Consider the following 72,089-nt stretch of genomic DNA (forward strand, 5'->3'; position numbering starts at 1 on the left):
GCAAAGTCGCAACTCCTCGCCGCCTCGCTTCCCTCACTCCCTCGCCTAGCTGCGTGCCTGCGCCTCCTGTCCCGGCGGCCCGTCGCCCCTTGGCTCCTGGCCCCCGCCGGCCGCGCGCTGCCACCTGCGGCCGGTGCCTGGCGGCCCTGCCACACGCCGGCCCTGCGCGGCTATGCGCCAAGCAGCCAGGGTGATCGGTGGCCCATCGCCCTACCCCTCACCCCTCCGACCCCCGCCACCCCGCCGACCAGGACACCGCCACATGGCCACGGCCCTGCGCGGCCGCTCCCCCACAAGGTCATTGGCCCCCTGCCCCCCTGGCCCCTACATTGCTGCACTGCTGTGAGCGCCTGAGCGGAGCGGATCCATGATTGCTCCATCGCTTCATGAAATATGTTGATTTCTAGTTTCATTTCTTTTTACGTTGCAATTTGCAAAGTCATGAATATTTCATTTCATTGAGCAGGACTGTCATTGAGTATTTGAGTCTCACTTTACAATTGCAACATTTCATACCTTAGAATGGAGAAATACTATGCTAAAAAAATGCGTCAACGAGTGGCGCCGAAAGTATAGAGAGCCGGGTTGAGCAAAAAAGACCACAGATTGAACTTGATATGAGAAATATAGTTACTGATCCAGGAGAAAGGAAGCCAATTGATGATTTTCATCATGACATTAGGGATGAGGCAAGGAGAGCATATCTACAAATAGGTCCATATAGGCCAAGTGGTCATAAGTTTCCAAAAATGAAAAAAGATGGTAAAGGCCAATCAAGAGGATTTGTTGGATCATGGTTTGATCAATTTGATTGGTTAGAGTACAGTGTAGCCAAGGATGCAGCTTATTGCTTTTATTGCTATCTCTTTAAGCCACAACAAGATGGGTTTCATAGTAATGATACATTCACCAAAGTTGGGTTTTGAAATTGGAAGAATGCAAAGGATTGTTTCAAGGAGCATGCTTAATCAGTTGATGGCTTCCATAATAATGCAAGAAAGCGTGCACTTGATTTCAAAAATCAGAGGCAAAGTGTTGAACATGTGTGGACTATTACAAGTGCAGCAGAAGAGGAGGCATATAAAGCTCGTTTAACTATCATGTTAGGCATTGCTAGATTTCTCCATTGGCAAGCTCTAGCCTTTCGTGGACATGATGATTCTAAAACATCAAGAAATAAAGGGAACTTTATGGAGATGCTTGAATGGTACAGAAAGAAGGATCCTAAGGCTGCACTTGTGACCGGTGAAAATGCTCTAGGGAATAATTAAATGAGTAGTCCAATGGTTCAAAAAGATTTGGCTAGGGCTTGTGTGCAGAGGAGACAAGTGAGTTAATTAAAAGTGAAATAGAAGATCGTTGGTTTGCGGTGCTTGTCGATGAGGCTCGTGATGTATCTATTAAGGAACAAATGGCTGTGGTTGTGAGGTATATACCTCCTCTCCATTTGGTTATTTTGTTGGTTTTCTTTTGTTGCTTTCAGGTAACACTATTTTCTCTTTTCTCTTGTAGGTTCATCAATGATAAAGAAAGTGTGATCGAGAGGTTTCTTGGCATTGAACATGTTTCTAACACCACATCAACTTCACTAAAAGAAGCATTAGATACTAAGCTCAGAAGATATGGTCTATCTATTTCCAAGATTAGAGGACAAGGATATGATGGAGATTCAAATATGGGAGGACAGTTTCATGGGTTACAAAGACTGGTATTGAACGAAAACCCATATGCCTTTTACATCCACTATTTTGCTCATCAATTGCAGCTTGTGGTAGTTTCTGTAGCCAAGTGTTGTGGCTCAACTTTTGATTTCTTCAATTATGTCACTTCAATCATCAATGTTGTTAGTGCTTCTTACAAGAGGAAGGATCAACTCCTTCAAAGTCATCATGATAAGCTTGTTGAGCAGTTAGATAGTAGTGCTATTTTTTTGGAAGAGGGAAAAACCAAGAAACTAGTCTTGCTAGGCCTGGTGATACACGGTGGGGTACACATCACAAAACATTGGCACGTCTTATGATCATGTGGTCCTCTGTACTGGATGTGTTGGAGAATATTAGTGAAGATGGAACTGATAGGGAAAATAAAACTACAGCCTCTGGATTGATTCAAAGAATGGAGTCATTTAAATTTGTGTTCATATTACATCTTATGATTAGAGTACTGGGGATGACTCAAGACTTGTCACAATGTTTGCAAAAAAAAAATCAAAACATTGTTTGTACAATTGGATTAATTGGCTCTGTGATGAGAAATATGAATGAAATGAGAGAAAATGGTTGGGATGCTCTTTTTGAAGAGGTAAAGGAGCTTTGCCTCCTCAACAACATAGAAATTCCTAATATGGAAGATATGATACCAGTTAGAGGTCGTTCGAGATGTCGTGGTGCTAAATTAGTGAGTTACTACTATCATGTCCATCATGGAATTTTCAATGTTGTGATTGATCAAGTTTATTGTGAGTTAAACAATCTATTTTCAAAAAGATCAACTCAATTATTGAGATATGTTGCTTGTCTTGATCCGAGGGATTCTTTTGCCAACTTTGAAGTACAGAAGTTAGTTGAGCTTGTTGAGATTTATAAAGATGACTTCTACGATTATTACTGCATAAAGCTTGCGGGTGACCTTCGTATATTCATTGATGAAGTCAGAAATGATTATAATTTTGACACTTGTACTAATCTTGGTAACCTTGCTGAGAAGATGGTTCAGACTGGAAGAGATACAACTTTTCCTTTGGTGTATCATCTCATTGAACTTGCATTGATTTTGCCGGTGGCAACAGCAACAGTTGAAAGAGCCTTCTCTGCTATGAATATTATCAAGACTGAATGAATAAATAAAATGAATGATGATTGGCTGAATAGTAGCATGATGTGCTATATTGAGCGGGATTTGTTTGCGTCGATTGAAGATGAAAAAATTCTAAAGTGCTTTCAAGGCTTAAGAAACCGTAAGATGAATTTGCCAAACTAGGGCTCAAGGTGCGTGTTGTTTACTTGTATTAGTCTATTTCAATACATAATGTTATCTTGCTTTATAAAGGGTTGAGATGTTGAAAATTTTTATGTAGAATTGAGGACGTTAGAACAAATGGAAGTGGTGTTAATTCATGAAGAAATGTATGGTTCTTTTTTTGTCATGGAAGACTCTTAATTTGGTACTTTTCTACCTTCAATGTTCTATGTATTGTTTGAGTCTATTGGTTGAACACTTGGAATCTAGAGAATTATACAAATATTTGTGTTCTTTGAAAAATATGTTATATCTAATAGTGTATGGCTAGTAAGATTTTAAGCCTTATATTAGTTACCCCGGGGCGGAGCCCGTTTCTGGATCCGCCACTGGTCTAAACAGTCAACCTTTCAAACTTTAAGCTCCATTTAAAACACTCAAACACTATTTCTTGTGAACGACAACTAGACACTATATATCCTTGTAAACAAATAATTAACCAAACACGCATACCAGGAGAGCATCAAACAAGAAATATTTTGGTTTATTATGTTCGAGAAATGAATAATTATTTCAGTATAAGGATATATGTTAATAGAAATGCAATACATGTATAGTGATAGAAATAGAAAAAAAAACCATACGATTATCATTTCACCGTAGCAACGCACGGGCATTTTGCTAGTGGATAAAAAAGCACAATAACGATGCGGTCGGGCAACTAGTGCTTGGGTGGTGAAGGGCAAGCAAAGCTTGGGCACGAACAACCATGTGGTGGTGAAGGGAAAGTAATAGGTTCGGTGCCCGGAAACCATGGGGTTGTTAAGAGCAAGTTGAGGCTTGAGGGATATGGGTACCCCATGGGTCCCCACCGACTAGGATACTGGTCGGTCCTGATAAGTGGGCCTACCCGACCAGAACGTGCGGGCCAAGGACGTGAAGATACTTAGAGCACAAGTCAAGGAGATCGGGTGATTCAAATCATCCCGGATGTTGCGGGATACGTGTTATAATCCAACTTAGATTACCTTCCGTGCAACAACCGACTAGATTAGATTCAAACCGACTTGTAACCCTAGGTCGTTAGCCTATATAAGGCGGCCAAGGGCGCCTTCTAAGGGCATCCCGACTATTCCACGCACCAGCCCAAAGCAATACAAACCAGAATATAGGACGTAGGGTATTACTCTCCGGAGGCTCGAACCTGTCTAAACCCTCGTGTTCTCGTGATCACCTTTGAGTTCTTGGTCTCGTGATCCTCCTTACCTACAAATCTACCACTTGGGTAACCCCCTGGTGGACTGCTGGGCAATTAAATGCGACAGTTGATGTGCCAGGTAGGAGTGATTGTGAGATCCTCCCCAGTGAGCTCGATGGCATCTCGCCCCGGCGTCATCTTCTCCGAGAGCATGAAGGACTTTTTCGCCAACCCAATCCAGCTTCGCTTCGAGACCATGTCGGTGAATTCCGATTCCACCACATTCATCGCCAGCTCGGCATCCGCTGGATCTGCGCCAGCGGAGCAAGACCTCCATCTGAGGATCATCATGCTGCTTGCCTAGCTGGTCGTCAATCTCTCTCTCAGAGAGGGTCCCACACATCCTCGCGGCAACCCGCCCAACCACGTCCTCTGACCTGATCATGGGGCTAGATCACATCAGTAACACCATTGTTGAGTGCATCAATCTCTCCGAGACGGTCCTTCCCTCACCCTCTTTGGTCTGAGGAACTCGGCTGCCGTGTTTTCCGCGAAACTCGCACAATCCCTTCAGATCCAATCAAAAGACCCACCCAGACCCGCCCAATTTCTGGACTGTGGTGAGTTCTAGATCCCCTACATCATCCAAATTTTGAACCTTTATGGAAACGACATCAACTCACCATGCCAGATTGCAAAGCCTTCATGGTCTCCGCCGACGATCCACCAAGGGATGGCGAAACCTCTTCTCAAGAAGTAGGTCGCAATGCCAAGAATCGCGACCGTGCAGTACGGTGCCAATGGGAGCAAGTTGATGCCCAGCAATACCAACAACCTACTAATAATGTGGGAGCCGAGGCAGCAAGTGATCAGCGCTGACCACCACCCGCCGGCAATGCCGACCCACCGCGCGCCATGGTGAAAACGCCAACCAGGACAATGCCCGAGGCAGACGCAGGCGCATGCCCGCAATCTACAAGCCGACCTCAAGGAGGCCGGCCACAACATCTTCACCATACCCCAGGTTAACCTGAGGCTGCTTTCGTTGATCTGGAAAACTTCCAGAGCTACACCAGTGGATGCGGGCACATATTCGCATTGCGAACGCCCAGATCGAAGAGCGGGCCCAGCGTCGGTCAACACACTCTAGGTCCACATCTACCCGGCACTCTTGAAGCTGATCTGCTCATAGCAGATCCGGTAACCACCAAGGCAACCATGGTAACTACGTGGGGGATTGGCTGGAGCCCGTCAGTGAATCTGAGGTCATCACTGCCGAAGCTGATCCCGCCAGATGAACCACCTTCCTCTGGGAAGAGTTTGATTACACCCTAAACTCTCTGTGCCCCTTCCATAAGGATGCATGTCACAATCTCCGAGATTGTACAGTCCTCAAGAAAGAGCTCAGCCCCCCAGTAGAGTACAAGCGACCTCACCGCAACAACTACCACAGGGATGACAATCGCCGCGACAACCGCCACCGCGACCGCCGCAACCACCGCTGTGATGATCACAATGATCATGACCGCTGCCACAATGACCCCAATGCTCAGCACAGAGAAGAGCTCCATGACCATCCAAACCCAGACGCCCACCGAGCTAGTGCCGACCAGAACGGACAACCACTAGCAGCAGATATGGTGCTACCATGATTGGAACATTAAAGAACGATCCTTCATCGTCGGCGATTTGGTGCTTCGCCAGATCCAGTCCACCATGGATATGTACAAGCCAGCTGTCCCTGGAGAGGCCCCTTCATCATCAAAGAAGTCATTCAACCAGTCACATATCGACTCTAATGGACAGACGGCTCAGGCGTCCCCAATCCGTGGAACATTGAGCACCTGCGACGCTTCTACCTTTAGGACTTAAAAGCTATGTATTCTTTTTTCTCTTTTCATTGAATGAATAAAACCTCTGAGGTTCTTTGCGTAACTACTGTTGGAGGTATGCCCTAGAGGCAATAATAGAGATGATGATATTCCATTTGTATCCATGATTTATATTGTGTTCCTTGAATATCCATTAAAGGCTACTTGAATTGATTTGCAATTATGTGAATTGTGTGTGAAACTCTTTACTTGTATGGTTATTCTAAATTTGTCCCTAGTCGGAGTTCATGTGAGGACACACATGAATATTAGACTAGCACATGTATTAGTTGATGACTATATTTCACAAGTCATGGACATGGAGATGTTGAACTAATAATGTGGGCACATGTGGAGACATGTGCTAGGACTGACCCAACACGAGAAGTAGTTCTCTCTTTAAACAACATATACGCTTTGTCCTTAGACCTAAGATTGTCGCATGTATTCAAGATGTGGATCGACCTACTTAGGGGCTATTAAACGCTACACCGTAACAGGGTAGTTATAAAGGTAGCTTTCGGGTTTGTCAAGAAGCATGCTGTGAGACATGGTCAATCAAGATGGGATTTGCCCCTCTCTAATTGAGAGTGATATCTCTGGGCCCCTCGAGTGATCGGATCCAAAAATGCATGGTCATGCTACGTACGGTTAAGAGTTGACCTACAAAGGGATTCCGAATCACAGGATCGAGAAAGAGCGGTCGGCTTGAAGCTAGACCAAATATCGTGAGGCAAAGGGAATAGCATGTATATAATGTTGTGATGGTTCGTCTGATATGATCTTCGTGTGCATATAGGAGTTGGCACGTCTTGCTAGAGGCCGCTACCGATTATTGGGCCGAGTAGGAGTACACGGGCCATGTCTATATGTATCCGAACCCATAGGGTCACACACTTAAGGGGCTGGAAGCCCAATTCGGATGTGATCCGAGTTGGATTAGGTTTAGAAGTACCAATGGGCCTCGGACCCAGAGGCCCGTTAGGAACCTCTATAAATAGAGGGGTGGGGGTGCCCTAGGGTTGACACCTTTTGGCGAAACACATCTGCCGCGCCTCCCACGCCCTCGCCTGTTGCAACTCACGGATCTAGTAGTCTTGGACGAGCCGCCGACGAGCCACGACGAGCCGCCGACGAGCCACGACGAGCCAACGACGAGCCGCGGCACGAGGGTGATCTTGTTGCACGTGGACGAGCTGCTAAGGAGCTGCTGGACGTCGACGTGATTGACTACGTACGACTACGTTGATCGACTTTGCTGCATCGACGTGAATCTACATCTTCCGCACCAGTAGTGCGTCGAGTGGTAATCTCGTGATCCTTATACGACAGTTTTCCTTGTTTACGCGGTAGAATTTTTTTTGATTTGCGCTAGTGTAGCCTACCTCGTATCCCAACAGTGGTATCAGAGCCGTAGCTATTTAGTTTTGGATTCGGGATGTGTGCATATGGAGATATGCGAGTTTTCAATTTGATCTATGTCCTGGTTTCGTGTTCTTGCTGCAATGGTAGTGTAACGACATACTCCTACCGGTCGGGTTTCCGCCATCGGAGTTAAGTGATACACGTAATTCCAGTTGCAGTGAGTGAAGATCAATGTGATTGGTCGAATCGAAATCCAGGTTCATACGTCAGGCGCATGAGATGTGCAATAGTAGATGGGATCTACTGCCGGGGTCGGGATTTTGCTGTGTGCGTATGCTTCGGTAAATCAGCCGTAACTTTTCGGTACGATCTTGGATCGGGGCGAATTTTATATGAAAATTGATCTACAGAAAAAGTTACACATGAAATTCAATGCCTTTGCCATTTTCGGCGAAATTAGATTTCCCAAATTTGGCTTGGAAAATAGAGTTTCGGGCCTCCGAAGTTTGGAACGTTAGGACGCTTAACTCTGTTTTGCAGGATGTATGTATCTTGTGATCAGTATGGCCCCTTTGTGTATGTGATGCATGTGTGTAACTCATTCGTGACCTGCGTGTCGTGCGTACGGCAACACAGCAGGAGCCATATGTGTTGTCACTTTAATGTATTTAATGGTCTGCGTACCAATCTGTGATGATCCAAGCAACTATGTAATCTTCATTACTAGCTTTTTACTAGCTATTAGGCGTAATAGCATGTTCTAGTTCTTGGAGGACTCATCACCAGGAGGATGGCGCACATGGAACATGGAGATGGAGATCATCATGGTGAACAGGTTCTGTGGAGATGGAGATCACCATAAGAAAACGGGCCATACTGTGTCACAACTGTGTGAATGCTATTCTGTTTATGCTTTAATTTCTGCATGCTGTGATGTTAGAAGTAGAACAATCCCTCACAAAGTTTAAGTTAGTATGCCCTCCCAACTAAAACTTGCACCGTCCCATGTCTTGTACAATTAGTGGTGGGTCTATGAAATTAGGGTGCCACTAGTTTTTCTTGATTAGACGGGTTTGTGTCGGACACTTACACGCATAAGGGTTGGTTTGCTTAACAAGGTTAACTTAACGGTTAAGGACCTTGGGGAATAAAGGTTGGGCGCCGAGACATGGAGATGTCACGCAACAACAGGAGTCATATATGATATGATTAGCAAAAGTTCCTTACCGATCTACCTTGTTTGCTAGCGGTGATGCTAAAGCTCACTAGTAGACTTGTTAGTTGTGGATCCTGAATCACTAAGTATCAATAGAGGGATATTGATTTTAGTGGGAGTAGATTCTGTTAAAGTAGTTTAATGTGATTTGCTCTATCATGGATACGTTTGTCTTAGTGTATTTTGCATTACTTTTGTTGTAGATTAAATGGCACCTAGCAGCACTACACCGTTTGCCTTGCGTTCGGTCCTTGAGAAGGACAAGTTGAATGGAACAAATTACTCGGATTGGATCCGTAACCTGAGAATTGTTCTCAGGGCTGAGAAAAAGGAAGATGTTCTAGACAACTCACTACCAGAAGAACCTGCTGATGATGCACCTGCTGCTGCTAATAATGCTTACGAGAAAGCATGTGATGCTAACCTCGAAGTAAGCTGCCTTATGCTTGCTTGCATGGAACCCGAGCTGCAGATGCAGTTCAAAACAAACCATGAGGCGCACGATATGATCGTGGCGCTTAGAGACATGTTCCGAACACAGGCCAGGACTGAAAGGTTCAATGTGTCTAAGGCCTTTGTGGAGAGCAAGCTAGCAAAAGGCGCAGCAGTAGGACCACACGTAATCAAGATGGTTGGTTACACTCAACGGTTGGAGAAGCTGGGCTTCCCACTGGGCCAGGAGTTGGCCACTGATTTCATTCTTTCGTCTCTTCCGCCTAGCTATGGGAACTTCATCTCGAACTACCATATGCATGGGACGGAGAAGGGTCTGAATGAACTGTGTGGCATGCTTAAAACAGTAGAGGCTGACAAATTTATTTCTCGCTGATACAATTATTAATTCTTGGGTATTTGATACCAGATCGGTTGCTCATATTTGCAATTCGATGCAGGGAATGATAAGTAGAAGCGTGGAAAGAGGAGAAGTTGATTTCCGCGTGGGTAGTAATGCAAGAGTTGCTGCGTTGACCGTCGGGACGATGCAACTCCACCTCCCGTCAGGATTTATTATGGAGTTGAATAATTATTATTTCGTTCCTAGTTTAAGTCGAAACATTTTATCTCCTTCATGCTTGATGAAGGATGGTTATTCATTTGCGAGTGAAAATAATGGTTGTGTGATCTCTAAGAATGATATGTTTATGGCTTTTGCACCCATTGTGAATGGATTATTTGTTTTAAATCTTGATGGTTCACCTGTCTGTAACGTAAGTGCTAAAAGGCCTCGGCCTAATGATTTGAGTCCTACCTACTTGTGGCATTGTCGTTTGGGTCATATAAGTGAAAAGCGCATGAAGAAGCTCCATTCTGATGGACTTCTAACTTCGTTTGATTTTGAATCATACGAGACATGTGAGACTTGCTTGCTAGGCAAGATGACCAAGACACCTTTCATAGGATTTCCTGAGAGAGCAGTAGACTTGTTGGAACTCGTACATAGCGATGTATGCGGACCAATGAGCACGACGGCTAGAGGAGAATTCCAATACTTCATAACTTTCACTGATGATTTTAGTAGATATGGCTATGTCTACTTGATGAGGCACAAGTCTGAAACCTTTGAAAAGTTCAAGGAATTTCAGAATGAAGTTGAAAATCAGCGTGGCAAGAAAATTAAGGCCTTACGATCTGATCGTGGAGGCGAGTATTTGAGCCACGAGTTTAGCAATCATCTAAAGAGTTGCGGAATTGTTCCACAACTTACGCCACCTGGAACACCTCAGAGAAACGGTGTATCCGAGCGACGTAATCAAACTTTGTTAGACATGGTTCGATCAATGATGAGCTAGTCGGACCTACCGTTGTCATTTTGGGGATACGCTCTAGAAACAGCAGCTTTCACACTTAATAGGGTACCATCTAAATCCGTAGTTAAGACACCATATGAGATGTGGACTGGAAAGGTTCCCAGTTTGTCTTTTCTAAAGATTTGGGGATGTGAAGTGTTTGTCAAGCGACTTCAGTCGGACAAGATCACACCCAAGTCGGATAAGTGCATTTTCATGGGATATCCAAAGGAAACTTTGGGATATTATTTCTACAACCGGTCAGAGGGCAAAGTGTTTGTCGCTCGGAACGGGGTTTTCCTAGAGAAAGAGTTTCTCAAAGGAGAAAAGAGTGGAAAGACAGTGCATCTTGAAGAAGTTCAAGATGAGCCGATGGGGCAAGAATCAATGAGTGATGCTAACGTAGCAGAACAAGTTGAGATACCCATGGCAAGAGAAGCACCGCCACAACCACGAAGGTCAGCAAGGCTTCGCGAAATGCGGGAAATATTATTGTTGGACAATGATGAGCCTGCGACATATGCAGAAGCAATGATGGACCCAGACTCCGAAAAATGGCAGAGTGTCATGCAATCCGAAATAGAGTCCATGGGAGAAAATCAAGTTTGGAACTTGGTTGACCCGCCTAATGGTGTTAAAGCCATAGAGTGCAAGTGGATCTATAAGAAGAAAAAGGACATGGATGGAAGTGTTCACATCTATAAAGCACGACTTGTTGCATAAGATTTTCGACAAGTTCAAGGAGTTGACTACGATGAGACTTTCTCGCCCGTAGTGATGCTTAAGTTCATTCGGATTATTCTAGCTATAGCTGCATATTTCGATTATGAGATATGGCAGATGGATGTCAAGACAGCTTTCCTGAATGGAAACCTAGCTGAGGACATGTATATGATACAGCCTGAGAGTTTTGTCGATCCGAAAAATGCTAGAAAGGTATGCAAGCTTCAAAGATCCATTTATGGATTGAAGCAAGCATTTAGGAGTTGGAACATTCGTTTTGATGAAGTGGTCAAAGGGTTTGACTTCACCAAGAACGAGGAAGAGTCTTGTGTTTACAAGAAGGTTAGTGGGAGCTCTGTAGTATTTCTAATCTTATATGTAGATGACATATTGCTGATTGGAAATAACATTCCTATGCTTGAGTCTGTAAAGACTTCACTGAAAAATAGTTTTTTGATGAAGGACTTAGGGGAAGCGGCATATATTCTGGGCATTAAGATCTATAGAGATAGATCGAGAAGGCTTATAGGATTAAGTCAAGATACTTACATTGACAAAGTGTTGAAGCGGTTCAGCATGGAAGAGGCAAAGAAAGGGTTCTTGCCTATGTCACATGGCATACATCTCAGTAAGACTCAGTGTCCTTCGACTGCTGATGAGCGGGATCGCATGAGTAGAGTGCCATATGCCTCGGCAATTGGATCTATCATGTATGCAATGATAAGTACTCACCCAGATGTTTCATATGCGCTAAGTATGACAAGAAGACACCAGTCTGATCCAGGTGAGAGTCACTGGACAGCGGTGAAAAACATTCTTAAGTACTTGAGAAGGACTAAAGATATGTTCCTCGTCTATGGAGGTGAGGAGGAGCTCGTTATAACAGGTTACACCGATGCTAGTTTCCAAACCGACAGAGATGATTCAAAGTCACAATCAGGATTTGTGTTCACACTAAATGGTGGTGCTATTAGTTGGAAGATTTCCAAGCAGGAGACGGTGGCCGATTCTACGATAGAAGCCGAGTACATCGCGGCTTCGGAAGCCGCGAAGGAGGGTGTTTGGATAAGGAATTTCCTCATTGAGCTTGGTGTGTTCCCGAATGCGTCTAGCCCATTGAATCTCTACTGTGATAACAATGGGGCAATTGCGCAAGCAAAGGAGCCAAGGAACCACCAGAAGAACAAACACGTAATGTGACGATTTCACCTCATTCGAGACTTCGTTAACCGGGGTGAGATCAAGATATGCAAAATACACACGAATCTGAACATTTCTGATCCGTTGAAACTCTTTACTTGTATGGTTATTCTAAAGTTATCCCTAGTCGGAGTTCATGTGAGGACACACATGAATATTAGACTAGCACATGTATTAGTTGATGACTATGTTTCACAAGTCATGGACATGGAGATGTTGAACTAATAATGTGGGCACATGTGGAGACATGTGCTAGGACTGACCCAACACGAGAAGTAGTTCTCTCTTTAAACAACATATACACTTTGTCCTTAGACCTGAGATTGTCGCATGTATTCAAGATGTGGATCGACCTACTTAGGGGCTATCAAACGCTACACCGTAATAGGGTAGTTATAAAGGTAGCTTTCGGGTTTGTCAAGAAGCATGCTGTGAGACATGGTCAATTAAGATGGGATTTGCCCCTCTCTGATTGAGAGTGATATCTCTGGGCCCCTCGAGTGATCGGATTCGAAAATGCATGGCCATGCTACGTACGGTTAAGAGTTGACCTACAAAGGGATTCCGAATCACAGGATCGAGAAAGAGCGGTCGGCTTGAAGCTAGACCAAATATCGTGAGGCAAAGGGAATAGCATATATATAATGTTGTGATGGTTCATCTGATATGATCTTCGTGTGCATATAGGAGTTGGCACGTCTTGCTAGAGGCCGCTACCGACTATTGGGCCGAGTAGGAGTACTCGGGCCATGTCTATATGTATCCGAACCCATAGGGTCACACACTTAAGGGGCTATAAGCCCAATTCGGATGTGATCCGAGTTGGATTAGGTTTAGAAGTACTAATGGGCCTCGGACCCAGAGGCCCATTAGGAACCTCTATAAATAGAGGGGTGGGGGCGCCCTAGGGTTGACACCTTTTGGCGAAACACATCTGCCGCGCCTCTCACGCCCTCGCCTGTTGCAACTCACGGATCTAGCAGTCTTGGACGAGCCGCCGCCGAGCCACGACGAGCCGCCGACGAGCCACGACGAGATGACGACGAGCCGCGGCACGAGGGCGATCTTGCTGCACGTGGACGAGCTGCTGAGGAGCTGCTGGACGTCGACGTGATCGACTACGTACGACTACGTTGATCAACTTCGCTGCATCGACGCGAATCTACATCTTCCGCACCAGTAGTGCGTCGAGTGGTAATCCCGTGATCCTTATACGACAGTTTTCCTTGTTTACGTGGTAGAATTTTTTTTTATTTGCGCTAGTGTAGCCTACCTCGTATCCCAACAACTACTTCCTTCTTGTTCCCTTGCCCGAGCTGTTCCTAACGCTTGGGGGCTGTCCGACCTGTTCAACAGACCACTCGCTTTCAAGGTCGGGGGCTTCCCCCCGTCGCCGATCTCTGGGTCTCTCATCCTCCTCCTCCTCCTCTCAAGGCAACACGACTAACTCGTGTGGTTGGTGTCCTAGCTTGCGAAACCTAGACAACCTTGCATTCATCCCTTCTACAAGCTCGAGATCCGTTCTCAATAGAATGCTGGTCAGGCAAGGCTAGGCGCTTAGTGGCTACAGGCCTCAGTTACACGTTGTCCTATCGTATACTCCAAGGGAGGGGTGGAGCCCCCTTTTTTTCCGCATGTGTTAAGTAAATTACATCACATGTCTTATCATACAGTTTGATACACCACAATTTTCATGTTACAGGTCCAGCTCATTAACAATGTTTTTCGCTACATCATTAAACTGGTCGGCCAGTTCTGGAAGCTTCTCTGCGTTGAAGTCGGCAGCGACCCCTGCACCAGCACGCTCCAAGGGATCTGCAAGAAATGTGTCTTCAACATGGCCAAGACGTTCTTGATGCACTCCACCACGGTGTCCTTCAGCCGACCAGACGTGGCCCTGAGATGATTGAGAATTGGCGTTGGCACGGCCGGGTCGGACTCTGGTTGGACCATGTCCATCACATAGCCAGCCATCTTGCACAGATCTTCCAGCTCCACCTCCAACCCTACAATCATCGATTCGTCATGCTGAAGACTTTCCAGTGTACCTTCTAAGCAGCGGTTAGTCTCTTTGCGCAAGCTAGCCTCATAGGCCAGCTTCTACGACATAGCATGCTCACGATGAACTGCCACATCATGCTCTTGCTGAAGACGAGCATTTGAATCTTCGTAATCTTTGAGGTGTCGCTTAAGCCTTTGCTCCCTCGCCTCGGCATCTGCTCATTCAAACAAGCAAACATCAGTACCAAGACTTCAAGGACAACACCGAGTAGACAGGTGGGCACAACGTACCTTTCAAGTATGCAGCAAGAATCTGTTCCCGCAAGGCATGATCTAGGTCTTTCTACACAGCGTCCTTTTTGTCCTTCTTGAGGTCAGCCTCAAGTCGCTCTACCTTCAGGTGATATTGCTCAGCTCGTTGGATCGTGTCTGCCCTCTTATGAGCACGCGTGGCCAGACCCTACTTACATTCTAACCATCAGAACTCTGCAAAGAAACTGGATTTCAGATATAAGTTCTCCGGATTGGTCGGCACACTTACAAATAGCAACTTGGAAATCTCGCAGGATTACTACCGCAGCTTGGCAAGATCTTTTTTGTCCTACGCCGTGTCCTTAGCAAGGTCAACCCAGAGAAGTCCAAGGTATTATAATCATCTCTTCCATCCCCTGCGGACCTCTCCAGCAGTGGATCATGCCTGGGCAACTCTTCCAGGGGAGGCTCGGCTCTGGCTCCCTCACTAAACACCTGCTCAGCCCTGGAGCCAACCATAGCAGCATTTGTAGCAACTGCAGTATCTTTGACTACGCCTTGCTGTGGTGCTGGGCTTCGTACAACTTTTTCCCCAGCACGACTACCTTGATCACCCCTAACCTTCGGAGCCAAGTACTATTCAGCGACGTGGCCGCTCGCCCCTTCGGCTTGGAATGAGCAACCAGTCAGCTGCGTACCAGATTCATCATCTAGCACAACATTCCTGCATTGTCAGTGCAAGAAGCAATTTAAGCAACACAAGCAGCAAAACAACCACAAGAAGCAACATTCCTGCATTGTCTTTGCCTTCAACGTCTCCTTGATCCACTCCGTGTCGGCCACGGTCATCTTAAGGAGCTCGGACTTCTTCTTCTTGGCGGTCGGGCTCGGCGTGTCCGATTCTTCGTCTGCTTCACTAGCCGATCTAGCTGTGGAGGCTGCGCTCAGGACAGCCTTCTCTTTCTAACCAGCCATCTTTTTCCTCTTGCCACTCGGCTTTTGAGATTGGGAGGTTGGAAGCTTCTTCACGACCTGCCGTGTTCGGCGTCCCACTGGCTCGGAGTCCTCGGCCGGGCCGACCTCTTTTAGCAATCTTTCGTCCGACCTGATGGACGAGTCCGATTCCCAATCAAGGCCGGCAGGTGGCTCGTTGGACTCATTGGTTAGGCGGACCATGGATTGCTGCTCCTCCAGGAAGTGTTGCCAGGCAAAAGAATTCAAATTTGTCACTCTGTCAATCAACCAGAATAGTCAGAGACAACACAAAAGCACAATGGGAATGCCAAATCAATGCAGTTAAGTTCATACCGGGTCGGCCAACCTCTTGAGGGAATATGCTTTGGGGCAGCTCTTGTTCTTGATGATACCATCAAAAAACTCGCTTACCTGATTGGCGACTTCTTCCTTGGTCACCTTTCGCTGCACCTCCTGGGTCGGGTCTAGTGGCCCTGTATACTCATATGCCGAATGGACCTTGTTCTTGATCGTCTATGTCAATCTTCAATAGAAATTGATACTTACAGCTCCAGCTGTGAGTCCACGCGCCTTCAGGTCGGCAATCTTCTCTAGCAGCTGCTTCACTTGCACTTGCTCCTCCGAGGTTGGCTGGTTCGACCACTCGGGCATAGTATCTAGTGCGTATCCGGTACGTGGCAGGAGCTCAGGCTTCTGATTGGCTATTGTAAACCATTCCTTGTGCCAGCCCTTGTTGGATTCCTTCAACTGGAGGTTGAAGTATTCCTGCACTCTCTTCGGCCGCAGTGAAAATCCGCATCCCCCAATCACTCATGGCTTCCCCGTGGTCGATACAAGTTTCAATTGATATAGGTACTTCCATAGATTAAAATGGGGGGGGGGGTATTCCGAGGTACGCCTTGCATAGATGAATAAAAACTGCGATATCAAGAACGGAGTTGGGATTCAAGTGTACCAGCTCAATCTTGTAGTAGTGCAGCAACCCATGGAAGAAGTCCCCACAAGGGATCCCAAATCCACGCTCAAAGAATGATGTGAAGACCATTGTCTCCATCTTGTCCTGGCTGGGGAAGTCTTGCCCGGCGGTCGCCTTCCAGTCGAGCAGCAACTTGGGCCCGAGGAGGCCTCGGTCGACGAGCGCTTGGATGCGCTCCTCCATTATCACAGTTTTCATCCAGTATGTGGATGGATCTGGAGCATTCCCCACTACCATTTCTTTGGTTTCTACTCCCTGAGATTTGGATCTAATAACCGCGAGGCTCTTGGTTCGCATACGGCAGCGCGGCGGCTCGGGTGGCGGCGGCGAAATGCGCGCGAGCATATTGGAAAGCGTGGTAGCACGACCTAGGGTTAACGGATGCGGTGGTGATGTGCTCGGATGGGTTACTGGAAATGAAAATGGATCTGCGCCCCTTGGGCTTTTGAAGGATGTGACGGCGTAACCCTAGCGACAGAATCTGCGGGTTTTCCATTATTGCGACGCATGCGTTGGACGTAATCCGTGGGTTTTCCGTTATGTTTTTCACAGGGGCTAGGCGCCTACTTCAGGTCGGCGTGCCTCCATGGCTCCACCAGTCCTCGCGCTCACGCTCAGGGGTTGGGCACCTACTTTAGGTCGGCATGCCTCTGTGGCTCCGCCAGTCCTTGTGCTTGGGCACTAGGACCTGTTGATGCCGGTTTTTGACACGTGTCAGGGTCGGTGTCAAAAGGAAAAGAAAGTGGCTGATGCGTCTAAACAAGAAGCCATGGCTAAAGGAATCGGCTGATAAAGTTACAGTGGTTCGGCCAATCGGCCAATGAGATTGACAGGGTCCGGCCGATGAGAAACCAAGATAGCTCGGCCGACACGTTGATATGGGCCTGAATGGGCCAAGGCGGTAACGAGACGAAGATACGGTTGGCCCCTAGAGGCTTGGATGGTGTCTGACTCCAGTGCGAGTCGTATTTGTGTGTAAATATTTGTTACTTTGAATAAGAAATAGATTATTGAGTCGTAGTTGACTAGGAAATGTGTTGTAACAGGGTATCAATAGGTGCCTCATGAGGCTGGCAAAAGGAGACATTGAAATCAATACAAATCTACTTTTTTCACGCAACTTTACTTTCAAATCGGCAACTTCGCCAAGCTCTTTTCCTTTTCACGAGTTCGTGCAAGTTGGCAGGGCTGCATCAGCTTGATCTTAGGACAATTTGTAAGTTCCACGTTTTGAGTAACATCTAAGCTTTGACTTTGGGTGCATCGCTGTCGTCTCGTTTAGATTTATTCACCAGTTATTGATATTTGATAGAATTATAGGTTTTGCCTGTTATTTTAGCTTTTATCACCAGTTATTCAGCTTGAGGCACGAACTATTGGCCATATCAATACGTTACTTGTTGTCATACAGCTGATTAGATCTGTTTCAAGTGTTGTCTCTGTAGCATTGTTTAGGTTGCTCTAGCAGTCCCCTTTACATTTGCTACGTGATTATCGGCTGCTTCATAGCCGGTCATCCTTGCATTATATCGGCCAATCCGCCGATACATTCTTTAGAGCAGATTGGAACTCCAGCCGATCGGATCTCTGGAATCTGACATCTATTCTTCCTTGTCAATCAACAGGTCAGATTGACTGGCACGCCGCGTGAACCGCACCAGGGTGATAACCCGAACAGGAGTTAAGCAGATTCTCCTGGGTCGTGTGCTCGACGCAAGAATCGGGTCTGCCATCCAATTTTTGTGCCAACAAGACCTGCTTCTGGGATCAGTTTTTTCTTCCTTTTTGACCATTGGACCGATTATACTAATCGCTTCAATGCTCGGGGGCTACTCCATATGGTGTGCGTCTTGTGACGCCCTCCATTGTCCTTCGCTTGGACTTACTGGATGTCCATCATCCATCAACTCGGCACTCAACCTCACTCTGCGCGTATGGCTCTACGGTCGCTCAGATTTTCTTATTTTTTGAGCACTGTCTCTCCATCACTATGATGCCATCGCAGCTTCAGCTGACCATATTCCAAGCTTCACTGTGATGACCACATGTTCCTGTTTGCCTATACATCGCTCAGGGGATTGAGGGATATGGGAACCCCACGGATTCCCACCGACCAGGATCCAAATTGTATGGTGAAGTTGGGTTCGTGGGGTTTCTCAGCCGGTAGAAGGTTGAGTTCCTTCTTAATTGAAATATCCGGAGGCGTTGTTTCCCGACAGGACAAGTTTGTATGAATTAAGTATAAAAATGGATTTTCAAGAATTGGCAATTCTAAGTACAATTTTTGGCCACTCATGGAAGTGATAAGGATGCACACACTTCAGCTATGACTTTCTATACGAGACTAGGCTATTAATCACCAGATTGACAAAGTAATTAAAGCTGCATCATCATATTATCAATAGTCATATCATCTGCCATAAACAAATTGTCAAACTGATGAGTCATAAATATGAATATATGATGCAACACTTTTGGTTTGATGGCTACTTTGGCAGCGAGTACAACCACATCTCCCTAACCAATTCAAATCCCTGTCAGTTCTTTTTTTTTCCTTTTCTAAATTTTGGAGACCAAACTCAGGTAGGTAGGGATACCATGATGAAAATATGGAGAAAAACAAAAGGACTTAGCCAGGATCAAACCCAGAAGCCGGAATGGTGTGTTAAAAATTAGTGTGATTAACCAATTGGGGTAGGGTTATTATGCGTTGCTAGTTCCTCTAAACCTAATTAATCTCCTTTAAAAGTTAAAACTGCAGGTTTTCTCTAGGATTAGAAACTTAATTTTCACAGAATTCACAATTATTTTTTAGAAATCAGGGGGGCACGAGAGTCCCCACCTAAATATATTTACCACTGATTCTGGCAAGCCGGTAATGGAGGGTGCATGGCACCAATACAAGTGTGACCTTGACAGGTCTCAAGAGTACACAAGAGTGGGAGAGAAGAGATTACATAAAAGAAAATAAGAATCCCAGAACCGCTACTCCTATGACATGAGCATGCCGTTGTTCACTAGCCAATGGCACCACTGAGTGGCTGAACTCCAACGGTTTCCATTCCACGGGCGACTGTAAAGTATTGTCAAGTTCGACAGACGACAGTCAAATGACTGTGAAGCATTGAATTGAGTTCAACAAACGACAATCCTGATTACATCATCTTTGGGGGAACTTATCCGGGATCCAATCAACACCTGCCAATGTCCATTAAAGGGAGGAAGCCTCAAAGGAGGAATGACCGACGAAAGGAGAACGAGGAGATCCAAGAGAAGGGATCATGGTCTCCCTAACCTGGCATTTGATGAGACAATGCAATCAAGGATCCTGGATGTAGGCAGAGCAAAGACACCAGCGGCAACCACAGGCCAACTAACAACTTGTGCTAACATCAAGGGAGGAGGGAGCTCGAGCACCAATGGCAGGCTTGAACTGCCTACAGGTTAAATGGCATCCAATGTGAGGGGATCTCTAAAGACGATGCTTTTAAGAAGGGAACGACATCCCAAGATGCCACTATCGCTCATCCGTAAACTCAATTTAGGGCCTGTTTGGTTTGAGGTGGCTAAAGTTAACTTTAGCCCCTTTTAGCCCCTAAAATGTCAAACACTCTTGCTTATTGGAGCTAAACTTTAGCCCCTAAAGTTTAGCCCATAAGCCATCAAAGGGTTGCTTATGGGGGCTAAAAGGTGCACTTTACACCACCTGGCCTCATTCAATGACTGTCTTGTTGCCCCTCTCTCTTCCCCCAGTTCTCCTTCCCCACATCTGCACGGCCCGTGCGCCTTTCCCCTCTGCCTTAGCTCCTGCGCCATCCCACCACCACACGCAGCTCACCCATCCTGCCGCCCCCTGCTCATCCCCACCGGCAGACACCTCTCCTCCCCCCCACGGATCCACGCCGCCGCACGCCCCCCTCCCGGATCCACCACCCCCTGTTCAATCCCCATCCGCCACCCCTTGCTCCAACCGCTGCCGCCCTATATTCGCCACCCCTTGCTCCATCCGCCGGCGTTGTCCTCGGATCCGGCCAACCCCTGTTCAATCCCCATCCGCCACCTCCTGCTCCATCCGCCACCCCGTGTCCATGGACGGCTACCATGATTGGTTTTCGCAGGGGGCTTCATCCTCGGCGGCTCCGTCCTTCCCTTATCCCACTGTCGTCCCCAACCTCAACAAGTTGGAGCTCCTGTCCCAATTCCCATCGCATGCACCAGCGGCTCCAAGTGTCTCGGTTGGGAGGGTTCGCATGGAGAACCTTGATCTAAACTCCCAGGATGAGGCATTCCCCTTCATCGATGAGTACTCGGGATTACTGGATCGTGGAAGATGGCGTGGCGATGGCGGTAGACTCGGCTCATTTCAACCTCCCCGATCGAGCAATGGTGGTGTTTAGATCGGCTGGGGAAGGAGTGTCGCTACACGTGGTTCTCACCGTGGTTGCGGAAAAAGTGTGACTGCTTCACATTCGCCACCCGCAGGTTCAAATCCTCCCTTGATTGCTCATTATGTTGATGATGTGATTGATATGCATGGCAAGATACGTAGCAGTATGGTGTTGATGTGTTATCGTCAGTGATAGCTTTTCTGAATTCTAAACTGCAGAGCTGCTAGGTTAACCAGCTTGGTAGAGTGATCTTGCTATAGGGTGTCAAAATAAATGTTCAATTAGCTAGAATTGGTCTAGTATTCTCCATGAACCTTGTTGATGTGTTGCAGCATGTTGAATTTGTCGAGCTGGGTATATATGGAACAACTACTACTATGAAATAGCTAATGCTCTACAGTAAACTACAGGTGGAAGTCCTCCCCTCTGGCCACCAGTTCGTGGGAGGTTCTCTCCCGGCAGTGGCATGGGACATGGCGCATCCTCTACCGGTGCTACCGCCTTTCCATCGTTCACAAACACGTGGGGTGATGAAGAGCTGGACGATGAAGCTGAGGGCTCCAATCCTTTTGTAAGCATCCTGTGCTACTTTTTTTCCATGCTCATGTTAGCATAGTTTGTTAGGCTTGATGTTAGACTAGATGTGCAAGATGTTTCATGGTGGATTATTTATCTTCCCATTTTGTGTGTTAGAACAAGTATGACTAGGCTAATTGGAGCAAAAAAAAACATTGGTCTTTTTTGTGAACTAGCTGTCGAGCAATTGCAGCTAGGGAATTGCCTAGGTGGGACCATGAGTACCAGAGGTTACAAGGAAATAGCACAAAAATTCAAAGAATAGACAAACCTCAACCATGAACTCAAACAATTCAGAAACGGATGGACACAATGCAAGAAACTATATGCTTTCTACAAATTCGCCATGCCACAATCAGGATTAGGTAAAAAACCTAATGGTGCAATCAGCTTCTAAGAAGTGGTGGGAAGAGAATAGTAAGGTACTGTTCTTTTTTCCAGGAAATTGCTGTTTTCCCATTTTTTGTGAAGTGCATAGGGTCTGATTACTGTTTTTTGTATGCATTTCAGAGTGTAGGGTGCAAGAAATTTGAGAAATTCATACCACACTATATTGATCACTTGCATGAGCTGCTCCACAATGTGATTGTTGATGGAACATCGTCCACCATAGCTTGAGGTGTCAATGAGGATGAGTATGCTGAGGATGAGGTGTATGCTGAGGGAGAGGAAGAGGGAAATGATGTAGATGCATGCCCGATGAGTAATAGCAGTCGAAAGAGGAGTTCCAACACAAAAGATACAACATCAAGCCCATCAAAGAAGGGTAAAAATCAATTTTTAAACATATTCAAGGGCCTCATAGACACCATGCAAGCTGGCAGCTTCGAAGATACAAACACCATGAGGGTTAAGATGGAGTTAAAGATGAAGCAAAAGGAAATGGAGATAGAACAAAATAGGAAGCAAAGGGAAATGGAGATGGTAGAAAAGAGGAAGCAAAAGGAAATGGAGATGGAAGAAAAGAGGAAGCAAAAGGAAATGGAGATGGAATACAGGAGGAAGGAAAAGGAAATGGAAATGGAAGAAAGATGGAAGATTCAAGAAAGAGAGGATTATGAGATACAACAAAGCCTCATGTTGGCACGGGAATGTGGAGCAACAGATGAGTCAGAAGAGATTTTCATGGCTACCGAGTTGTTTGCCACAAGATACAACCGAACCATTTTTGCCAACATAAAGACAAATGAAGCTAGGTTGAAATGGCTTCAAATTAAGTGTGCCAGGAACAAATGAAGCTACTGTACCTGATCATGAACAAATGAAGTACAAGTGGTTGCCTCGGCCCAAAATAATGTTTGATGTTTTGTATGAACCATTTCATGTTTGAAATATATGGTTTCATGTGTGAACCATTTCATGTTTCAAATATTTGATGTCCTGTATGAATCATTTCATGTTTGAAATATTTGGTGTCATGTGTGAACCATTTCATGTTTGAAATATTTGGTGTCATATGTGAACCATTTCATGTTTGAATTATTTGATGTCATGTATGAACTAAATGATGGCATGAAGTCTGATCAATTTTTATGTTTGTACAGATTCTGATGGCTCATTCTTCATCATCATCAAATTCTGATGATGACCGGCTTATCCAATGGCAAAGCAAAGTCAAATAATTATTGCTTGCATGGCAATTCATAATTTCATTAGAGAGAGTGCACTTGGTGATGTGAACTTTGAGAGGGCGGATCATGATGAAAGCTATGTCACACCTTCGGAAGCATTGTCGTCACAAGCAATTGCAGGTACTACCCAACACGGGATGAAGATTAGAACATGAAGCAATTTTGGGATTGGATAGCTGATGGATTGTTCAATAGGCTGTAGCTCTACTGTTTTGTAACAATGACATTTGTGGACTCTTGAACATTATTTGATTTGAATAAAAAAAGGGCTGCTAGCACCGTGGCTAGCCAAAATGAAATAGCGATGTTCAGGGATGAACTAGCGCCAGGAGGAACAAAGGGCGCCAGGAAACTAATGGCACCAGGAGCTAATGATGCCAGGAAAGCTAATGGCGCCTGGGAGGTTATGGCGCCAAGCGCTAGGAACTAGATGGCGGGAGGGACGCCTGGGAGCTAATGGCGCCAAGCGCCAGGAAATTGTGGCAGGAGGCAAAAAGCCTAGGATGAGGGAAAAAGGGAGGGGTAGCAATAATTAGGGGCAAATAGGTCATTGTTCAATACAATAAATGTTGTTTAGCTCGTGGATCCAAATAGGTGGACTAAAGTTTAACCCCTAAAGTTTTAGTCACTAAAGCAACTTTTAGCCTCTAAAGTTTAGCAGGCCAAACCAAACAGGCCCTTAGGTTTTCACCAAGAAACCCAAGACAAGGGAGCACCAAGTTCTTCAACGACGCCTCCAAGGAAGATATAACGCGCCAGACACCATCGCACCGGCACCGACTTTGAGCCGGGCAGGACTTTCACCCAGAACCCACCATGATAGCTATGGACGGCTCGGACGAGCCACGATGGACCACGACCGCCGGCACCACACACGGCACGCCTAGCAGCTTGAGCCTATGGTGGCTCGCACCAGCAGCTAGGCGCAGCGTGCCCTCCTACAGGGAGAGTTGGGCTGCAGTGCGAGCGCATCCAACCACACACTAGCGGCTGACCAGCGAGGTAGGAGTTGCCAAGCCTAGGCCGCTCCCGCCACCGCCGAGGGGAAGCCGAGCACAATAGCAGCCGGATTTGAGTCCCACCATGGATCCGGCCATGGCAGCCCCATCCCCTTGCCAATGGCTAGATCCGGGACCTGTGAGGCCAGATCCGGCCATGGTAGATTGCTCGGAGTGGGGATGAAAGGGTAGCTTGTGCTTGACTTCTTTGAATCTTGGAACGGAGGGGAGGAGTGGGAGGGAGAAGAAGAGCGAGAGGAAATGTGTCAGCGCCGCTTAGAGCCTCCGCTAGTCGCCACTGTCACGCGCCACCATCGCCGGCCAGCCGGTGGTGGCAGCAGCGGCCGAGCTAGGATTGGGATCTAGGGCCCTTTTGCGGTGGGGGTGGGTGCGCCCTCGCATCACCTGAGGGAGATGACGCGAGAGCCTTTGGGTCGTCGGAATTCTCGAATTCAAAGGGAATACGTATGAATCCCTGGTGCTCGCGCAACGCATGCTGCGTCCGCGTAGTTAGCGTAGTCGTCTGTTTTAGGGTCTGTTTGGCTCCAGAGGCTACACATCGGGTGTTTGGATACTAATTAAGAGTATTAAATATAGATAAATTATAAAACTAATTGCACAGATGGAGGCTAATTCGCAGGACGAATCTATTAAGCCTAATTAGTCCATAATTTAACAATGTGGTGCTACAGTAACCATTTGCTAATTATGGATTAATTAGGCTTAATAGATTCGTCTCGTAAATTAGCCCAGAACCTCTGCAATTAATTTTATAATTAGCTTATGTTTAGTCCTTCTAATTAGCATCGGAACGTTCGATGTGATAAAGATTAAATATCCAAACAGCCGCTACTGTCGCGTCCCCCGGGTGCAACGCGATCGTTGTCATCGAGAAGGTTCTTTTCCCGCTGCTCACGCGGCACCCTTTCAGCGTCGTATGCGTGCGTCGGCGTCCCCGTTTGTGGCCGGCAGGGCAGAGCATCCTGCGCCCATCAATCTAGAACGCGTGGTTTTCCTCCGTTGCGCGTGGCATGCAGGTGGAGCTCGACATATGGCTAGGGGCTGTTTGGAGTATGACCCCCATCAAATCTTGATCTGCCGGAGGAAAATTCTAACATTACATTTGACTCAAGGCTAGAATTTTTCTAAACCAAGCTAATTTTGGTGTTTCCAGTTTCTTACCTCTCGAGTCTCGACAACCAAATGGGGACGCGTGGAATATGACGAGGCATATGTGTTTTTTTTTCTTGCGAGGAATAAAGATAGTAGTGAATAACCTTGACATTATTGTTTTTATTAGTTACATCATTTGATCTATGTTTGAACTGCTAAATTTTCATGCGAGGAAATCATGTGCATGCACGTAACGTCCCGCTTTTAAACCTCATATAATTTAGTTACACTAAAACTAATCATTTTGAGTTTTCATATACTAGAGGTAGGTAGGGTTTTAATTTAAATTCCTGTTTCAAAAGTTGCATAACAACCTCACGTGGGACATTTGGCCATTTCAAATAGAAAGACAATTTCGAATATCCCAAGACTCATGGACATAAACAAAAAAGAAATAGCACTATAGCAAGCACCACAATTTGAGCTATGGGCACAGCGTTCACTGAAACCCACCAGCCAAAATCAGTATTCGGCGCAGGTATAATGCTAACACTCAAGCTATAGCAGTGGTTACGCTTGATGACCTAGAAATGCCACTTAAAAATCCTAACAGAATGAAATACTACTTTTGAAACAGCCATAGTGCCATTTCCGTAGAGAACATTTCATAAAGAGCGTTTGTAAGAATAATTTTGCAGCCACACCTTCAACCTTGTGCTCGTGCATTACCAGTGGTCTACTATAGGATCCACAAACTTGGAGAAATTCCAACACATAAACTCAACAAACTTACGATACACAAACCATTCCAAAAAATATATAGCATTTGAGGTACTATAAAATACTCATGTTCTGATGAAAGTCACAAGGAATCCGATACAATAACATAAACTCCGATAACTTGCTACTGGACAATAACATAAACTCTGGTAATTTGCTACTGGAAAACTGGGACTTCGTGATACAGAGTTAAAAAGCTCATGGTTGACTATAATTCTCCGAAGAGAAAAATAAAAGGCTTTCTAATCGGATAGACCAGCCTTGCTCTTCAAGTGTGCCTTGAAATCCATGATATCACCTTCCCACCTAGTCACTGCCTGGTTCTCACACACCCAGATCTCTTGAGCAACCTGGTTGATCAGCCGGAAGTCATGGCTCACCAGGACCAAACCACCATCCCACTCGTTCAGCGCCTCTGCCAGGGAGTCGATGGTCTCAATATCAAGATGGTTAGTAGGCTCATCAAGCAGCAGCAGTTGTGGCTGCCTGTAGGCCAGCCATGCAAAGATGACACGGCTCCTCTGCCCGTCGGAGAGATTCTTCATCGGCATCACCTGCGCCTTCCCTGACAGGCCAAACCTGCCGACTGCAGATCTCATCTTCTCTTCTTCAGTCCCAGGGTATTCCTTCATCATGTAAGCCAGAGCCGACATGTCCAGGTCCAGCTTCTCTGCAAGATGCTGATGGTACTGCGCAATGCGGAGGTGATTGTGGCGCCTCACCATGCCATCTAGTGGAACTAGATCACCAGTCATGAGCTTCAGAAGAGTGCTCTTCCCTGCCCCATTGGGACCAACCAATGCAATTCTAGAGTCAAGATCAACACCAAAGTCAAGACACTTGTATATGAGATTATCAGGTGTATATCCAAACTTGACTTCAACAAACTGCAGCACTGGTGGCGGAAGCTTGCCAACATCTGTAAAGCGGAACACAAGTACTTTGTCCCTAACAACCTTCTCAGTGAGACCACCACGCTCCATCTTTGCAAGAGTTTTCTCTTTGCTCTGTGCCTGACGTGCAAGCTTCGCAGAACCATGACCAAAGCGGGCAATGTACTCCTTCATTGATGCAATCTGTTCCTGCTCCCACTTGTACTGCTTCATTTGATTCTCTTCAAGCTCAGAGCGGGTTTGGACATATTGATCATAATTACCAGTGTATAACTTGAGCTTCTTGTTTTGCATATGGATGATGTTTGTGCACACTCCATTTAGAAAATCTTGAGAGTGTGATATGACAACAAGTATACGGTCAAAATTCTTTAGCATCTCTTCCAACCAGACACATGCCTCAAGATCTGCAAAAGAGTAGAGGTAAGTTCATGAGGCATTGACTGAAATTTTTTCTTGAACGACCTTTTTTGGAGATCCAAGGGACTTTATAATGTTTCATTGCAATAGAAACTGCTATGTTCCCCTACAAGTGGCTAGCACAGCCACAAAAGAACAAAATCACATGACTAGCCGAAACTTAATTTTGACAGGATACACAACAAATAAATAAATTTGGGAGGAATTACAGAAAACATTAGAGAAGTGCACAAGGTCTCTTATGTTAGAATGAATCCATCTACCAATGCTTGAAGTTGCCTGGCAACGCAAATGTGCATATATGATGCATGAAGTTCCGAGTTGTGTAAATAAAATTCAATGTTAGCAGGGTTCTGATTCACTATCCACCACACAAAGAATTTCTAATTCAATTTCCATTCATTTTAAGTTTTTCCAAGACTTACCAAGATGGTTTGTTGGCTCATCAAGCAAAAGGATTGTTGGATTCATGAACAGTGCCCTTGCCAAAGCAATTCTCATACGCCAACCACCAGAGAAATCTTTAGTTTTCTTTGCCTGCATCTGTTTGGAAAACCCCAAACCAAATAATATTTCAGCAGCCCGCTTTTCTGCAGTTGCGGCATCCATTGCATCTAGACGCTCATACACACGATCCAAAGCTTCACCACCACCATCATCCTAAATGTCAAAAGAGATCTTGGTTAGGATATATGCAGAAAGGTATGAACTATTCTGTATCTCAAGGGCTCACCTGCGCAGCCAAAATTTCAGCTTCCTTTTCCAACTGGACTCTTTCTTCATCACAACTAACAACAGCTTGTAGTGCAGACATATCTGAAGCCTCAATCTCATGGCTGAGATGGTATATGTCCATATGTTCAGGGATAGGAAGTTCTCTGCAGCCTATTGCTGTGAGAAGAGTAGATTTTCCACAGCCATTCAAGCCAAGCAACCCGTATCGCCTGATAATAACAGGTAAAAGCATCAGTGACATGCTCTAACAGCATGGCTCATCGTAACTGTGAATGAGAACAAATGATTGAAATGTGTTTATACCTCCCATAGTTGAGCTCCAACTCAGAATCCACAATAAGGTCATGCCCATGGAATGTTAATGAAAGAGACTCTATCTGCAACATTCAAACCATATATTCAGCAAATAGGAAATCACTAATCAGTGAGCAGAATTTTAAATGAATTGACCAATAGGAAATGCCGCAGACAAATATTTAAACAAAAGAGTTTCACTTAAATGAAGATAAAGGGCACTTTCACCACCTTATATTATAGCACAAGACACATGTCACATGAAAGAAGCCACTAATCTGTGTCCTGTTATTGCTATCTACATCCTAGCCGAACTTTGAAATTTATATGGAACAAACGCTCATGACAGTCCAGTAAAACCTATATACACCTAACGAAGTAACTAATTGATCATTGTACCTGCACATCCATTCCTTAAGTGAGCACAGTATAGAACGGCAATGATCAATGGTCATGCTAGAGACTCCAAGCAGAAGTTGGAGCAAAACCAGAAAAAAACAATACAAGATATTTATAAGCAGCAGATCACTCCCTTCTCCTAAAAGAGAAGTGGCCAGCATAAACACAATAGGGGAGCGGGAGCCTACTCTGTTTATCCAATAAGCATCTCCAATGATATAGGAAACCCTACTGAAGGCCTTGTTGATTTCACTTTATTTACCTATCCTTGCTAACTAAAACGAACTTCCATTTTTTTATTCACAACCCCTGAAAACTTTTCCCAATCACCATATTCGCGGATTCATATATCAAACAAAACGAATAATATTCTAATCAAACGAAGCCAAAGACTAGTGACAGGCCGTTGCATATATCAACACCACTCCAGCAGACAGATCGGTTTACCATGGAACCAAACAGGGCATAATGGATCTCCGGAAATCGATCGAAGCCGTTAGCGATTTCAACCCGCCCAATCCCAACCAAGCATGCGGCGGAACGAACAAGAAAAAAAATTAAGCGCCAGGTGTTCCCGTGTCTAGGGTTAGCTCAAAGGGGATTAGATTCGGACCGCGAATCACGAAAGAACAAGAGGGAAGAGGGTTCGGTCGGAAGGGGACGCTCACGTGGATATCGCGGGAGAGCGGGTGGGACGCGAGGACCCCGGTGCAGGTGCGGTCGGAGAGCTTGAGCGCCGCGACGCCGTTCGCCGCCTTCTCCGCGGCCGCGGCCGCGGAGGAAGAAGACGAGGACGAGGACGCCGCCGCTGCCTTGCCTCCCCTCTTGGCGGCCGCGGCGGCCTTCTTCTGGGCGGCCTTCTTCTTGCTGGCCTCCGAAACCATGGCGGCGCCGATCCGGGAGACGGGGAGCTGGGGGTGCTTGGGGTTGGGGAGGCTGTGTGGCGGCGGCGATCGGGAGGTGAGGGGTAGGAGAAGGGGAACTCAAGTGCTCAACTCCGACCCGCCTCTGGCGGCTGGCCGCGTACTAATACTAGCCCCTAGTGGAGGAGATGGGCTCGCTGGGTTTAGTGGGCTTGGAATGTAGGTTTCTCTTCTCCTGTGGGCTGGGCTGAATGGGCTTATTGCTTTTCTGCTCATCCCGTTTCAACGCAATACGACGAGTTGATGAGTTCAGCTTTACCCTAGGTCACGATCATCCTTTGGCCTCCACAAGACCACAACGGTCACGGTCAGCATCAAGATTCGTGAAAGGGACAGCGGACGGCTGACATGAGGCCCCGTGTGCGACAGTGCGGCATCGGTCGTGAGCGAACGCCTGGCGGCAGGGTGGTGCCATAGTGATCTGTCGGAGGTTTTTTGTTATTGATTTCAAAACATAAAATGTGTTTTCCTCTGGAGAACCGTTTGAATCATTATTTATTATTGTTACAGGAACAAAACAGGACCCCATATGATATTTTAATTTCAAAAATTCAAAAATTGAGTATTTTATTTCAGTATTTTCACATAATTATAGAACTAGTTTTTTCAACTTTAGCATTAGTTTTTGTAAATGTTTAACACCCTTCAATATGCTGTAGGCAAGGCGGGGCTGCCGCCATAGCTAATGGCAAACGAGCACCAGTAAGGCAGTAACCCTCCACCGTTACAAGGGTTTCACAAGAATTAGAGAAACAAAAATGGAAAACGAACTTTGGCTAACTCTCCAGACCTCTATGCGGATGTGGACGTGGTTGGTCTGTTGGGTAGAGCTCCATCTGATTCTGATTCTCTATAGGAGCTTATTCTATGATAGAAGTGATTGTGTGGCTGAATGTGATTCTCTTACGTTCTCCAGCATAAACTTTTAAAATCAGGATGAAGAATCATTTCATAGAATCAGAAGAAGCTACTTTTTTCATCTCCTAACCTCTTAGTTCATTTCAGAGAATCACTTCACAGAATCAACAGAGAATCATTTCTCTCCATAAAACTGTTTGACAGAGCTACTGATGGTTCAGTATAGAATCAGTTCTGAGAGCTCTACCAAACGCACCCTAATATCGGCGATGTCCTCCCCCGGCTGGGCCTTAGGTTGTACAGCGCTAATTTCTGACGCCCGATGGACGAGATGACTACTCATTCACCCGAACTACCTTCCCTCACAGGAATGAACAGAACCACAGCTTGGAACCTTGGAGGAAGGCAAAGCTATGCCCGGCCCTATGCAGCTTCTTAAATTTGCAGAAGGGCTACGAAGATTAGTATGTATGTTAGCAAACTTTTACGAAGAGATGAAGGGACAACAGAGCAAGGAATGAACTGGTACTTTGTAAACTGCCACGGCATATTAGTATTATGTTATTGCCTAAGAGAAAAAGAGAAAGGAAGTACGAAAGAAACATAAATATTCAAGCAAGGAACTAAACTAATAATAGAAGTCCGGCCGCAGCTGTCTAATGATCAAGAGTGTATTAGGCCATTTATATGCACTGTACGAACACTACTGGAGATTCGACATTTACTACCGGTCATTAACCCCGCACCTGACCTGTATGGCTTGTTCGGTACTAAATGACACACCATTTAGTACCGGTTAAAAATGCTGGTACTAAATGCGCCATTTAGTATCGGTCGGTGTTACTGACCGGTACTAAACGTCTTTATGTTCAAAAATAAAGAAAAAATTGACGAATAGACGGGAGGTCCATGCACACGCGAGTCACAAGTCACGTGAATTTCACTCGTAATATGCATGTGCGCGATCCATGGGATTCGATCCCACGATCTCAAACCTCGTGCGAACCTTCCTTACCATCTCACGTACACCACACATGTAATTGAGGTAAATATACTTTTCTTTTGAAGTAACCCGTGGAGAGGCCTTTAGTACCGGTCAATAACACCACCCGATACTAAATGGTTGGTGTTACTGACTGGTACTAAATGATACTTCACGGGGTGCTGGTGTTATTGCCCTGTACTAAAAGGCCTTTGAGGACCAAAAATTTCTACCCGGTACTAATTTCGCGCGTTAGTACCGGACGAAAAGTCATCCGTTACTAACGTGAAGGACGAATGCTCATATTTCTAGTAGTGGAAGAAAAATGAGAGAAGGCTAGAGTGGATTTGATAACCTCTACTTCCTTTGTCTCGCAAATAGTGTCTTTTTACCTCCTAGTAAACCTCATCTAATTAAAGCAACACTCACACCAATAAAAAATGTATATGGAGAGGCGTGTGGAACCAATCAAATGATGAATTGATGTTATTTCTCTGGTTCAAATGCACATGCATTTATTTAGGATCCAGAAAACTAAAAGGACAGCATGATTTTCAATCACAATTAGTAGTTATTAGGTGTAACATGGATATTTCTCACCACTAATATTATGTCTAAAATTTCTAAAAGGACACTCTCCATAGAAACTGTTCGTTTAGAAAATTTTAGACAAGATAGTAGCAATGCAAAAAGTCCAAAGTACCCCTAATAACTCTTCTTAATCGGATGGATTACCGAGTATAATTAATCATGCATGCATGCTTGCAGTAATTGTCAGACCTATTAGCCTTCCTTATTTAGTGAGTCTGGTTTGAGCATCAATGATGGGAGTAAATGATCGATTCGTTAACTGAACTAGAAGGTATTATGAGGACCTTTGTTGGATTATCTGAAACTTATATGTACACTATTTGTGGGATAAGTTTTGAAGGCTAAACAAACAATATTTATTTATAGTAGGGAGGGAGTAATCAATAATGGCACATTACCATTTACATCCATAACTATCAAGCTGCGAGAAATTAAAACCAAATTATTGCATATCTTGACAATACCAAAGATACAACCCAAACAGGGATTTGGTAGTGTTCCACATGTACCAAAGTGCTAAAAGTCCAACACTAATTGCTTGACGTCGAGGTGAACCTTTGTCATTGTTTTCCCCAGGAATCTTTGAGCATCACAAGCGCACTTGCTACACTCACCATAGCTGGTCGCTCTTCAACCTTTTCTTCCAAACACTCCATTGCTAGTCTGCCAATTTCGTCGAGGATAGGAATATCTTCTTCTGTTGCAATATCCTTATCAAACAGCACCCTTCCACTCTTATCTTGCTCATAAACTCTTTTAAACTGCTTAACGAGGCTACTTTCACCGTATCCAACGGGCTTTCTAGAAATTAGCTCCAACAGAACAACCCCGAAGCTATACACATCACTTTTTGGAGTTAGCCGCCCTGTCTCTTTGTACACTGGATCCATGTAAGGCAAGCACCCTATGACATTCATGGTATAATCTTTACCCGCCATAAAAATCTTTGATAACCCAAAATCTGATATTTTTGGAATGAGCCCACGATCCAGGAGTATGTTGCCTGGTTTGACATCGGCATGCTGAATGCCATTTTCTGTGTATGAGTGCATGTATGCTAAACCTTGACCAGACCCAATTGCAATGTCCAAACGCGATCTTAGTGTTAGTGGCTCAAGTTGCTGATTTTCTTTGCCGTGGAGAATGTCTTCGAGGCTTCCTTTAGCAGCATACTCGTACACCAGCAATGGAACATCGACGCGCAAGCAACAACCCAAGAGCCTGAGAATGTTTCTGTGCATCATCCTAGATTGGATCCCTACTTCCCTCACAAATTCATCCCGTGTATATTCAGTTACCTTAATTGAGGCTTTAACCGCAACCTCTGTCTTGTCGGGAAGAATCCCTTTATGAACTTTGCCAAAGCCTCCATGACCAAGAGGACTTGAGTAGTCGTCAGTTATTTTGTCAAGTTCCTCCTTTGTGAAAAGCGTTAGAGTTTTAACGTTTTGAAGTTCCTCGCTTCCATTTTTTCTTTCAAGTGCTTCCAGTTCTCTCTTCTTTGCTTTCAGCTCTTTATGCTTCGACGTCAACCATGTGGCAAGTAGAACAACAACTGTGCTAAAAATACCCACAGTGACACCTGCATGCAAGTATACAAAAATGGTCTCGTCATCATTTTCTTTTGGATAATTGTATTTTGGATACAATTTGTAACAGATGGAGTATGTATTTAGTCAAATGGAATTATGAAACCACACATCTTTCCGGTGTCACTACTAGGGAAATAGCCTTCTGTACCGGTTAGGTACCTCCTAGTACTGGTTTTGCAACCGGTACTACTAGTTCGGTACTATTCCTTTAGTACCGGTTGAAATAACCGGTACTAAAGGGGTATTAAAAAATTAAAAAAAAATCCTCACCCGGCGTCCCCCCGTCCCGCCTCCCCCTCTCGCCGAACTCCCCTAGCCCGGCCCCCGCCGGCCTTCCCCCGCCGCCACCCTCCCCCCGGCCCCTCATCCCGCTGGCTGCCGGCAAGCCTACATCCCGCTGCCCCCAGCCCCGCATCTTGCCACCACTGGCTCGCATCCCGCTGCCGCCGGCCCGCATCCTATCGTCGCCGCTCCATCCGCCGGTTCTCGTCGCCGCATCCCGCCACCCCCGGCCTCGTATCCCGCCGGCCACTCCGTGCCCCGATGGCTGCCGCCGCCGCTCCTCGCCTTAGGCACGAGGTGAGGGGCGAGTGGAGGGGGAAGGAGAGGGGAGGTTGAGGAGGGAGGGAGGGGGACGGTGGAGGGGGAAGGAGGGGCCGAGTCGGCACCAATCTCCTAGAGGGAGGGAGCTGAGGGAGGGGGAGGGAGGGAGGGAGGGAGGGGGCCAGTGCGGAGATGGAGAGGGAGGCGGAGGGAGGGTGAGAGGATAGGGCCGGCTAGCGGATGGAGTGAGGGAGGGGGCCGGTGCAAATTAAAGTACTTGCGCGTAGACGGAGGGAGGCGGAGGAAAGCTTTAGTACTGGGTGGAGGCTCTACCCAGTACTAAAGGGGGTCAGGGGACTTCTCGGGAACTATCCATTAGACCCGGTACTAATGCTGATATTAGTACCGGATCAAAATGCAACTGGTACTGAGTCTCGGGATAAATGATCAGTTTACCAGTAGTGTGTGAAGGAAAAGCTAGCTAGCACTACTACCGAACAGCCACCGATAGTACATATGAATTTGTACATCGGCAGATGTTGTCATTTCTATATAGGCGGGCGCGTCATAGACAACACACACACATATATATATATATATGATGAATTTATACCGTTTATACCGTCTGCTCCAAACAAGATCCCACAGTATAAATGCATTTGTGCCGTTAGTTGTTCTTACAAAGCGTCATTTGTATAGTCGAATTGTAAATCAAACGGCAACATTTTATCATAGTAGCTGTATTATAATCACAGACACAACAAGAATACCATCAGAATGTTCTTGGCTGAACACTGTACGTTAAATTTGACCAGTACATACAACTTGGGCACATGAAATTTACGATTTTATGGCGAATAGTGTGAGCACCATAAACATTACTTACATTATTCCCGAACATAGATAGTTTGGTCAATGTAACTACACTGGAGTGAACTATCTTCTACATGAACAACATCGAGTGAACTATCTTCTACATGAACAACATCAAATTAATGGTTGCTGTTGATTAGCTGTAATTAGAGTCAATCAAATAAGCGTGGTGGTGGAAGCGTGGGAGAATCTAGCCACCAGAGTTCAAATCGTTCACAAATTCACGAATTAATAGTATTTTATCCTAGTCGATGTTCATGTCTATATTGGCAAAATTTTACACTTTGTTCTCCACTGGCCCCGAAGCTACAACGCAAGCCTTGGTCCATCCAGCTAATGATAGACTCGTGTCATTGTGTGTGAGAGAGGAGAAGACATGCTAAGTTGTCCTAACCTCAGTACCTAGAATTTCTGTTCCTTGTTATTTCCATCACCTATATGGCTACATATCTCCTTTGTCATATAAAGTTTTTTTTTATGTTATTCTTGTCCATTGAAATAATTAAGGGCACATGATGTTTATCTCTTTTTTGTGCATATATTTTAATTCTTAACAGATGCAAAATTAATTTTCTTGCACACCAAAGATAACTAAAGAAACAAATTGTGACAGCTTGTACCCTATAGGACGTTGAAAAAATCATAGTGTATCATGCCGGTGGCGGAGGGGGAATGAGATCCTCTAAAAAAATAGTACTGTTGGCCCCTCTAACAATGAAAAAAACGAATTCCTGGCTCTCCCCTTATCATACCACTTATCAATCAGCTGATAAGTTATTTCTACCTTTTTACCAAAAAAAGTTTTTTGGATCAAATAGTAATTAAGAAGCAAACTAATAAACAGACATAAATTTTCTACATGGTTATTATAGAATTCTTCTCTAAAATAGATCTTATATATTATTGTCTTCATTCACTTTTGAAAGATTGTGCTCGTCTAATTTGCAACGTTAACGTGTCCTTTATGGGAATCTGTTGTACTTGGTTGGTTATTGGAATTTTGGTCCTCTAGCTTGTGCTGAATTGTATGATTAACCAATCAGTTCCTAAGAGTTAGCTGGAAGCAGAAAAAGAATCTCATATTCCAAACGTGTCTTAAATTGAGGGTGAAGGTCCTCCAAGGGAAGATAACTAATTCACTACGAGAATGTTTATACCTTTTCCACCATAAATTGCCATACTAGTGTGGGGATGACATGTAATGAAAAGGAATTTTTAAAATAGAAGAGAGTTCAGATTTTGCATTAGAAAAAGAATTTATTAATGTTCGCACAAACATAACGTTCTTTAAATGTAAAGATGGTACATGCTGAATCAAATTAGCTCGTTGAGTGGATTTAAAATAAGAAATCCGAAAACAGATAAAGCTATTTTTGCAACACAACGAAGGTTGATTATATTGCGGCATTACTAGAAGAGAAAACTAAAAGGATGATGGATCAATATATACCTATGAGAAGCTTTGCTGAACCTGAAAGTCTTGGATGGCAGGAGTTTTCCTTTGGATCGCCATCACTCTCGTAACCTAGACCACACATGCATTGATAAGATCCCTCGGTGTCCTTGCAAACACCATGACAAGGAAACTCTTCCAATCGTGTACACTCATCTATATCTGCATGAATCATCAGGATGAATCAGTATATATTTTACAGTCTATATGTCCAAGTAACACAATTCATTAAATTGCTTAATTTCCACCTGAAGATTTTTATAATTAGAGTATACAAGCAATATGTATGTGTTTTCTTAGGTTAGAATTTGTAATCTTCCATGTACTCTTTCAAAATTTGAAAAAAAAAATCTTCACTTGATCAAAGGAAGAATACGTGCCAACATATTTGTTATCATTTCTGAGATATATTGAAAAAAGTTTTGGAATTCAAACGACCACTGATGGAGACGTGATCAATATCTAAGTTGGAGTTCTCGACGAGATCTAAAATTCGTCATTGCCAATTTTTTATTTAAGATTGTTTAGAGTTTCAAATATGTGTTACAAGATTCTCAGAGGTCAAGCAAAAGAATAGCATCCCTCGTCTAATCCAGATACTATGCTTTTATAGTTGATATGGTAAGAAGGTTACGTGTGGGAGGTCCCGGTTTTGAATTCTATATATGCTACGCATGTGTGTGGAAATCCATTTTAGCCACCTATACAAATGGTTTTATAGTGTAGTGATATATATCACATAGGAAAAATTCCAATCTGATACCCTCAAGTATGGGTAACCCCTAACCTATTAAAAGGTTTATATAACCCCTTTTCTACTAAACCGGGTCAAAACACATACATTTGCATAATTGGCTGGTTTACATATACTGGTTTTGCTGATTGGATTGACACATCAGCCACCTATGCGGCAAGTAAGTTTAGGCCCAGAATACCTCTCCCCAGCAAAAGCGCTAATCCAACCCCCTCTCCATCTTTCTTTGGTTTCTCGCTTGAGCCTAGCTCTGCCATCGCCGGTTGCGAGATGCACGTGCTCCTGGTGCCCCTGTGCTTCTGCTCCCAGTAGTTCGTGTCTCTGTGCAGTAGCTAGCCCTACTACCGACGCTGCCTGCTGTTGCGCGACGCACGGGCTTCAGGACCTAGACGCGGCACCTGGCCCTGTGCCGCCGCGGCCTGCTGCTGCACGGCGCATGAGCTTCACGGCCTCCACACGGCACCTGGCCCTACCTCGGTGTGGAGCGAGGGATGAGAAGATGCAGATGTCGATCCTAGTAAGTAAATCAGGTTTTGAATTCCACCAAATCATCAAGACCGGTTCCAATTATGTGTTGAAGGTGTGTTTTGATCCGGTTTAGTAAAAATGGGGTTAAGCGAACTTTTTTTTACTTTAGGGGTAGTAAATTGAATTTTTTCTTATAACATACTAGTTGTGTTGGGGAATCGGCCCAAGATCGCGGGTCGGACAGACTGTTCCCGCCAAAACACTTCTGAAGGTACGGAAGCCCCATTTTCCCACTAGGAGAGATCATCCTCTTTTCCCTCGCCCTCCCCAGCTGCCTAGATTCGGAGGGCGAGGAGCCATGGAAGCAGGGGAAGGGGGCCTCGGAGCCTCCAGGGGTCCTTTGGACCCAGTGTTCGAGAGTTTGTAGCTAGCTCCAAAGTCCCCGACGGAGCGCGACGGGAACGGGATAGCCGGCAGAACCACAAAGAGGGTAAAGGGCTTGGCCAAGCCCTTCGGGAACCCTCCGACTCCCCTGGAAGCTCCGCCCCTCTAGGAAGGGCAAATAAGGAGCCCCAGCGCTACCCCCCGAGGGGCCCTCCGGGAGAAAGAACTTTAACTTTGTGCATCACCTAAAGAATGCGCCCGTGTTAGTCTTAAATACGGAAGCTGACGCGTCCACCCTCAGCACGGGAAGCCTTGGCGAAAGAGATGCCACGTTAACCCTAGGTACGGAATGGCTCCGTACTCAGGGTAAGGTTTAGACCCTGCTGCCCCCATGGACGTACACTGGTGGGTCCAGGGTTGGAGGCACCGTACCGGGGGCATATGGGTCTTTTACTCGAAAAAGTCCCACTCCCTTAGGCTATAAATAGGAGATCTAGGGACTCACTCAAGACACAACATTCTAGCCACTTAAGCTCTCATGGACAGGAGCCTTGTCCAAGAGCCACCCTCTACTGTTTGGGTATTTTGTAACCACCAAAAGTTGGCGCCATTCGTAGGGAAGAGAGTGATTGAGAAGCCACATTGCGCTGCAGCGATGGAAGGGGAAGGGAGCCGCAGACCTTTCAATGGATCCCCTCCCCACTATGACCACCGACCCTTCTAAAGCCATAGCCCTGGAGAGCGGGGTGGCTACTGGAGCCGACCCGGAGAAGGTCGACCTGGGAGGCGAGGAGGAGTTGGCAGCGGTTAGTGATGATGACCTGGAAGCTAAGGAAAACCCCCTGGCAGGGAAGGAGTAGATGGGAGACATCTCTGACCTTGAGGTGGCCAGATCCATGCAGGAATGGCTGACCGGGGAGGAGGAAGTCGAGGCAGACGAGCTGCAGGTTCAGCTGGAGCAAGCGCAGAAGGCGAAAGAATCGAGGGAGATGGCCAGCCGGGAAGCCATCGACAAGGAGGCTCGGGCTAGGGTAGGAGGAGTACCTGCACCGAAGAGCCAATGCCATGTGGAGGGCCAGGGAGCTCTGAAAGGAGCTAGACACTCTCTGGTCGACCAAGACCCATCGGGACACCTTCGGGAAGGGGAGCGTCGGAGATCCGGTACTACCTGCCAGCTAGGTCATCTCCGACAACCACACTTGTCGGAGCACGATCTACGACCTCAAGTCCTCCTATCTCCCAGCCTCCAATCCATTAGCTGGCCTTGGGGATTCAAGATGCTGTAGATCGCCCCCTACGACAGGAAGATGGACCCCAAGGCTTTCATCATAAGCTTCAAGGCCGCCATCCAGTCCATCACGCGGGGATGAGGCCATCATGGCCAAAAGCTTTGTGATGGCCGTGACGGGCATCGCTCGCACCTGGTACACCACCCTCGAGGTCGGAAAAGTTTTATACTAGGAGCAGCTACGGGAAGCGATGCTCGAAAATTTCCAAGGGAACTACGATGATCCGTTCACCTCGGGGCACCTCTTCGTTGTTAAGCAAGAGAGGATGGAGACACTTTGGAGTTTCGTCAAGCGCTTTATCAATGTGAATGAAGTGTCAGGCCAGCGGCCTAAGTGAGAGGACCATCATAGACCCCACCTAGGAGGGGCTGCGCAGAGGATGAAGAGCTCCGTGAGGTGCAACGCAAGCTTCCAGCAGAGGGTTCGCCAAAGAAGCAGGAAAGGAAACACCACGACTCCCCTCCGGAGCACCCCCGGGAGAAGGAAGGCCAGCGCCGATGATGAGATCACCCTCAGGGCCCTTATTGGAAGGTCCAAATAGTGGAGGCCTCCCAAGGATGGGAGGAATCCTAGGGGGATCAAAAGAGGGAGAGAACTTCCGACACCCGGAAAACCTCCTCCACCCGGGGTACCAGGCCACAAGAAGAATCGAGCCAGGCTTGTTACGGGGAATTGTCGAGGCCATACTGCATCGTCCATCAACACTAGGGGGGCACACAACATGGGAGTGTCCCTCCATTGATAGCTGCAAGGCCGAGGCTGCCGCCTCCGCCTAGAAGACCCCCATAACCGGGAGGCCCGTCATGTACACCATACAACATCCGCTGATGCGCTGGGTCGGAGCATCCCCGCAGCCAATGCTGCACTTGACCCATCCCTAGCCACACGTGGCCCCGTACGGGCTACCGCCACCGCTACCACCACGACCGAGGCAACCGCAACCCCCCTCCCCCTCTCCCCCCCCGGCGATCCTGAAGCAAGAAGCTTCCACTCGGGATGTGCAACACATGGTGGGATCTCACCATGTGGTCCTGCCCATCTCCGGGGGATCCATACAACCCCTAGAGTCCAAGCGTTAGTGGCGCGCGTACATGCGGGAAGTCCAGTATGTGGCCTCGAGGTCATAGGTCCTGCTCCCCTACTACACCACCATCCTGATCACCTTCAGAGCGGAGGACTACAATGTGCCTTTCTACCCCCACGCTGATGCCTTCATCATCTCGGCCAACGTTGTCGAGGTGGAAGTCCAATGCATCCTCATTGAGGGGGGGTGCTCAGTGTACCTCCTCTTCACCTCAGCCTTTGATCAAATGGGACTCTCCCGCACCCAGCTCACCCGTGTTAGAACCCCTTTGTGCTGCTTCAAAGGGTATGCGATCGAAGCCCTAGGCCAGATCAGCTGCCGGTGTCCTTCGGCCTCGGCGAGTATGCCCGCACAGAGGACATCATTTTTGACATAGTGGATGTGCCTTACCAGTACAACGCCATATTGGGGAGGCGCCTCCTCAATGCCTTCTACGCCATCCCTCACCACAGTTTCCTATGCATGAAGCTACCAGGATCGAAGGGGTCCATCAAGGTGTTGGGGGACCAAAAGCAGGCCAGGCTCATCGAGATCGGGCGCGCCCTGGGGTAGAGGGAAGTCAACGAGCTGGCCTCTACACCGCCAGAAGAAAGCAAGGCCCCCTCGTCCACCCGTTATGTTCTGAAGGCCCACCCCAAAGGGGAAATTAAGACTGTGGCACTCTAGCTAGAGTAGCCTGAAAGAGTGATACAGCTAGCGACCCACCTCCCGGAGCAAATGGAGGCGGCCCTCCTCGACTTCCTTCAGGAAAATTAAGACGTTTTCGCCTGGACCCCCTCCGACCTCCAGGGGATCGATCGGGACCTTATCCAGCACCACCTGACCATCGACCCAAGAAGAAGCACCACAAGTAGAAGGTGCAGAAGATGTCAACGGAGCGAAAGGAGGCGGCTCGCGTGGAGGTGTGCAATGCTTGATGCAAACGTGATCCGGGAAGTCATCCACACGGAATGGCTCGCCAACCCAGTCTTGGTGAAGAAGAGAAATGGCAAGTGGCAGATCTGTGTGGACTTCACTGACTTGAACAAGACATGCCCAAAGGATGATTTCCCCTTCTCCTGCATTGATCAAATCATCAACTCCACGTCTGAGAGTGAACGGCTCAGTTCTTGGACGCCTACTCTAGGTACCACCAGGTGTGGATGGTGGAAGATGACAAGCCTCACACCAGTTTCATCACTCCATTCAGAACATATTGTTTTGCGCGGATGCCTTTCGGCCTCCGGAATGCCGGGGCAATGTTTGCACGACTGGTCTAGCTGGTTTTTGATGCCCAATTTGGGAGGAATCTGGAGGCCTACATGGACGACATCGTTGTCAAAAGCAAGGACGAGCAAGGCCACCTCTCCAACCTACGGGAAACTTTCACAAACTTGCAAAGGATGGGACTGCGCCTCAACCCTGAAAGTGCACCTTTGGAGTCCAATCCGGGAAGCTACTAGGTTACCTTGTCTCCCAGAGGAGGATTGAGGCGAACCCCGACAAGATCCACGCGATTCGAGGGATGGAGGCCCCGATCAACGTGCATGAGGCGCAACGCCTGATGGGATGGCTCACAGCGTTGGGCCACTTCATCACAAGATCTGCGGAAAGGAGCTTGCCCTTCTTCTAGGCGCTTAGAGGCTCAAATCCTTTTCGCTGGACGGAGGAGCAACAACAGGCCTTTCGCGAGATCAAGCAGTACCTTGAGCACCCGAAAGTGCTCACGAGCCCCACCCCCGTTGCATCGCTCCTGCTCTACATCGCCACAATAGAGGGCGCGGTCAGCGTGGTCCTAGTGGAGGAATGTTCCTGAGGGGGGAAGGAGGAGCAGGCCCTAGTGTACTATGTTTCCGAAGCATTGGTGAGGGCCAAGTTGCACTACACCAAGCTGGAAAAAATAGCATACGCCGTCGTCATGGCCTCCCGCAAGCTCAAGCACTACTTCACCTCGCACCCCATCACTGTCCTGACGTCATACCTGCTTCACGATGTCTTCGAGAATCGGGAGGCCATTAGGCGCATCAGCAAGTGGGCGGTGGTGCTGGCGCCATTCATGCTTTCATTCGTCTCTCAGAGCGCCATCTAGTCTTAAGCTCTCGCCGATTTCATTACCGACTAGACACCAACTACACCCGCTGGTGGCCCCTTGATAGCCGAGCTGACATGGACCACTTTCGTCAACAGCACGTGGAGTGCCTCCAGCACGGGGGTCGCGTCGATCCCATTCTCCCCTTCCAGACAAGAGATCTGGTACGCTCTCTACCTCGACTTCCCCTGCACCTACAACACGGCGTAATATGAGCCGCTCGTTGTTGACAATCGTTAAGTACCAAATATGATCGTCAATATACTCAAGAATAAAGAAGGATTGGCATTTCTTACACGTATATTTGGTTTTGAATAATGCAGTTCCACTTGTCCTTAGAGAATATTTGGTTGCAGGTGAAATAACACAAAAGGATGGAGAAAGCACTCTCTATGGATCCAAGAAACATGCTTCTAACCAATGGGAGGTTGCCACGTGTGCATCCCATGGATTGAAGGGCCCACAAACTACCACAGCCGCCTCAATCCACCAGTTAACACACACAACCACCATTGGGACCCACCAGGAAGTCATCCAGAGAAAGGCAGTTGTGAGGCGGGCCTACAGGGGGTCAGCCTCTCAGGGCTTCGGCCGAATCGCCGATGCCTCCCCTTGTCTCCAGCCTCCACATTGTGACAGTTTACGTCGGTTATGGGATATTCCCTGAAGATTTCCTTGTAGAACCGCTTCTTGGAGCCTATAAATATGAGGGGAGGGGCTCCACTCTAGGACACACACACCACTAGTGAATCATTCTTTACCTCTTAGTTTCCAAGTTAGTGGAGTTAGGCTAGCGTAGCTCTCCTTCAGGTTTCAGGTCTCCTTGGAGTCTAGGGTATGGCTCTTGTATCTTTTATTCCTAGGTTGACTTTATTCTATTCAAAGTATACATCTTCTTTATATAGTGTTGTGCTTGGTTCTTATATGCTATGTTGATGTGCTAGGCTTATACACTCGTATGCTAGTCATATACCCTTGCTATCATAGTATAGCCTTATATTCGCTCATGTATGCCTTGAGACCATGCTTCAATACATACTCTGTGTGCATATATACCTTGTATAACTTAGTTGATCTATGTTTCAGCATCGGTTCAATGGTCATTTCTATGACGGCTTCAGCCCTTATCACAATAGCTCGGGTCAGCTGGAGTGTTGTTAACAATTGAAGCATGGTGCTTGGATTGCTTAGCATCATTGTATATGAGTTTGCCCCACGGGTCGCAGAGGTTGGCCATAGGCTGTGGCAGCTCTTTTGGTCCTTTGTAATCCTCCACATTTGGGTACGCTGTAGGAGTTCATAAATTAGCATAAACTTTGCCGGATGGAACTAGTACGGGTACTTTCTCCCCAGGCACAGGCCTGAGTTCTCTACAATATGTATGTATGTTATGCTTATATGATTTGTGCAGTATATAGGAAGTACATATGAACCTAGAGCTAACTCTTAGTCCTTCTCCCTAGCTTAGTTATCAGAGTACTATCTCTATCCATCTATGGTATACTCATATGCATAGTGAACTCTTTTGACCTACCCACCTTCCTTTGGGAAATACGATACCCTTGGGAATACTCTTGGGTGAAATGCTACAACGGTATAATTGTGCGCTTGTGGATTTATTCATAATCATTAAATATACCAACACTCATCCTTGCGCTACAAAAATCATTAGCCTTGGGGGCACGACACCTCCTCATCAAGAGTGACTGTCAAGTCGTCACGCTCTAGGTGGAGAAAGAGTACCAAGCCCGAGAGCTCAAGGTGGTGGAGTACCTCCGACTGGTTCGAAACCTGGAATGAAAGTTTTGAGGTTTCACTGTCATGCACATCCCTCGAGTAGAGAACGAGTCCACTGATGCTTTGGCCAAAGCAGCCGCTCATGGGACTCCGCTTTCCCCGGAGGTCTTCTACCAGGTGGCAACCACTCCCGCAGTCACAATGGAAGCAGACGGGACGGAGGTGGCCATCATCTACAGTGAAGATTGGCGCTCCCCCATCATTGCATTCCTCGAAGAGTGATACGTGCTGGAGGATGGCACAGAGGCACGTCGTTTGTAGCAACGATGCCGCAACTACCAGCTCATCGTATGTGCCCCCCTCCTCTGGTGCATCCTAAGGGAGGAGGGCTGGTAGTTGCTCGAGGAAATGCACGCCAGACCTTTTGGGGTCATGCGATGTCCAGGTCCCTCGTCAGGAAGGTCTTCCGGTAGGGATTCTACTGGCCTACGGCACTCCAGGATGCATAGGAGATCGTCAAACAGTGCGATGCCTGCTAGAGGATGAGTAAGATGAGCCGCCTCCTAGCAATGTTTCTCCAGCCCTTGGCTCCAGTCTAGCCCCTCTCTCGAGGGGGGCATTGATATTGTAGGGCCCCTTCCCACCACCCTAGGTGGCTTTCGATTTGTGGTGGTGACCGTCAAGTACTTCTCTAACTGGGTGGAAGCAGAACCAGTCACCACGATCAAGGCTGCCAACATCATCAAATTTTTCTGGAAACGCATCATCTACCGCTTTGGGGTACCACGGCAAGTCACTGTAGACAATGGAACTAGTTCGACTCGGAACACTTCCGTCACTACTGCAGACTAAGGTCTGCTTCACCTTGGTGTACCACCCGCAGTCCAATGGGGCATGCGAGTGCACTAACGGCAGCATCTTTGCGGCGCTCAGCAAGCACATCTTCAGGGAGTCCAAAGGCATGTGGGCCGAAGAGATTCCAAACATCCTATGGGCTCTACGCACCGCTGCATCACGCCCCACTGGTTTCACCCCGTTCTGACTCCTGTTCGGGGAAGAGGCCATGACTCCCGAGGAGGCATCCCTCAACTCCCTCCAAGTCACACACCTAGCCGACAGTGAGCAAGTTGCAGGGTCGTGGTGTTGTTGCAAAGCAAAGGGTCCAGCCATGCCTAGGTAGAGAAGGTGGGACTTGGGGCAGTTGAGCCGTGCCATGCCGGCCCTCTCGTGCCATGGGCCGCTTCATGTCTAGACTTCTAGGCACGGAAGGCACATCATACGATGCCAGTACAGCATGACAACTCTTTATCTAGGCACAAGCACAGACAACTTAACTTCATGTTGTGCCAGCTCAAACACGATCCTCGGAATACATGTACTTGTCTTCTTTGCTTGCTAATCCACTAGCCTATCGCATTCTATGTTCTTGTACGGTAGAAATTAACTTTAAAAATTAATGTAAAAATAAACCTTATTATATAGACATTTGTAGGTGAATGTGAGGATTCTTGGTGTAGAGTATATTTGGTAGTTGTAGATATACATATCGTAGACTACCACATGTATATGAGGCAAAGTCTCTGTACTCTATATATATTGGCTGAGACGTCAGTGCAATACAATCCATCCATTATACACAATGTATTCTTCCTACATATTTCACGAGTTCAGGTTATGTTCCTTGGTGACAAACCCTAGCAGCCACATCCAGGCAGCACCTCGAGGCTTCACGGCTGATCCAGTTGATCTCGCCGCATAATCGTCTTCAAGCAGCAACAGCAAATCGGAGTGGTTACTGAAGGCACCGTCGGGGGCCTCCGCCGCCTGGGGGCCCGCAAATTTGGGTGCCACTTGCTCATCCAGCAACCTTCGTTGATGGGTCTGCCGCCGCCAGGAAGCCCTCTACCGATGTTATCGAGGGGACCCTGCCCTGCATGCCGTTGTCGTGGGGCCTTCTGCCGCTATCATCGGAGACACCCCGCCCAAGGGCTATGCTGCGTGCGCACCCTTGGAGGGGTTGTACTCCCGTGGCACCCACCGCACGTCGACTTCGCATGTCTCTTCCTCGACATCGTCACCGGCAATCCTTCTCCAACACCCGTGTGGCCCGGGTTGGCGTATGGTGCATGTAGGGGCCCCTCCCGCAACGTCATCAGGCCCCTCCACCACATGGTCTCCACGTCGATCGTCCCAACTTGCCGCAACCACTTCCTGTGGGTGCACCACCACTGACATGAGGGTTGCGAGTGTGTCGCTTCTTCGAGCAGTAGCGCCGCCCTCCCTGGTCCTTCCCGCTGTTGCATCTGCATCACCGTTGACTACGTCCTTGACCACGTCTATGTCATCTTCTTTGATAGCATCTATGACCTCATCCATGACTACGTCATTGGGCGTGCATGGTCTTCCTCAAGCTGTTCAAGTTCTTCGCCACCTCCTTCAAGCTCTGCTGCCGCATCATCCAGATCATTAGGCCTTGCGCTAGATCATTTGGGTCTACCTTCTCTCTTTGTCCAGCATAGACTCGTCATGCGCATTGTCGTCTCTGCCCCCCAACTTCGTCTACTCCGACCACGGGCTGCATCGACACCTGCTACCCCCACGTCATTTTGTGCTTGGAACCATCCTAGAGGCCTCCTCTGCTATTCCCTCAGAAGCTAGCACACAATTGTCCCTCTACCTTGCACGTTCAGTATTGGTAACACTGATGTGTACCTAGCTTTTTCCCCAATGCATCCTTGGGTCTAGGGAACCTAGAGATGTCTCGACTATAGCGACTTGACTGCATCAACCTCGGCATCGACCTTCTACCTCTACGACTACCTCGACGTGTCACCGTCTTCTTATTTGGCATCTTTCCCTATGCACCACCATCCTCATGGCGCCTCCTCGTGCGCTCGTGGCTTCATGTGCAGATCCCTCATCTTCGGCAACCTCGACAGCTAAACAGCTACCCTATGCATGGCATCCTCGACCACGGCTATTTAGCCTCATCTTGGCTACCTCGATATCGGCAAAAAGGGCTATCATCTGCATGAGTTACTTGCCGGTTTTCTCTGCAGTCGTAGCATCCACATCGCGCCAACATTCTAACTGCAGGGTGATGTTAGTCCATCAGCTTGTACCTTCGGCTTCTTCTCCAGTTTCAGCGTCTACGGTGCTCCAGCTGTGACTGCGGGGAATGTTAGAGTGTATTTGGTAGTTGTAGATATACGTATCGTAGACTACTATATGTATCCAAGGAGCCTTGCCCCCTAAGTCTCTGTACTCCATATATATAGGCTGAGACCTCAATGCAATACAATCCATCCATAATACAAAATCTATTCCTCCTACACTCGTGGCCATATGGATGGCAGCATATTTCATTGCTTTATGAATGATCGTTGCATGATTCTATACATGAAAAATAGATTTTGTGATTTCATTTCTATGTCGTGCTATATTGCACAACGAACTAATATTGCAAATATAGACTACAAAGGCACTAATGGGCAATTTTCGTGTCGTGTAGGTCCAAGATACGTGCCGTGCCGTGTCGCCTATCGTGCCTAGATCCTAGGCATGGTACGGTCCAAAATTTTATCGTGTGGTGCCGTGCTTCAGATCGTGTCAAAGTGTCGTGTTTCGAGCGGCCCACAAATAGCACGACCCAAGTCCTGGCTCTACGTGTATTGGGATTTTGTATATCTCTCCTTGCAAACTATACCGGAGCTATGGTTCATTTTTTCCCGTTTTGTACTGAGATTTTTGGAGGCCGAAATTATTGCAAATCATATGAAGGAGCACGTTTTATTTGGTGCTCGGCCGGATCAGTTTGATTTTTGTGCTCGTGTGATGGTTATTACGGCCACCAGGGCCCATGTCGATGGCAGATATGACCTCCGGTACAAAACTGTCTGTACAGCTAGTTGATTAATTGAGTTCCGTTGGGTTTATACATATAACATAACCGCTATTACGATCTGAAGTTAGCATAATTAATGTAAAGCAGATAACTTACTGGTGCATCCACCCCTGACGTAGGGGTTCCCCTCGTAGCCTTTGGTGCAGTTGCAGACGTACCCACCATTGGCTGAGTTGACGCACTCGCTGTGGTCGCTGACACAGGCGTAGCCGCCGCCGCCGGTGGGGCTCCTCGCCGCCTGTTCGCAGGACATGGGCACGGAGCCGTTGTCGCGGATGGCCCAGTCCAGGACCAGAGGCATGGTCTGGTCACGCGGCATGCTCGTCAGGTCGGACGCCCGGAAGGTGTAGCTGCCCTTCTCCACGATGAAGGCGTAGTCACAGGGGCAGTACTCCTGGTTGACGTGAGGCCAGCTGTCATTGTCATACCTCATGGACATGGAGTTGTCGGTGAGGCCCGGCGGGATGTCGACGTGGCAGCAGCCGATGCCGGCGCACGCGCCGTCGCGCGGGTCCCCCGAGTCGTTGCTGTAGGCCACGCACCCGGTGTAGTAGGCGTATCTGTAGCGGCCGCCCTCCCCGTTGCCGGCTTTGTTGTAGATGAAGGTGTTGCAACCGAGGACGAAGAGCTCGTTCTGGGTGTCGGAGATACGGTATACGCTCCGTGGGTTGAAGTCGACCTCACCGGAGAAACTCCCGGTGCTGGTTCCGTTAGGGCTGAAACACTGCCACGCCACCGGCAGCAGCACCCGGGCCTCCGGCCACGGCGCTACAGACAAGTTCAGCACCTGGACGGCACGGTTGTCCGCCGTTGCCAGCACCGGCACGTCGCCGGCGCTGCCGTTGTTGATGCATGAGATCTCGAAGTCTTTGCGGAAGCAGCTGGTGCCGATGCCGAATGGGTACGGGATGTCCACGCCTCCGCAGCTCCCCTGGCATCCCGGCAACGCGGTGGGGCTTCCGGCGGTGGCTGCCGTTGCTGTTGCTGCAAGAAGCAGTACCGACAGCAGGAACGATGGCGTCGACATCTTTCGAGGACTTGTCAACGATCAATGCGGCTTTTTGTGACTACGGGTGATTGGCGGCTCGCCAGTTTGATCGCCTGATGGTCTGCGGCGAGCGTTTAAATAGGACTATGGCAAGAGGCAGTCGCTGCAAGGAAAATGGTTTTAGACCATAATAATTTTGGTAATTAATTATAAAATAGTCGTTGGCAAATAATGCGTTTGCAAGATATATCTTTGTATGTGTTTTATAGGTGCCAATGATGAATTTCAAAACCACTAAAATTAGAAGAAAAAGAAAGACTTAGAAGAATTATACGATGTTCAAATGATAGTACAGAGAGTATTTTTCTAAGGCGTGCAAATGATAGTAATGAAGTCGGAACAAAGACATGTGAAGACTTGAAGCAAATTCTGCTGGAATTGTGCATCGACACATTCCACTAATTTATTTGATGACCATCTGTAATGTCACTGAATCAGTTGGTGACCATGAACAGCAGCAGAGCCAAGACAGCGTGCACTGTGACCACCGACCCATTCAGTGTGAACAGTGGGTTACCACCGAATCAGTTGTAGTGATCGGCTCGGCTCGCAATCGGCTCAAAATCACCTCTGGATGTTTTGGAGTATATTTGAGGCATCCCGACACATACGATGGGAACGGTATCCAGGGTAGCGAATGATTCGGTGACAATTGGCGAAGGAAGGAGAAGAAAATGAGCACGTGGGAGAAAGCAATGCTTCGTTATTTGCAAAGATGTCATGAAGATGCTGTTGTGGCGGATCAGAAACCTCCTTTTGGTGGTAGTTATGCTCCACCGCCGAACCCGAGTGTTTCAAGTCCACTTAGTACTACCGTTGCAGGAGGCACAAATAAACTACAAGATGAGGCTGGGTCAGGAAAACCTTCGTCTTCGCTGCCCAAAGATGCTTAAAGTCCTCCTAGATAGTACTTAATGGATGGTTTGTTGTAATGTATCATGTTGTTTTGGTCTGAAATTTAAATTTGTGTATTTCTATCTAAACTTTCAGCAACATTTGAGTTTGTTGTAGTGTATCATGTTGTTTGGGTCTGAGATTTAAATTTGTGTATTTCTATCTAAACTTTTAGCAACATTTGAGTTTAATGGTATTTGTATCATGTTTGTATGTTTTATGTACAATTGTATGGATAATCAGAATATCTTTGGTTCGGTAATACTTTGTAGATGAATCGGTAATGGATGTACAACACAGAAACACTCCATGGAGTACATTAATAGCTTGCGTGGTTTTCTCGATCTAGTAGAATCCAACAAACCGCCGTCCGGTTTCATTTGTTATCCATGCAGAAATTGCAAAATTAAGAAGGATTACTCATCCAGAAAGACTATTCACGCCCACATATACAGTTCTGGATTCATGCCTAACTATTTTGTTTGGACCAAGCACGAGGAAAGAGGAGTTATAATGGCAGATGATGATGAAAAAGAAGATGACAACATTCCTAAATGGATTCAAGGAGTTGCCTTTATAGATGCTCCAATGAGCAAGGCAGAAGGTCCTATTGATGATCTAGGTCAAGTGTTGCGATATGCAAGGAAGGCTGTGAGAATGTGAAGGAGTTAAAAAAGTTCGAGCATATGCTAGATGATCAAAAGAAATTATTGTACCCAGATTGCAAAAAGGGGCACAAAAAGTTGGGTACCACACTAGAAATGCTGCAATGGAAGACAAAAAATAGAGTTTCTGACAAAGGCTTTGATGAGTTAATGAAAATCATAAAGAACATGCTTCCCGAGGGGAACGAATTACCATCCTCAACGCACGAAGCAAAAAAGGTTGTTTGCCCTCTGGGTTTGGAGGTACAAAAGATATATGCATGTCCTGATGACTGTATCCTCTATCGTGGTGAGAAATACAAGAAATTGGAGGCTTGTTCTTTGTGCGAAGCGCTGCGTTATAAGATCAGGTGAGATGACCCCGGTGATGTTGAGGGGCAGGCCAGCAAGAAGAAAGTTCCTACGAAGGTAATGTGGTATTTCTCTATAGTACCACGGTTAAAGTATTTGTTTAGAAACAAGGCACATGCAAAGTTGATGCGTTGGCACAAAAAACAACGTGAGCAAGATGAAATGATCAGACACCCCGCAGATGGGTCCCAATGGAGAAAAGTTGATATAGAATTTTCTGAGTTTGAAAAGAATGCAATGAACATACAATTTGGTTTAAGTACAGATGGATTCAATCCATTCCGTGAGTTCAGTAGTGGTCATAGCACTTGGCCTGTGACCTTACGTATGTTCAACCTTCCGCTCTGGGTGTGCATGAAGTGGAAGTTCATTATGATGCTAGTAATTATCCAAAGCCCAAAACAACCTGGCAACGACATTGATGTTTACCTAAGACCATTGATTGATGAACTTTTACTATTATGGAAGGAAGAAGGTATACATGTATGGGATGAGGACAAAAGGGAGACTTTTAATCTACGAGCATTGTTGTTCGTAACCATCAATGATTGGCCGGCGCTTGGTAATCTATCCGGACAGTCAAACAAGGGATATCGAGCTTGCACGTACTGTTTAGATGATACTTGCAGCATGTATTTGAAACACTGTAGGAAGGTTGTGTGTATGGGCCATCATTGATTTCTTCCTACTAAGCACCCGTTAAGAAAGAAAGGGAAGCATTTTGAATGGGAGGAAGAAAAACGTACTAAGTCCGTTCACCATAATGGTAAACATGTATTTCCTATGATAAAGAATGTGAGGGTAGTCTTTGGCAAGAGCTCTGGTAGCCAACCTATTCCGAACGATGAGGACGGACATGCACCCATGTGGAAGAAGAAGTCTATATTTTGGGAGCTACCTTATTGGAAAGTCCTTGAGGTCTGTAATGCAATCGATGTGATGCAACTGATAAAAAATCTTTGCATGAACATGCTTGGCTTCCTAGGTACATGTGAAAAAGCAAAGGATGCAATCGAAGCACGTCGGGACCTGAAACGTATGAAACAATAAGATGGCCTACATTCGGAAAAGAGAGATGATGGACATTACTTGCATCCTGCTAGTTATACTCACAGTAAGGAAGAGAAGGAAAACATGTTTGAGTGCTTGAATAGTATCAAGGTCCCATCGGGTTACTCTTCGAATATATAGGGAATAATTAATTTTAAAGAGAAGAAATTCATAAATATAAAGTCCCATGACTGCCACGTCCTGATGACACTATTGCTGACTGTTGCATTGAGGGGTATTCTACCAGAGAATGTGAATGGCAATCGTGAAGCTATGTGCATTCCTCAACATGATTTCTCAGAAGGCAATCCATCCAAATAATCTACTAAACCTGCAAAATGACATGGTGCAATGCCTTGTCAGCTTTGAGATGGTCTTTCCAGCTTCCTTCTTTAATATCATGACCCACCTTCTAGTCCACCTTGTTGAAGAGATTTTTGTTCTTGATCCTGTATTTATACACAATATGTTCCCTTTTGAGAGGTTTATAGCAATTCTGAAGAAGTATGTTCGTAATCGTGCCCGTTCAAAAGGAAATATTGCAAAGGGATATAGAACAGAGGAGGCCATTGAGTTTTGTGTTGACTTTATTGATGACCTTAGTTCCATTGGAGTCCCTATATCACGCCACGAGGGAAGCCTGAAGGGAAAGGGCACACTAGGGAGGAAAGTTCGGATGGACATCAATAAGGATACATTTCTTAAAGCACACTTCTTGGTCCTGCAACAATTATCCCTGGTTGCTCTATATATGGAGGAGCACAAGGCTATTGTACGGTCCTCAAACCAAGGAAAGACTGAGGCCTAGATTACATGTCATCACATTGACACTTTTGCCTCTTGGTTGCACTAACGACTGATAGTTGATGACATGATTGAAGAACAACTGGCATGGTTGGCTAGGGGTCCATCTATCTCAATATCGACATTCCAAGGATACATGATAAATTGATATACATTTTACATGAGAGCCCAAGACTAAAATAGCACAAACTAAAATAGTGGTGTCCGTATAGAGTCAATAGACAATAATGGAAAAAAAAGACAGATACTATGATGTTATTGAGGAGATATGAGAACTGAACTATGAACCTTTGAAAATCCCTCTATTTTGGTGACAATGGGTGAAACTTACTGCAGGAGGCGTAACGACAAACAACTATGGGATGACAATAGTGGACCTTAGCAAGATTGGATACAGAGACGAACCATTCATCCTAGCCAATGATGTGACTCAAGTTTTCTATGTGAAGGACATGTCAAGCAAACCAATAAGGAAGGGTGCTAATAAGTCAGATGACCAGCCAAAGTGCCACATAGTTCTTCTAGGGAAAAGAAAAATCATTGGAGTTGAGGACAAGATTGACATTTCAGAAGATTATGATCAGTTCGATGATATTCCTCCATTTGTTGATGTTGTCACAACCAAGGGACATTTGTCAAGAGGAATGTTATCAACGTTCCATTAGATGATGTTGTGTAATGTATTAGAACTATTGTGCTGAGTTTTGTGGTCAAGTGACAAATTAATGTAATAACGCATTGTAATGATATGTAATGTATTGTGGTCAAGTGACAAAGTTTTGTGGTCAAGTGACAAAGTAATGGTATAATGTTCTATGGAGTTGTTAAACAAGAACTAATTTTTGTATAGTTAAAATATTAATTACTTTGATTTTTTAGCACCATTAAATATTAAACAATAAATTTAGATACAATCAAACAAGTACATGACTAAGTCATGGTAAACATGTTAATAACACTAGGCACTATTTTTCTCAATTTTTTCATGGTCAAAATATTTATTTTTTCTAATTTTTAGGTTAACATAAGTATTATGCCAATTTATAACCTATTACACACTTAATATTACTAATTTTACTATGTTTGATATTTAACTACATCTAATATTTTTATTGTGTAGATCTAGTCAACATGAAGATAACAAACTTATTTTTGCAATTTTATGAACGTTATTTGATTTACTATGCAATAAATAAATATAATACCAATTTTAAAAGAAGGGAAATAAAACATTTGTCTGGGCGGGAACAGTGGGATGCAACCCCTTTAGTATGGGGTGGTAGCTACACCCGTTACTAAAGGGGTGCCTTTCGTTTCGTGTGCGGCATAGTCGCTTTAGTAACGGGTCGTAGCTACACCCGGTACTAAAGGGGTGGCCTTTAGTACCGGGTGTAACCACCATCTGGTACTAAAGGGCATTAGTACTGGGTGGGGTTCATGCCCGGTACTAGGGGGTGTTAAAGTGGCCAGCCCTTCCTCCCCAACACTTTGCGCGATTGACGTCCGAAAAATCCGCCGCCGCCCCTCCTCCACACCGCGCGCCCCCGTTGACCACCATGCGCCCTCGTCGCCGCCGTCGCCCCATCGCGTGCCATCGCTATCGTTGTCCTCATCGCCGCCGTCGCCTCATCGCCCCCGTCGACCACCGCGAGCCCTCGTCGCTGCCCTCGTACACCCTCGACGCCATCCCCATACGCCCTCGTCGCCGGCCCCATTGACTGCCGCTGCCCCACCCCATCCGGTGCTGCCACCCTGCCTCGTCTGCTGTGCGCCCTTATCGCCGCCCCCCGTACACCTCGTCGCCCCCCCGGACGCCGCCCTGCCCTTGTCGCGTGCCTCTATCGACCGCCGCACACCCCCGGCCCATCAAATGTCGTGCGCCCTCACCGCGACGCCACCGCCATTCCCCACTCTGCCGCGCCGGCTCCTCCCCCGACCCTACCACCGACTACTCCGTCGGCTCCTCCCCCGTACACCTCGTCGCGCCCCCCCCTCCCGCGACGCCGCCCTGCCCTCGTCGCGTGCCCCCGTCGACCGCCGCACACCCCCGGCCCATCAAATGCCATGCGCCCTCACCGCGACGCCACCGCCGTTCCCCACTCTGCCGTACCGGCTTCTCCCCCGACCCCATCACCGGCCACTCCGCCGGCTCCTCCCCCGTCGATCGTCGTGCCCCCTCCACGCGACCGGCCGTGAGCTCGCGTCTTCGCCGCTGATGTAAGCCCGCGGCTGGCTGACATCATCTTTTTTTCATTTTTATCTCTATAGTATATGAAATTAGCTAGGAATTGTAGGAAAAAAATGTTGAATTAGCTAGAAAATATAGTAAAATTCTTCACCGCTGATGTAAGCCCGCGGCTGGCTGACATCATCTTTTTTTCATTTCTATCTCTGTAGTATATGAAATTAGCTAGAAATTGTAGGAAAAAAATGTTGAATTAGCTAGAAAATATAGTAAAATTCTTGAAGTAGTTAGAAATTATAGAAAATCCTATTAATTCTTAGAAATGTGTAAAAATAAGTGAAAATTATTTTGATACTTTTAGAAAATCCTGTTAATTCTTGAAGTAGCTAGAAATTTTATGATGTTGTCATTCACTATTACAAAATTCATCAAATAGTTCAATTGATTTTAGAAATGTGCAATTCATTGTAAATATTTTTGTAGTCAATTATTGTATAAGTGTTTCATTCTTTTTTTGTTGTCATTTTCTAGCAATGCACTATAAATATTGTTGGTAGTCATTTATTCTAACAAAACTGTATAAGTTCTAGTCATTCTTATAATAAATCTTACTACTTCTTAGAATAATTCATTTTATATTGTATTAGTCATTTATATTGTATCAAATTGTATAAGTATAGTCATTTATTGTTACAAAATGTACAAATATTAGCAATTGTATAAGTATTTCATTCTTTTTTTAGTCATTTATTGTTTGAAAATGTATAAGTATTAGTCATTCATTTTGGTAGTCATTTATTCTAACAAAATTGTATAATCCTACTATTTCTTAGAATAATTCCTTTTATATTATATTAGTTACAATGGCAAGATGAGAGGACGAGCAAGCCCGATTGGACGAGGAATACCTAATGAAGTTGATTGCTAAAGGTGGCACGAACGATCGACCAAATGAAGAGGTCGATCACAGCGAGACTAATATCTACCTCAACATGTCTGGTGATGGCAATGAGGAGGAACCAATTGCCGAGGAAGGCAATGATGGGCAACAAGGCAAGGCATAGCAATTATTACATGTAAACATGATTTGAATTCTCTACTTATCAAAATTATTGGGAATTAATAGTTCTTTCATTTTTTAGCCATCTGAATCGAGCAGCAGGTCTAAATAGAAACAAGGCAAGACGAAGAAGTTAGAGGGATGTATCATCATCATGGAAATTGAAGATTATGGTGAACCAATTGCTCCACACAATACTAAGACCAAATTGGTGAATCAAATTGGGTTTATTGTTAGAAATAACATCCCAATAAGCTTTCAGAATTGGAAAAGCCCTGAAATCGATGACAACATCACTTCCACAAGCACATCCCTATAAGCGTGGTCCCTAAGCGAGAGAAGGAATGATATGGGATCAGATAGAAGAAAACTTCACGTTTGAAGGTGTAGATGAAGCAAAAGTGAAAGATTGGAGCTTCAAGAAGGGTGCAATTGCTTTTCAGACGTACAATAAGAACCTGAACAAAGACTACATAAAGAATGGGCTTACACCAGATTTCACAAAGCGCCCGAAGTTAAGAGATCACTGGGATTCGTTTGTGCAGTTCAAGCAGTCGCAAAAGAGTGCTAAGGCAACTAAAACCAACACCGACAATGCTCAGAAGAATAAATACTTTCATCATCTTGGGCCAGGAGGTTACAAGAAGGGGATCACAAAATGGCAGAGGATGGAAGATGACATAATTGCTAGGGGAATAGTACCGCAGACTCTCGAATGGCTAGAGCGAGCAAAGAATTGGTATTATGCTCTTGGTGGCACGCTCAATCCCAAAGATGGATCATTTGTGTTTGACGAAGAATTACGAGAAGCGGCTACGAGGCTTGTTGAGTTAATAAAGGCATCGGTCGAAGGATCTTTCATGGCTGATCGAGAGAAGGACGAGCTGACTATGGCACTAGGTAATCCAAAACACCCTAGGCGTTGCCGAGGCAAAGGAGTGATTCCATAGAAGTTTGCCTTTCATGAGCACATTGATTCATACAGAAGTCACCAAAGAAGCAAGGCCGAACATGCACAACAGCTGTGAGAGTTGCAAGAACACGTAACTTTGACAGAGGCAAGAATGGAGGAAGCAATCGAGCAGTGTGTGGCTCTAGCTCTTAGCAAATAAGCTAGTGAACAAGCAGCTGTAGCATCAGGGGCTAATGTCAACGTAAACCCTTCTCAGCATCGAAGCAGCGTCGCTTCTACGGAAGCCCTAGCTAAAGGATCTTCTGACATATTTGAGGACAACCAACGCCAACCCGTGGACGACATCACTAGGAAAGCCCCTTGTGAGCTTGTTACTCCTGTGAAAAACAAGCTCATCATAGTGGCTTATGGTGGGGCTTAACAACCGACACAAGGTCAAACAAGTCATGGCGTGGAGATTTCGGCTCACGGTTATGCCAAAGTTGGGGTGCACCGAGTGGTGGACGGTTGGGATGACCTGGAACTGGAGATCCCTGGAGGTGATGGGGAAAAGGATCTAGAAGAAGCCATCCATGGTTGGATTCTATGGCCCAAGCACTACATAAGGATTACGCAGCCGAATCCCTTAACCTTGGGATCATCTCCTCAAGCCTCAAGGGCAAGATCACCTACGCCATCTACCAGGGCACCCTTTGCACTACCAGACAAGGATCCTACATGAGTCCACATCCCCCCTATTATGAGCAAGGCTACACGGGGAAAGACGCCTTCAGTTCCACCTACTGCGGCTACGAAGAAGTAGAATAAGCCAAAGGAGAAGCAACCAGAGCCCAAGAAACCTTCTGATATGACTGATGTGGAAATCCATGCAGTAGTGGATGCTGAGGTTAAAACTCACTTCGCACCAAAGCCTCCCGTGAAGAAAGATCCACCACTTGATAAGGTTAAACTTCGGGCTTTCATTACAAGCATGGAGAAAAAGGCAGATAAACCACCACTATCTGACTACGACCGACAAATAACAAAGGCTTTTCAGAAGAAGAAGAAAAGTGGGTCAAGTATTCCACACCTCGAAACCCAATCCAACCAATCGATTGCCTCGCTCCAAGTGCTTTCAGAGTTTGATCACAACCTGCTTCAATTCACCAAAGATACAAATCTCACTCTATCTCAACTTCAAGTGGTGGATCACGTCCCAAAGCACTTTGGGGTTAAAATATGATTTAGGGAAACTGCTTGTGTGGCCACAGTTGATGGACCGTCTTCTAATGAAGATGTACAAATTGCACCAATGGTACATGGAGGCTTCAGCCAATGGTTTACTCATGCTCGAAGTTCGGATTAGAGATCAACATTATTTTCATGGGAAAGACATTATAAATGTGTCGTTGGATGAACTCTATTAACTGTACAATCAAGACGCGCTTGACAAGTCACTCATCAGTTTCTGGGTTCTGTAAGTCTTTTGTTTGCTCTAACCTCAAAATTCCTGCTCTAGTCATTGTGCAATGTCTTAACTCCTATTTGATTTTGTATCATGCAGGATGGAGATTCAAACTTGTCGGAGGAAAGGATACGATGATATAGAGTTCATGGACCCAAATATTATAAATGAGTCAACTCTAATAGATAGACCAAATCAGACCTTGAAGAACATATATAAGTTCCTCGACAACCAACATTACAAGAAGTACATACTTCTACCGTACAACTTCAAGTGAGCGTGTTTCCCATCTCTTTTTTTTGAACTAGCGGTTAAACATAAGACTAACTAGTTGTGGCTATACATATATGTACAGCTTCCACTGGCTACTCCTTGTTATCGCGGTTAATCAAAGCGTGGTCTATATCATGGACTCATTGAGGAAACCAAGAGATCAATACAAAAACCTTATAGACATTCTGAACAAAGCATGGGCTCGCTTTCATGAACATCACACAGGTGAATTCAAGGAGGAACTTGATTCAAGCATAAATTCCCAGAATGTATTGAATTTCCACATCTCGTGATACTTCCTTGAACATAACAAATATTTCATAACTTCTTTTGCCATATATATAGTTTTTGAGATAGGATCCGGGGAATAATTTATGCAAATACTACGTATGTGAGTTCATCCATGGCTTTGTAGGTCCGAAGCATGTGATTGGCCATGAAATCAGAGTACGTAGATAAAATTCTTAATAATAAATTAGTTCTAATTGTGCAGACCCATTGATCTACTATATAATAACCTTTGCCAATGACACAGATGAGAGACATGAAAAAATCAGGATAATTCAAGAACAACTCAGTGGCTTTTCTTCATAGTGATGGATTGAATCTGCATCATCGTTAGGACTCGGGTTCAGAATAGTTGATTTGAAATATTGAACTTGGAAAGTTGATGCAATGTAATATTATTCATATATGTGTATGCACAATATGTCTATATATATAATATTATCTCAAATGTAATATTATAGATAAATACAACTTTATATATATTAGCGTATTAGAACTAGTATACACGTAAAGGAAATAAATATGAAATACTAATATAGAATAAAGAAACAGAAAAAAATGAGAAAAGAAATAGAAAATAAATAAATTAGAACCAGTTGGGGAGACCAACTAGTACTAAATTGGCCTCGGCCACGTGCGGCGTGGTAGCCAATTTAGTACCAGTTGGTCTCCCACCTTTAGTACTGAAGTAGCAATACCGGTTGCGCAACCGGTACTAAAGGGGGGTTACGAACCGGTACTGATGAGGCTTTCCCAGCAATGATAGTGATGGGGAGTTGCTGATTCATTCTTGCCGCGGCCCGATTCGAGCGAGGAGGAGGCAGCCACCGCCGCAAAGGATGGGCAGTCTCTGCCACCCTTAGCTCGGCTCGTGATCCGCCTCCATGGATGTAAGCTTGGGCAGGCAGAGAGAGACACAAGGAATGGGAAGCACTGGTGGGAGCCTGGGAGAGAGAGGTAAAGAGGGATAAAAGAAAAAAGAAAAGCTGACAAGTGGGCCCTATCCAACGTGGCACCACGGTGGCAAAACCAGTGGGGAAAACCACCTCAGGGGGTCATTTAAACAATATTACATAGCTAGGGTGTATAATATCTAGTTTTGTAGGTGAGGGGGTGCTGTGAACTACCTATGATAGGTTAGGGGGTTATGTAGACTTTTTCTGTCGGTGATATGTAGAAAGTTGCAACAGCTAGTTTCTTAGCTTGGGGTTATTTATACCCCCGTTACCGGCCATTTGATAGGTGTTAGAGCTTATAGAAGCTATAGGCTTGGTTCTCACATATACACAAAATGCTCTATTGATCAAAGTGCTTAAGAGAAGATTAAGGAAATTAGCATAAGGCTTAGGTCTTGATTAGTGCTAGTCTAGGTATATTAGTGCATTGCTTTAGGGATTAGCCTAGAGTTAGGTGAGGTTTTCACACTTCCTTGTTATCGGTGCTTGCGTTCACCAAGAGTTGTAAATCCGGGGGTGTAAGAATTGCGAGACCTCCAACCGCGTTTGTGGAGTGGTCACCGGTGCTTGTACAAGGGAGGAGAGGCCCTTGGCGTTTTTTTCGAAGCTCTCACAATTGAAGAGCGGTGAGAAGCATTCGGTAGAGGCTAGGTGGAGACCCACTTGCGCGTGGGGAAGGCCCGTCGGCTATCCTACGGAGTTACTTGACTGGGGAGCTTATGCCCTTACGCGGGCATTTCCTTTGAGAGGGGCTCCAACAATGAGGACTAGTGGATAGCTTTGCTTTCTGATACTTTGGTAAAAGTCGTCGTGTCATCGTGTTCGGAGTTTACCTTCTCTACCTGGTTTATCTTCCACATTTCTTTTTACACTTACATTCCACGTTTACCTTTCCTAGAATTACCTTGTGTCGTTTATAGGATTGGAACCTAGGGTGCAAAACTCTTTTTAGGTAGAGATAGCAACACATAGAAAAACCTAGTGCACATCTAGATATAAATTTAATTAGATTTTTATATGTGCTTGGAGTTATACCTTCCATTGGGGAGGGTATGGGCAAACCCACTCTTGTTCACACCCAAATCCAAATAATTATTATCCACTTCTTACCCTCCCCAACCCACCCATATCCAATGGATAATTAACTTTGTGCTACATATATATACATATCTAATGGATAAATTGAACTCTCCCCAAACCCTACCCTCCACATTTCTAATGGGTATATAATTTTCTACCCATACCCTTCCCATTTGAAGTGAGTGTGGATTTGGGGAGTGGGTATGAATACCTAGTGGCAGGTATACTTGGAGCCTTAATTTTTAAGAACGCTTAATTCACCCCTCTTAAGGTGTCATGATCCCTTCAGTCCCACTCCCAAAATGATCAGAGGATGTGATGAGGTGGAAGTATCTGGTAGGTGTTCTTTTTGAAATGTTATTACTAATTAATGGAGATGATTTGAGCCTCTACATTGATCCTCATCAAAGTGCTAAAAAAGGTGAATCTAAATTTTCTTTAAAAAAATAAAAACATCCAACCATCAATTTAGTTGAATCTAATCATCTCTTATAGTAATAGTTATCATATCTATTCTTTTTGCTAAAAAAATCCACATCCTTTTCGTGCTTTGGGCTTTCTAGAAAAAAATCTTCAAGGGAGGTAAAAGGTTCATCTCACATTTTAATCATTGGATGTGAACTCATGGACGGCTCTTAAAATTCTCTAAATATATTAGTATCTAATGATAGCACATGACTGGCAATAGCCAATAGGCAATCATCCGTTTACTTGACTAACCAGCGGAGACAGCAGGCAGACAGGTCATCGCTGAGCTGAGGTTGACGTTCACGTGGGCAGCAATGCAAGTTGTCCACAGGTGACCACAAGTCAATGTTGATGACCTCAAGTCAATGTTGTTACTGACTGCTCTGCCCATTCTTTTTATAGTATACGCACTTGGATTTAGAAAGATCTCTATAATCCTCAAAAAAATGAAGAAGAAAGGTCTCTATAAGTATACCTTGACCATTGTTTTCTCTTAAGATGTATTCCATCCATCCCAAATTGTAGGTTGTTTTGCCATTTCTATATTCATAACTTTTACTATGTATCTAGACATAAGTGCATATCTAGGTGCATAATCAAATCTATGAATCTAGAAATGCAAAAATGACCTACAATTTGAAACGGTGAGAGTAGTACATAATATAGAGTGCTATAAAATTTACAGTGCACTAAAGGATCTATAAGATACGAATTATTAATATAACTTATATATATCATGTGCATGTAATTTGACAAGTTATTAGTCATAATTTTGTGAGGTTTGATCTTTTCAAGTCCTAATGTCCTAAAATAATAATGCTGACTAGCTAACATATCATGTCCACTGTATTAAAGTCAAATTTTCATAAAGTAAGGCAGTTCGCGGTGGCCTCCGCCACTGTAAGGCAACAAGCCACGCGCTGCCACCACGAAGCTACGCCTAATGGAGGACAACGCTGCCGTAGTGTCGTGCCAGGTCCATAACATGCCATGCCAAAATTTAGACATGCCGCATTTTGTTAGCGATATGTTTGGTTCGTGCCACAACTAAAGCGTGCCAAACTTCCTTAGCCCTATACCCCAACATGTCATAATGTCATTTGCTTGCCAAAACTTGCCAAAAGTATGTATGGCTCCAGATTTGTTAGCCATACTTTTTATGGCTGCCACACTTTATCTGATAAAATTAGTTGTAGCAATATATTGCTAGCAACATAATTTATCTTCCGCATTTATTATTACGCTTACATTCCGCGTTTACCTTTCCTAGAATTACCTTGTGTTGTTTATAGGATTGGAACCTAGGGTGCAAAACTTTTTTTTTAAAGATAGCAATATATATGAAAACCTAGTGCACATCTAGATATAAATTTAATTAGATTTTTATATGTGCTTGGAGTTATACCTGTCGGTGTTTAGACCCAGCAACCTACTGAGGCGGGTGCCCGAGGTAGTGTTTAATGCATAGGGCTCACCAAGATCAGGAACTCGAAGGTGAACTCGAACACACGATTTAGATATGTTCTGGCCGCTAGATTGCATAATACCCTACATCCTGTGTGTTGGTTAGATTGAATTGCTTTGGAGGTGGTCCCTGCCTCGCCTTATATTGCCGGGAGCAGGATTACAGGTCGGTTGTTTTCGGATTCGACTAGATGAGTCCTACTCTAATTGCTACGAGTAGTTTCCTAATCCTCAACTAGTTCTTATCCTCCACGTAGACCACACCGTTCCTGCACTGTAGCCTCCATGTTTGACACGTCTCGGTGTCCAGTCCTATAAATAGGACTGTCAAAACCTTCTGGTGGGCCCATAGATGTATGTATAACAAGCTCCAGTACTTTTTAGTCAAATGCAGCAGTTCCGAGTACTTTTGTAGGCTTGTCCAACTAGTTTGTGGTGCTCTTCGAGTACTCCATCGGGCTAAGTCTTCAAACGTACTCGAGTACTGTCATGCGGCTAGAATGTGCTCAAGCCTCATTTAACTTGGTCTTGAATCTTCAATGTTCAATTTTTATATGGAAGTGCGATGAAAGTCGCACTCCATATGGAGTAGCCCCCGAGCCTTAGGTTGAATCAAAGAATCAGGCTGAGGGTCAATCTGCAATTTGCATCTCTTTTTCTTTAAAATCCAGAGAAAAACTTATTTGCCGATGGGAACATGACACACAGCCCCCGAGCCGTTATACGACTAGTTTGGTGGGTATAAGGGTCAACCTTTGGTCAACGTGGCCGTTCGTCAATAGTAACCTTATCTCTTCCGAAAATAATGGAAACTGTCAACCAAGTGCGAAATCTTCGGACCATTAAACTGGAATATTCCCTTTAATCTTGCTGCTTTGTTAATGCACTGTGTTATAAATAACGAAGGAAAACAACCCTTCCGTGTCACCTATGCCTCCTGCTCTTTCAACTTCCGCACTGTAAACCTAGCACCACCACTGCCCGATCCTCGAGGTCTAACGCCACCGTCCCCCCACCACTTAGCCCCTGAGCGCATGCGAAGGAAGACCCTCATGGCAACAGGAATGGGGAAGAAGGCAACTACGTCCAAGGTGACGGAAGGTGGGAAGAAGAAGGAAGATAAGAAGGAGATCCAACTGTCGACTCCCAAGTATGGAAAGACTGACCAGACTACCCCGCCATTCCCTGCGTGTGCTTGGAAGAAATCCGTGCTAAAAGAGGAAGATATCAACGTGCTGGTGGCAGCCAATCTACTCCAAGGAAAAGGCGTCATCAACTGGAGAGCTACGTTCGGCAACCCCTAGCCAATGGAGGAGAACCCAGAGGAGATAGTAATCTTCTCGTATTTCATAGAATGCGGCTTGGCATTGTCTGCTTCTGATTTCTTCCGCGGACTCCTGGAGTATTACAAGTTGGAACTTGTTCACCTCAACCCCAATAGCATTCTGCACATCGCTATTTTTGTACATTTGTGCAAGGCATTCTTGGGGATCCAGCCCCACTTTCAACTGTTCCGCAAGTTCTTCCGTGTCAAGCCACAGCCCAAGAGGGAACACACAGAAGTAGTTGAAGGGGCTAGAATCCAAATGAGGGAGAAGGTAAAGGACCTCTACATGGATTACGAGTTGATTGACTCGCATTCTAGGTGGAAAGAGAGGTGGTGCTACATTGGAAACCATGAGCCCAAGCTCCCCAAGGTGATAGGCCACCGCCCGACTTGGAACAACAGGCGGCTAGATGAGCCAAGTCACGGAGACTATTTGCAGCTACCTGACCTCTTGGACAGAATTGCCAAACTCAAGCAACAAGGTCTAACAAGAGTCGGGGTAGCCTTCAGCTTCATGAAGAGGTGAGTTCAGCCCCTGCAACTGCATGTACTTAGGGCTATGACTATTCTGGCCCCAATGACCCATCCCAGATGTCACCGGAAGAAATCAATGTGGATGAGGTCATGGCATGGTTGAGGCACCTATTCAAGAATGCAAGCGAAATCCCGACGATTGTGCGGGAATTCTATGCCGCCAACCCACCAACAAGTGTAAGTACCTATGGCCGCAGCCCCCGAGTACTGATTGTTATAATTTTTGATGTACTAACTTGTCTTTCTGTGTAGGAAGACATGCACTTGTACTGCTTCGCTCCTCCTCCTCTCGGATCAAATGACTCTAAAGCCGCTCCTCGCGTACATACAACTGCGAGCGTACAGAGTGAAATCAAGGAGGAGGAAGAAGACGAAATCGAGTCCTTCAGCAGCTCTGACTTTGAAGCTACAAAGGAATTTGTGCTCAAGGCCCGGCCATCTGACAAGGCTGGGTCTTCCTCTAGGTCATCAAAGCGTGCAGCTGAAGATGATCTGGAGGCTGGCCTGGCGCTGCCGCCAAAGAAGAAGCGGACTGCCACTATGAAGCGTGTGGTGAAGAAGCCTCTCACCACCAAGGACGTGCCTCCACCGGTAATAACCTTTGAAGAAGAGCAAGATCCTGAGGATCGAGTACTAGTAAGTGAATCCCTTACCACCATATCTATTCAATATAGCATTGGTGGATTGCAAGTAGTCGGGGAGGTGATTGAGGCGGAGAGGATGGCTACTAAAGTCGTGCAACAACAATTGCCAGCAATCGAGGAGGTCATCGATATTGAAGACAACCCAGAACCTCTCGTTGCAAGGGAGAACCCTACCAGCGCACAGACTACCTGAGAAGCAGAGATGGCAACGAAGGTTGGTGACTAAAGCCGATGTGCTTGTCAGGGGAGCCCTCTCTGAAGCTAAGGAGATCCTCGAAGTAAGTACTGGCACTCCATCCGAGTACTAATTGTCGATAGATATTGTATTGTGGTATGTGTTCTGACACTTGTCTTTTGTAGGAAATCCTGTAGCGTGGAACATGGAGGGCCAAGCTTGAAGCCTGCGGCCGATGGTGATAGCCACTCAGTCTAGGATATCATCCCAGCTCCAACAAGTCTGCCGCCAGAGGAACAACCGGTGCTAGCAACAAATCCAGGTGTCATATCACTGGTAGCTACATTAATGCAAGATGTGATTTCTTCGCTGAATGATGCTTTAGTGCCAGCCCCCGAGCCACCAATGCTCAAGACTATGGTGGCGACTACTCTAGCATCGTGGCTACTCTTATAGCCCCTGAGCTGGAGGTAGATACTGAAATCGCGGTGGAAACTACCTCTGGAATCATGGCTACTCTTGTAGCCCCTGAGCCAGAGATACAAACCGAAGCCATGGAGGGGCTGGAAGTGTTAGCCTCCATCCCACCTTCCGAGCCGGGCCTGTCGACCAGCCGTGCCTTAGTTCCACTTGGCATAGCAAATGCGGAAGCGCATGAGGAGCTATGGATAGCTGAAGGGGTTAACCTTGAAGATATTCAGCTAATTGACGACCCGCTGCTCGACATAGAGATGGAAGTCGGGATGATGGAGATGTACTGTCATGTAGGCAAATATGCAGTGGTAAGCTTTTGATTCCATTGGTTCCATGGCTTTGAAATTGGTACTCATATCTTGACACAAGTGCTTGCTCTATTTTGTAGAATGTAATCAAGCGCTCCTGGCGGAAGTCCCAGATGCTCCAGGGCTACAGGGACACAATCATCCGTGCTAAGGCACTTGCCCAGGAGCTGGACAAGGAATAGGAGTACTCCTCCCGGCTGCTGATGAACTACGACGGCCAAGCCGCCGAGTACCAGAACACTGTCCAGCAATTTGAGGAGGAGAAGGACCGCCTCCGGAAGCGTAACAAGCCCCTGAAGCAACAGCTGAGAGGTAATTGATCTTCTCTTTTGGTATTCGAGTACATATTCCATTTTGTGATATTGAATTTCCCTTTGTGTTGTTCTTGCAGTGCTCAAGAAAACAAAGGAAGATCTCCAAGGGTGAGTTGTTGACTGGCAGAACTCCTACTACCAGGTGACGGAGCAGCATGAAAAATTGTCTACACTGTACGAAAACTTGAAACATCACCTGGAAAAGGAGTGGAAGATGCGCGCGGATGGGGAGGTGAACTTGGTGAATGCCATGAAGATCCTCTAGGAGCGCAAGGTTGAGCTGGACGCTACAAAGCTTCCTCTGAAGGAGCTAACTAAAGCAGCTCAGCCCATTGTAGACATGGTGAAGCCCCTAGCCGAAGGCGTGGATCCCTACCCTCTATCTAAGATACTCAAGGATGTGCCAGCCAAGTTCACCAACTACGTCCAGAAGATAGCGAAGTCAGTCTCGAAGCAGCTGCTGGCTTTTGTGAAGTCCTTTTATCCACAGGCGGACCTAGCTCTTGTTGAGGAAGGGATCGCAGAGGACTACTCTGATGAGCAGTTCCAGCAGTACCTGCAAGAGGTGGGCCCTATTGCAATGGAAGTAGCTAGTCATTTAGGCCTTGAGTAGTCTTTGTAGAAAGTGAACATCAGTTCCTTGTAATATAAACATGATATGAATGAAATGTAAATTATTCAAAGTCTTGTTGCAATTTTTATTGCTATCAACTTGGTTGCTTTCGTGCATCTTACGAACTACCCTAATAACTGCTCGTACGGTAGTCGTAAGTGTCTACTCACAAGGCTACTTTGATGAGCCTCTTCAGATACACGGTGTAGAGTATTTTAGGATGCAACTCCTTTCTGTGGAGCATGAGTACCTAGGGCATCTAGGTAGTCATACTCTTTAGACAAGTAGACTCTTCAGAATTTCTTCGACTAGAGCCTATCTTTGCAACCTCTTTTGGTTGTTCGGATGTTGTGCTCTTTGAAAGCTTGGGACTGCAGACTTGTGACTACAAGCCACGACTAGATAGACTTGTCTAGATAGGTACTCGGGTAATTTAAGTAACTTCAAAATTGGTGACGACTTCTTTTCTGGAGGCTGCTGAGAGGACGGATTTGTCCAATGAGTTGAATAGCTCACAAATTTAGTTGCAGACTTGTCTTTGCAAGCCGTGTTGGACAATTTGGCCCAATGAGTTGAATAACTCGAAAAACACTTTTACAGACTTGTTATTTCAAGCCGCATGAAGGCAATTTTGCCCCAGAAGCTAAATAGCTTTGTACAGACTTGTGATTACAATCTATGAGTTGGGCGATAGAACTTGGGCTGTGAACTTGCTTTTGCAAGTCGTAATTAAGCAGAAATAGGTAGTCATTTTTAGAAGAAAAATAAATCAGCCTTATTTAAATTGTAATTATACATCTGAGGCTGATGGCCAATTTACATGAATATGTTAACTAAGGGTAAAATCGACAGAGTTGCTCAATATTCCACGAGTTGTCGACGTCTTCACTAGAGAGATGTTGGAGCCTATACGACCCAGGTCTAGTAACCTTGGAGATGATGAAAGGACCCTCCCATGGTGAATTGAGCTTGTGCAGCCCCTTGGTGTCTTGGATACGCTTGAGGACCATATCGCCTATGTGGAATGAACGTTCTTTGATGTTGTGATCAAGATAGCGGCAGATTCCTTCAAGGTACCTTGCAGTTTGGACAAGTGCTGCACAATGAGCTTCTTCGAGGTTGTCTAAGTCTAGACGCCTTGTTTCTTCTGTTGCGCCCTCCTCATACTGCTCGACTACTGGAGATTTCCACATGATGTCGGTAGGGAGGATAGGTTCTGATCCGTAGACCAAGAAGTAAGGCGATTGCCCTGTAGACTTGCACGGCTGGGTGTGAAGCACCCAGAGGACATTGGGTAGTTCCTTGAGCCACTTGCCCCCTTTTGTGTTCCCAATATCATGTAGTCTTTTCTTGAGAGCTTCTAGTAACATCCTGTTGGCGCGCTCAAACTGGTTGTTGGCCCACGGATGAGCGACAGAGACATACTGGAAATCAATCCCACTGTTCTCGCAATACTCGCAGAACTCGTGTTTGTTGAAATTGGAGCCCAGGTCTGTGATAATGCAATTGGGGAAGCCGTAGCGATGGATAATTTTCTCATGGAAGTCTAGTACTATGTCTGCCTTGGAGCATGTTACTGGCTTCACCTCGATCCACTTAGTACACTTGTTGATCGCCACTAGTACTCGGTTGAATCCTCCAAGCACCGTAGGCAGTGGGCCAATCATGTCTAGCCTCCAACATGCGAAGGACCAAGAGGATGGTATGGTGATCAGTTTGTAGGTAGGGATGTGTTGTTGCTTGGTGAAGAATTGACACCCTTGGCATCGGTGGACTAGTTCCTTGGCGTCAGCTAGAGCTGTAGGCTAGTAGAACCCTGCTCTAAACGCTTTTCCCATGATCGTTCATGAGGATGCGTGATTGCTGTAGATGCCTTTATGAATTTCCTCCAGTATCTCTTTGCCATCTTGTCGTGAGATACATTTTATGAGTACTCCTGATGATATGCCTCTTCTGTAGAGCTTGTCTCCGACTAGAACATAGTTCTTGCCACATCGTGAGACTTGCACTGCTTCTATTTTGTTTGGAGGTAACTTGTGTTCCTTAATGTATTCGATGAAGGAGGTTCTCCAGTCTACATCGATCATCATAATCTCCCGGTCTGGTGCATCATGACCTTGATCAGTGATTTTTAATGGCACCGGCTCCATTATGGATGGCTTGTGTAGCTCATGGACGAAGACTCCTACTGGGACCTGAGCACGAGTAGATCCAAGCTTGGATAGGACATCCACGGTGACATTTTTGTCACGGGCTAAATGGTGGAACTCCAGACCAGAGAACTTATTTTCTAACTTGCATACTTCCAGGCAGTACGCATCCATGTTGTCTTTATGGCGATCCCACTCGTCGTTCACTTGATTGATTACCACCAACGAGTTGTCATAGACCAACAATCGCTTGATTCCCAGTGAAACTGCCAGGCAGAGCCCATGTAGAAGCGCCTTGTATTCAGCTTCATTGTTGGATACCTGCCAGAAGATTTGCAAGATATATTTGAGTTGTTCGCCTTTGGGAGAGATTAAGAGTACTCCTACGCCGGTGTTGGTAGTTGATTTTCCCGCCATTCCGCCATGAAATAGACTAGTGCTTGGGATTTGATAGCAGTCCTCAACTTGAATTCCAGGGACAATGCTTCGAGTTCTACCGCCCACTTGGATATTCTTCCTATTGCGTCCCGATTGTGGAGGATTTCTCCCAAGGGGAAGTCTATGATGACGGAGATGTTGTGTTCTTGGAAGTAGTGTCATAGTTTTCACGAGGTGAGAAGTATTGCATATAGCAATTTCTGAACTGGTGGGTACATGGCTTTAGAATCTGACAACACCTCGCTGATGAAGTTGACGGGCCTTTGCACTTTGTATACATGGCCTGGTTCTAGTCTTTCAACCATGATCACCGCGCTAACGACATTAGTAATCGTGGCGATGTAGAGCACAAGTCTTCGTTGGGGTTTAACGCCGTGAGGATCGGTGGCTTTGATAAGAAGTCCTTCAATTGTTGCAGGGCTTGATCTACCTTCTCGATCCACTAGAATTTGTCTTGCCACTTGAGTAGTTTGAAGAAGGGTAGTCCCCGTTCTCCAAGCCTTGAGATGAATCTGTTGAGGGCCGCCATGCATCCAATTAGCTTCTGGACATCCATGATGCACGATAGGGCGTGCATGTTGGTGATGGCGGAGATCTTTTCAGAGTTGGCTTCTGTTGACGCCAAATTTTGACACGTTTTGAATCGGCGTCTGGAGAGGAAAGGGTTGGCCGATATGGCAGATTAAAAGGTTGCGGTTGGGAATCGGCCGATTGGCACTACAGTTGGGAATCGGACAATTGGCGCTTCAGTGTTTCAAGCGATCGGCGAATGGAGTTGGTGGGGATCGGCCGATTGCAAGGCTGGAGCGATTGGGCAAATATGGGCTTAAGGTGGGCCAGAAAAAGAAGATGGAGGAAGATTGGCCCGTGGGAGTATGATAACCAATTCCGATACGAGTTGTGTTTGTAAATATTTGTTTTCGTTTAAAATTAGAGATAGATCCTAGTTGGTTAGGAAATCAGTTGTAACCGGCTGTAAATAGCCATCTTTAGAGATTTGTAGAACAAGACATTAATCAATACAAACAATCTACTTTTTCATCGTACTTTACTTTCAAGTCGGCGACTTCGCCAATATACCTTTTTCTTTCACGAGTTCGTACGGGTTGGCAGGGCTGCATCGACACGATCTCCGGCCGATTCTGTAAGTTCCGTTTATCGAGTAATATCTAAGCTTTAACTTCAGGCGCATCGCTGTCGTTTCATTTAGATTTTATTCACAAGTTATCGATATTGACTAGAACTATAGGTTTTATCTATTGTTTTAGTTTTATCACCAGTTATCCAGCTTGAGATTTGAACTTTTGGCTTTATTATTGTTATTTTTATTTATCATTATACAGCCGATTAGATCTATTTCAAGTATTGCTTCGTAGCGTTGTCTAGTCTGCTCTGGTAGATTCTTTACAATCGCTGTGTGATTGTTGGCTGTTCTATAGCTAGTTCTCTTCATAGCAAATCGGCTGATTCGCTGATACGCTTTTTGAGACAGATCGGAACTTTAGCCGATCGAAACCCCTGGGATTTAACACATTTCTTTCCTTATCAATCAACAGGTCAGATTGACTGGCACGCCGCGCAAACCGCACCAGGGTGATCACCCGAACAGGAGCTAAGCAAATTCCCGGGTCGTGTGTCTGACGCTGAAGGTCATCGGTCGATTTTTAGCGCCAACACACTTTTGGCACGTCCGGTGGGATCGACTTCAACATCCAACATGTCGAAAGCTGTCGAAATCTCCGAAGATAACGTCATCGAGGTGACAGAAGCAGATCTCAAGGACGACCAGAAGGAAGAATTGGCAAGACACCTAGAAGACTACAAGAAGACATGCTTGCAATCCTTCAGTCGTACCAGAAGTGGGGAGACCGTTAAGAAAGCTCCTCTTCCAACTCTCTGCCATATCACTATCGCTGA

The 72,089-nt window shown here is 45.9% G+C and overlaps 2 protein-coding genes and 1 pseudogene across 2 annotated transcripts; 1 reads left to right on the top strand and 2 right to left on the bottom strand.

The window, feature by feature from the left end:
• Positions 1–26,017: 26,017 nt before the first annotated feature.
• On the bottom strand, positions 26,018–29,749 carry LOC117848915 (ABC transporter F family member 1). The gene is made up of 5 exons (XM_034730503.2): positions 29,418–29,749; positions 28,360–28,433; positions 28,055–28,265; positions 27,747–27,981; positions 26,018–27,308 (listed from the first exon to the last, which is right to left on the bottom strand). The coding sequence occupies exons 1-5, from the start codon at positions 29,631–29,633 to the stop codon at positions 26,251–26,253; spliced, it is 1,794 nt and encodes a 597-aa protein (XP_034586394.1). The 5' UTR covers positions 29,634–29,749; the 3' UTR covers positions 26,018–26,250.
• A 2,682-nt stretch (positions 29,750–32,431) lies between these two features.
• LOC117849997 (wall-associated receptor kinase 2) lies at positions 32,432–49,348 on the bottom strand. The gene is made up of 3 exons (XM_034731758.2): positions 48,349–49,348; positions 36,562–36,726; positions 32,432–33,685 (listed from the first exon to the last, which is right to left on the bottom strand). The coding sequence occupies exons 1-3, from the start codon at positions 49,277–49,279 to the stop codon at positions 32,664–32,666; spliced, it is 2,118 nt and encodes a 705-aa protein (XP_034587649.1). The 5' UTR covers positions 49,280–49,348; the 3' UTR covers positions 32,432–32,663.
• A 1,922-nt stretch (positions 49,349–51,270) lies between these two features.
• On the top strand, positions 51,271–52,271 carry LOC140222124 (uncharacterized; annotated as a pseudogene).
• The last annotated feature ends 19,818 nt before the right edge of the window (positions 52,272–72,089 follow it).

Source organism: Setaria viridis, chromosome 3 (genome assembly GCF_005286985.2).
Source record: "Setaria viridis chromosome 3, Setaria_viridis_v4.0, whole genome shotgun sequence".
In the NCBI taxonomy this organism is placed as follows: domain Eukaryota; kingdom Viridiplantae; phylum Streptophyta; class Magnoliopsida; order Poales; family Poaceae; genus Setaria; species Setaria viridis.

Bases quoted from the DNA above. Each gene is read 5' to 3' on its own strand.
- LOC117848915 (XM_034730503.2), bottom strand. From the start codon at position 29,633: ATGGTTTCGGAGGCCAGCAAGAAGAAGGCCGCCCAGAAGAAGGCCGCC. The intron at 27,982-28,054 runs GTGAGCCCTTGA...TTTGACATTTAG, and splicing joins CTGAAATTTTGGCTGCGCAG to GATGATGGTGGTGGTGAAGC. The intron at 27,309-27,746 runs GTAAGTCTTGGA...ACTCTTTTGCAG, and splicing joins TGAGCCAACAAACCATCTTG to ATCTTGAGGCATGTGTCTGG.
- LOC117849997 (XM_034731758.2), bottom strand. From the start codon at position 49,279: ATGTCGACGCCATCGTTCCTGCTGTCGGTACTGCTTCTTGCAGCAACA. The intron at 36,727-48,348 runs GTAAGTTATCTG...TGATTCATGCAG, and splicing joins CGTCAGGGGTGGATGCACCA to ATATAGATGAGTGTACACGA. The intron at 33,686-36,561 runs GTATATATTGAT...ACTTGCATGCAG, and splicing joins TTCAGCAAAGCTTCTCATAG to GTGTCACTGTGGGTATTTTT.